Here is a 72089-nt window from a genome sequence, read left to right on the forward strand (position 1 = left end):
TAGACCAAGACCATTTCGAAACATATATAAAAACATATAAGAACAGTGTTTCGAAACATAGACATTTGGTTTCGAAACATCATTTATGCATTTGGAATCTTTCAAACATTTTAGCTAACGCGCCTAACAACTACTTATGCATTGTTTCAAAACATGAAAGCCTATTTCGAAACATGATTTTCTCAAGAGGGAATTTGCATCAAAACTCTTTTTCTCATATACCAAAAAATATGATACAACACCTTAGTAATGAGTATCCTAAAACTATACCTTCATTACATTCGGAATCAAATTTACCCAAGTCATCCTTATTATTTAGAATAAAGCATTTACTACCAAAGATGTGAAAGTAAGAAATATTAGGTTTTCTTCCTTTATATAGTTCATATGGGGTTTTCTTTAAGATAGGTCTTATAGAAACTCTATTTAGAATATAACATGCTGTATTCACTGCTTTTGCTTAAAGATTTTTTGTGAGATTTTTGTTGCATAACATGGTCCTAGCCATTTCTTGTAGTGACCTATTTTTTCTTTCAACTACTCTATTTTGTTGAGAAATTCTAGCACAAGAAAAATTATGTTCAATACCATTATCTTCACAAAAATGTTTAAAATGTTCATTTTCAAATTCTCCTCCATGATCACTCCTTATATTTGAAATGCATATGCCTTTATCTTTTTAAACTCTTTTGCAAAATATTTCAAATTGTTTATACGTTTCATTTTTAGAGGTAAGGAATATTACCCAAGTAAACCTAGAGAAGTCATCTACAATGACAAGAGTATAATGTTTTCCTCCTATGCTTTGGGTTCTCATAGGTCCAAAAAGTGAAGCAATGTTAGAGGTCTAGAATTGAAACTTCATTTAAGGGTTTAAAGGAAATACTTATTTGCTTACCTTTCATGCATGCATCACAAATATGATCTCTTTCATATTTTAACTTAGGTAACCCTTTAACAAGATCATGTTTAGATAATTTATTAACAAGATTCATACTAGCATGACCTAGTCTACTATGCCATAACCAAGTATTTTGAGATATGGTGATTACTAGACATCTTTCTATACTAGATAAGAATAGGTCTAGGTAAATTATGTATACATTATCTATTCTATTTCCTACAATTTTTATCTCATTTTTTTTAAACATGATACCTCGCATGCATAGGTGTTAAAACACACTCTATTTTCATTGTCACATAATTGGCTTATGCTAATTAAATTGTGTTTAAGACCATCGACCAAAATAACATTTTCAAGCATAAGATTGGGAAAACATATAGAGCCAATGCCACGAATTTTACCTTTTGAGTTGTTATCATAGACAACGTTACCTCCTTATTTGTAGGCGATGTTGTTGAAGAGTCGTTCATCTCCGCTCATGTGTTTTGAGCAACCATTATCTAGAAACCACTTGCTTCTAACAATATTTGTAGTAAGAGCGACCTGTCACACAAGCAATCAACTTGCTTCCTTTGGTACCCAAACCCTTTTGGGTCCATTCATGTTAGCATAGAATTTTTCTTTAGGTACCCAAATTTATTTATATCTATGTGGGTTGTTTCTTATGAAACATTTGTTGATAGAATGATTATACCTACCACAATAGTGACATATGATCCTATTCTTTGAGAAGTATGGTTTATGAAAATGATCTTTTGAAATAGATTTTTGATACGAGGGTTTTACAAAAATAGTTTTGTTTTCATTATCTTGACATGGATCAAAACCTATTCCTTGTTTGTCTCCAAAACTCCTTTGAGCACCTAGGATTATTTCAAGTTTCTTTTTCCCTTCAACAAGTTTTTCTAGGGATTCTTTAAGTCAAGATTTTGTTTAGTAAGAGTTTCATTTTCATCTATTAAGTCCTTTTTCTCATTTATCCAAGAATCTTTTTCAATTTGTAATATTCTTACTTCACTATCTAATGATTTTGACTTCTTCTTGAGAACATTGTATGTGAAGCTAAATTCTTCAAACTCACCCATAACTTCATTGAAAGCATCTTGTAATTCTTCAAGAGTAAATATTGAAGGATTTGAAGAACTTACCTCTTCAAGTTTGGCCATTAGATAAAGATTGGCTACTACCTCATCTTAAACTTCATCTCTTGATGAAAATTCATTCTCGCTCCATGCGACTAAGGCTTTCTTATTCCCTTTCCATTCATTTTTTTTCAAGAGAGGACATTCGGTCCTTATGTGATGTGTTTTCTTGCTTTCATAATGTCTAATTTCTTTACAACCTTCTTTCATTTGGTCATTATCTTTCTGAAAGCGCCTTCTTTGATTGAATTTACTATTTCTCATAAATATATTAAATCTCCTATCAAACATTGCAAAGTTTTCAGTATCACTATCTTGTGAATCTTGGTTATCGGTTTCTACCTTAAAAACTAGATTTTTATTTTTCTTTGATTCATCTACATCATTTCCTTTCATCATAATTTCATGTGTCATTAGTGAGCCTAACAAAGTATCAAAAGTTCAAGTATCTAGGTCATTGGCTTTCGTTGTGGTGGCGACTTTTAGATCCCAAATTCTAGGAAGACTTCTTAAAACTTTTCTAACTTTTTCTCCATTTGCATATGTTTTTCCTAGTGATTCTAAACCTGAAACTAAATCATTAAATCTAGTGAACATATCCTTTATAGATATCCTATTTCATGGAGAATAATTCATAATCATGAACAAGTGAATTGATTTTTGTTTCTTTTACCTGTTTTGTACCTTCATATGTTACCTCTAGCTTGTCCTATATTTCTTTGGTAGTCTTGCAAGTTGAGATACGGTTGAATTCTTCCGCACTTATATCAATGCATTCATTGCCTTTGTATTGATTTCCATGTTTCTTCTTTCCTCTACCGTCCAAGTCTCGATTTTCTCCATGTCAGCTAATGTGATTTGCTTCGTGATGGCTTGCATAAGAATGGAATCCTACATAAGATAAATTTGCATTCTTGCTTTCCAATAGTTATAGTTAGTATCATCAAATAAAGATGGATGAGCGGTGCTTTGACCCTTGGAATGGGATGAACTAGCAAAATGAGCCATAGACGGATCTTGTCCCTAGGTTGTTAGACCTACTTGAAAAGAATGAGAACTTGGATCCAATACCAATTGATAGAATTAATTAGCTATGACAACAATACCCAAGAAGGGGGGGAGAGGTGAATTGGTATAAAAAAATATTATTCTTTTTCTTCAATTTTTTTTTTAATAAAATGGAGATGTCATCTATGAAGAGCACGATTTCGTTAAATCTCAAGACCTTGAGATGGCACGATGAAATATCAACCGTATAAAGACAATCTTATCTTGAAAATGGAGAACATAAGGTTAAAAGAAATTTGAAATCTTTTCAATGAAAGGATAAAATGAAGAATATAGAGATGCTTAAAGAAAAATAAATAAACAAAGAACACAAGGATTTATAGTGGTTCAGCTTAAACAAGCCTAATCCACTACCTTAGCTTCTCACTAAGGATTTTCAAGAAAAACATTATAACTCTCCTATCACACCGGATAAGCCCTCTAGCACTAAGATAGGAAAATACAAACCTCTTTCTTAAACAAGCAAGTCCTCTAGCAAAGCTAGGTATCACAAAGCCTCATACAAGAAAAGTAGGCCCTCTAGCGAAAACAAGTTAGGAGAATACAAAATGTTACAAGATAAGGGAGGATTTGAGAAACAATATTCTTAGTTATAAGTTCTCTCAAAAATTAAGACAAGACTTGAATAAGAATTACATAACAATAAATACAATGCCTTGAAAAGGGAACGAATTTACCAATGAAGCACAACAATCATTTTACCATTTGGGAGCTTGTAGATAGATTGCTTAGGTAATTTGAAATCTCCTTATGACTTGTTTTTATAGCCTCTTGAAAGCCCAAGTTTGAATCAAGCTGTTGTAAGTGGAGAAAGCACTTGAGTGCAAAAGATGAACTAGTTATTGTGTTTCTGTGAAGCAAACGGTCGATAGATGAAAGGCATCGGTTAACAGATTAGTAAAAATTCAAAATCTGGTGGACAGATCATTTGAGACTGTCGACAGTTCCTTGTGCAAGCATTCTGCCGATCGACAGATGCATAGGCATTGGTCGACAGATGGCTTGCTCACCATAGAAGCACCAAGGATTGGCATTCTGCCAGTTGATAGATGCAAGAGCATCAGTTGACAATTTCATGGGAAAACATAAGATTGGTTGACAGATGGCTAAGCATCGGTTGATAGATTAAGCCATCCTTTTAGAAAACACATACTGCCAGTTGACAGATGCATAAGCATTGGTCGACAGATGAAGCCAATACAAAGGCTGGTCGACAGACAACAAACAATCTGTCGATAGATGGATGTCTTTTCAAGGACACCCATTCTATAGATTGACAGATGCATAAGTATCGGTCGACAGTTGGGCCAAAATTTGAAAAATGGTCGACAGGTCACATTGACCAATCAACAGATGACCTTACCTTTTGAAAATGCTTTGAAGATGTTTTGTTTTTGTTAATGACAAATCATTTTCAGTAGAAGATTTTTCAAAAGCAAAAAGTGAAAGATATTTTTCATCATTAAAACTAAAACTCCTTATATTTGAACATAGATCTATCATGTGATTCATCATTCTCCTTATTTTTGATGATGACAAAACCTATACTTGGATTTTGAAAATTTTCAAAAACGATTTTATTCACACAATTTCTGCCCCTTTTTGTCATAAGTCAAAAAGTCAAAATCATTGAAGCATACATCATTTAAGCTAAGCTCCCCCTTAAACCAAAATGGGGTTGTATTCTAAATATAACCACTCATTCATTGAAATGATCATAAACATATATATAAATCCGATATCAATGTAAAAACGTCCACATAGTAAGAAGGCATGTATTTAATGGAAAATAACCACACATAATCCATCAACGACATAGTCATCAAAACAAACATTGTTTAATAATAGAAAATACCAAAAAAAATGTGTCATACATAAGACGAAACATCTAGATGTCCTTAGAAGATGATGATGATGAGGTAGATGCATCAGGACGAGGTGATGATGGAACGACTGGGAGACGAGATGAAATGAAGTTAAAAAGTTCATTGTGGCAAGGATGAAGCTACCTCAGCTCATGTTGAACTTCTTCTCTGAAGCTTGAAAATTCCTACTTGAGTTCCGCTAATCCATGAATAAGATAATCAGGAATGGTGGATGATGATCATGATGGCTCGACTTGAGTTATGGTCTTCCTTTCTTGCTTATTTTTCCTCGGATCCATATTCCTCCTTCTTGAGCCACAAACCCTATCCTCATTGCTGTATTGCTTTTTATGTGTTGTGCGGGATCTAGGTAAATTTTTCTTGCACCTTCGAGAGCTCCCACTTCTTTTTCTATAAGATCACTTAGAGCCATCCCATAAGGTAGTGATCGCTTACTTCCTCTAAATGACTCGATCATGTGATTCATAATAAGCAGTGAAAGATTTGGTCTTCTCTTAGCCATAATACACTGCATGAGCCATAGGTTTAGTTTAATGACTTCTGAAAAATTTCCAGTTCTAGGAATTAGCATTTGACAACAGATGAGATGCAATATCCTAGTGTTCAGGCTCATTCTAGTGGTTTCATTTATATGGGAGTCTATGGAGTCATCTTCATATACTTCTTTACAGGCTTGAATGAAGTCTTGTGTCCATGAAGTATACTCTTCACCTCCTTGAGGTATCCCAAATCGGTTTTGAACCAAACCTAGGTTTACTTCAAAGTGAGTCTTGCCTATGTTGGTCCTAAATCAAACATCTGATCTTTGACCATTAAATAGATTATTAGCATTAACATAGAATGCCCGTATTACATCTTCTAAGATATCTCTATGTATTGTCAAGAAATCCCACCATCCAAATTCTTTGAAAGTGGAGATGTAAGGAAACTTAATGCCTTCCAAAAAGTCATTATCTAAGTATCGGCCAAGTAGTACCTCTCTAGATTCAAATTTCTGAAGGTACCTTTCGTTTTTTCAGTTGCTCTCAAAGAGTTGAGGCCAAGGAAGAGAATGAGGAAGATGACTCGATGTGGCCTTCTCCTTCTCTTTTTTTGGATTCTTCGTGCACGTCATTGTGATGATCTAGGGTTTGATTGATGATTGAGAAAAAGAATCTTGAGGGATAGATGATCGAAAGAGAGAAAATAAGAGAGAGAGAGAGAGAGAGAGAGAGAGAGAGAGAGAGTCCGTTTTGATAGAAATTAGGGTGTGGAATGAAAATGGGTGGTCGCCCGATCCTTTTAAAGACTGATCAAACCGGTCGACAGATCCTTTAATTGGTAGACAGATGGGCAAAAACGATGGAAATGGTCGACAGAAATGATATAATTGGTTAACAGTTTCTAGGACCACTTGGAAGGCGATGGTCCTAGAAGAGCTCAGACTCCAGGCTAGTGTTCTTGCCCTTGGCAGAAGAAGCTACGAGCCAGATAAGGGACGACCCCAAGGGTGGCAGTCTTGTGAATGTTTGGTAAAATTAATAAAAATATGTTGTGCATGTTCTATAGGTGGCTTAGTGGAGTCCTATAGACTTGGGAAAGACTAGATGCATGTTAGGGGTCATATGGGAGGTTAATGCCTCGAACAGGTGGGTTCGAAGGGTAACGATGCCTCGCCATTCATGCATACTTACTTATGATTACATCTCATATATTATCTTGTTTACATTCATTTGCACCCTTACTGAGTTATTGTGACTCATGAGGTTTTACCTCGTGTTATAGATATTGCGAGTCCATATACAAGTAGGGATGATGTCGAGAGGATGAAGTGGCGACTAGCATTGTTGCCTGAGTTTTGTATGCTGTATATATTTCTGTATATATATTCATATGTTGTTGACACTAATTGGTTGTAATTAACATGGTGTAGTAGTTGATTATGAGACTGCGTGTTGTATGTGGGTTTAATTAGTGGAGCCAAGTTTCAGATTGTGTAAGAATCAAAATGAATTTTCCATAAATCCCCAATACTCAATAGATTTGTGATATGTTATATTTTGTGCCTGGGTCACCTTTGTGAGAGGAGCTGAAGAAAGGTGAAGCTCACTTGGGTTTTGGGACTCATCCATTATGCTTCTTTTTATTATTTTGGGACCGATTCCTCAAGTGGAGCGAAGAGAAGGATGAACCTTAGTCCCCACCTAGGGGGTTTCTCGTTGAAACATAGTCTGTCTCTACATTAATGGTTTGTTGTGTGAGTAATTTGGTTGATTATTCACCGGTGGCGCCTGTAGGTGGGAGCGGGTCATCACAGATACCCCTTTGCCACCTTGTGTCTTGTATTCAGATTTGTGGTTTGGGTATTCGGATACCCCTTGTGCATGTTTTGAGTCTCATATTTAAAGAGGAAGCTAGCTATTCGAATACCCTATGAGTTATTGTCTCTTATATTCGGATAAACCCTAGTATATTTAGATAACTTTTTCTGAAAACGACTTTTTAGGCCACTTTCTCGACACAAACCCCAATTTTTAGGCGATGGTGGATGAATTTTCCTTTGTCCTTACCACGCGTCCAAACCCATTTCCATCTATCTCTTGCTATATATATGTATAACAGATGAAAAGTTGAGAGAAGAGAGATTGGTTGAGAGTTCGACCGAGAGTAGGAAGAAGAAGAAGTCGTCGGCCAAGCTTTCTAGATACGGTCTTTTCTGTATTTTAGGCAAGCTCTTTCTCCCTTCTTACTTCTATAACATTTGTTCTTTGGCTTGTGAGAAATTCTGCCACTCTTATGAACAGTTTATTCTCCTTACTATTGAGTTACGGATGGTTTTATTTGAGGATTATAGGCATATTTCTTGTTAGTTTTCTCCATCTTGGTTAGATCATCGCCAAATGGTGGATCTTTTCTTATGAGCTTTGAAGGGCCCAGTTTCCCCTTCTGTTTGTTGTTGGAATGAAGCTAGGATGTTGTATGGGCTAGTTCTCATTGGGTAGTGTAGGCTGTTGTTGTGGTCAAGAGTATACATGTGGTCTTTGTAATTTATTTATAGTATTTTATCATTTGAAATGCATGCAGGGGCTTGGGGATATGCATTTGAGGGATCCATGTGACTTGTATACTTGACCATGGGCATGATAGATGGTTTTAATATCTAGGTTATCTAGGCACAAACACTGCATCATATGTGACTTCCTATATGGGCGAGCAAGGTTTGATGCATGGTTTTATGGGGGTTATGTATCACATTAATGCTCATTATGCCATTGCATTATATTTGTGCAATGCATGGTTACTAGTGGCATGTGGGTGTGTGCAGCTGCTTTACAGACTGTTATGTCATGCCAAGTTTACGAACGTGGTTAGCATGTCGGGTTTACAGACGTGGTTAGCGTGCTGGGTTATACAGATGGTATAATGTGTCGGGTTTTTCAGGTTTCGATAGCTTTGGCCCGAGGTAGCTTCAGCTCGGGATGTTACTTATATTGCCTTTCAGGGCAATGACAGGTTTGTGATAGGGACTTGGGTGCCATGTGTCTTATGTGGGCCCCAAGGACCGGTATGTGCATATTTTATTATGCGGAGTTTTTATATATTTGTCATGTGATTCATTGACATGTGATGTATGGTTATTGCATGTGGGGTGCGGATTACTCTTTAGCTTCCATACTCTTGTCAGCCTTTCCTTTCTTATATACTTGCTGAGTCTTATAACTCACTCTTGCTTCTCTTCATTCCAGGTAAGGGCAAAGCTAAGTATGGGTGCGAGGCTAGAAGTCCTTGAGCTATCTCGTTAGCTGGTGTACAGGGCAGTCTTAGCAAATCTTGTTTGGTTTTTATCTTGTGGTGTTGTATCATGGATGTTTAGCTTTTGAGTGTTTGGCTACATTTTGTATATGTATATGTATATACCATGTAATCCTGTGGGCTGGTTATCTTTTGTATGCATGCTTAGGATGTGAGTTACGCTTCCATTGCCATTTCTTCTATATGAGTACAGGTGATCCTAGTTGAGCATGCATGGCAGGTCAGGGTGGTTCATCTCCTGTTTCTTTACCCTTTTAGGCCTTAAATTCTCCACAATTTCAACCGAGTGGGGGCCTTTCAGCCCACCCCCCTTTGCTCCTCAATTACTACTTCATTTTCTACTTTTTTAAATTATCGAGTAGGGTACTTGCTAGATTAATTAATTGGGATGAAGCTTGGGTCAATTAATTAATTGCCTTGTTTCACCTTCTCCTCAATTGCTAATTGATCTTCAAGCGCCAATAATTTAATTGTTTAAATTCCCAAGCTTCAATTTCAAGTTCCTTAGATTGTTTAAATTGATTTAATCCTCAAATGCAAGCTTCATATTTTAATGTTGTTGATGGGTTGTGGCTTGCTTCCACAGGCCTTTTGCAGGGCATATCAAAAGTTAATGTTCCTTGTTCTACTACTGAACTTTCATTTTGTGACTCTTGTAAATTGGGTAAAATGCATGAACTTCCTTTTGTTAGTTGTCAAATTACAGCAAAGACTCCCTTGGAATTAGTTTACTTAGATTTGTGGGGTCCTTCTCTTGTTCTTTCTAGTAAGAGGTATCATTATTATATTGTGTTTGTGGATGCTTACACTAGGTATACCTAGCTATATCCCTCGAGACTAAAATATGATGCTTTATCTACTTAAGACCTTTAACAAATTTGCTGAATTACAATATCAATCAAAACTTAAGGCCTTCCAAATGGACAATGGTGGAGAATTTAAGGCCTTCCAAATGGTCAATGGTGGAGAATTTAAGGCCTTCCTACCTTACATACATGCCTATGGCATTCAACCTCGGTGTTCCTATCCTTATACACACCAACAAAATGTAGTTGTAAAAAAAAAACATAGACACATAGCTGAGATGGGCCTTATTCTCTTAGCCCATGCCCACATGCCCTTAAAATTTTGGGTTGAAGCCTTCCAAATAGCTGTCTACATCATTAATTTGTTACCAGCTTCACCACTTCAATTTCAAACCCCTTTTGAGAAAATCTATCACAAATAACCTAACTACATGCAGTTGCAACCATTTGGTTGTGCTTGTTCTCCGTACCTTAGACCTTACAACAAGCAGAAGTTCATTTCCATTCTACCATGTGTGTGTTTCTTGGCTGCAATCATGTGCAAGCTAGGTATAAATGTATGCATCCCTTCGGTAGAATTCATGTGTCCAGACATGTCCATTTTAATCCTGAGGAGTTTCAATTTCCTCAACTATTCTCTACCTCTTGTGCCCTTCAGTCAGTGTCTAATGGTTTGTGTACAATGGTTCTAAATTCATTTTTCCTTCTAACTTCTTTGATTTTTCTTCTTGAGTAGCACCACCTGACTCCTCTATCTCTCCTGCCATTTGTCTTATTCTATCTACTGCTGAGCAGCATTTTTCTTCTCCTTCATATTCTGTTCTTATTGAGCCTGTTGCTACACCTAAGTCAACTAAATCTAAGGTTTCTCTAGCACCTTCCATTCACCCAATGATCACTAAAGCTAAAGCAAAATAGCTTGCTATTACTTCTCCCCATGCCTTAGTGAGCTCCCTAGACCCCAATTATGTCCAAGAAGCTCTCTTAGATCCCAATTAGATTAAAGCTATGGAAGAAGAATATTCTTCCCTACAGAGGAATCACACTTGAGATCTTGTTCCTTTTTCCTCATATATGAACCTCATTGATTACAATTGAATTTTTAGGGTCAAGTACAATTCTGATGGCTCTGATACCGTGAAGTGAGAGCTTCACGATGGAAAGAAAAGAAGAAGCTGACATAGAGAAAAATTAATCTCGTTCAATTGTATTGAAAAAATGAATTACAAGATACCAAAAAACAACTGTGAGGCTAGCTTATATACTAGCCTCAAACCGCTTAACAAACATAACCAAATTAACGACAAACACAACTGCCTACTTGATAAAATAAATCTTCTACAACAGAACACATAATCTGAATAATACAATCACTGTTGATGCTATCAGTAGTCAACCCGACACCAATCCTTTTACAGGTTCAAACTTGCAATAAGTGCCAGAGGGATGCTCCTCTATCTTCCTCACCTGTAACAGATATCCAACAGATTTTCGAACCTATTCCCTTTGCACAATGGGGGTTGGATATACTTGGTTCATTTTCCATCACTTATGGACAACGAAAATTTCTACTTATAGCCGTTGACTATTTCACCAAGTGGGTAGAAGTAGAGCCCTTAGCAAACATCATAGAAAAGAAGGTGGAGAATGTAGTATAAAAGGATATCATCTGTCGCTTTGGAATCCCTAGAATCCTCAACACAAATCATAGCACATAGTTTGATTTTGATGTTTTTCGTGCCTTTTATAGCAGATGGGAATATGCTTTGTATGGCATCAGTTGCTTATCTACAAAAGAATGGCCAAGTTGAAGCAGCTAATAAAATCATTATCCGCGGCCTAATAACCTGGCTGGATAAAGCAAAAGGTGCTTGGGTAGAAGAACTTTCAACTGTCCAATGGGCTTACCGTGCCACCAGCCAAACATCCATTGGGGAGACTCCTCTTGACCTTGTGTATGGAACTGAAGCCCTTATCTGTGTTGAGGTAGACATTCCATCTCCATGAGTCCTAGCCTTTGATGAGTAGAGAAATTCAAAGTAACTGTTTTAGTAACTTGGATTTAATGGACAAGTTAAGAGACCAAGCTAGCATTCGGTTGGCAGCTTATTATTGGAGAATAGCCAACTATTACAACGCCTGCGTCCAAAACATAACCGCTGCAGCCAGGCGATTTAGTATTCATAAAATATGTGATCACAGGCGCTCTTTTTGAAGAAGGCAAACTTCGGGTAAATTGGGAAGGTTCCTACAAGATTTAGGAAATGTTGCGCCCGAACACCTACATTCTCTAAACGCTCCAAGGGGAAAAACTTGGTAAAACTTGGAACACAATGCACTTGAAAAAAATACTTCACTAGATAGAAGTACATTGTGTCATGTTCCCTTAGGCGTGGTCCAAACAAGTCAAACCGTGAAGGGCACCACAAGAAAAAATGCATGACACAAATAGGATAAATGTTAGGAATCCATAATTCACATTCCAATGTAACTATAATCGGCCAGGTACAATGTTACATTTGCCTCTATCCATAGTCATATAATAGAAAAATACTTCGATTCCATTTGTTTGGCACCTCTTGAGTATTTGTCATTCTTGGAGAAGAAAACTGTTGCAGAATTATCATAATAAATTTTCAATGGCTTACTTACAGTGTCAACAACCCCAATCCTTGAAATAAAGTTTCATAGTCATAATGCATGGATTGTGGCTTCAAAATATTCCACAAACTCTGCCTCCATGGTTGATGTAGCAATGACAAATTTTTTCACACTCTTCCAGAATATTGCTTCTTCTGCTAATAGAAACAGATATCCAAATGTGGCCTTTCTGCTGTCGAGGTATTCAGTAAAATTTGAATCCAAGTGTCCAACTATTTTTAAAATATTGGATTTTCTGTATATGAGCATATAGTCCTTTGTTCCTTTCAAGCACATTAACACTTTTATTTGCAGCTTTCCAATTATCCAAGCTTGGATTACTTTGATACCTACCTAACATGCCAACTGCAAAACTTATGTTTGGCCTAGTGTAGGTTTGCACATACGTAAGATTAATGCCAACAACTGAAGCATATGGAATTACTTCTATCATTCTTTAGACATTGCATAAAGCTGAATTCGTCTCTTTTCTATACTTGAGCAATTTCAGCTGAATACTTATCCAACTTAAATCTCTCCAAAATTTTTCTAATGTAATCTTTTTGAGACAATGCCAATATTCCTTGTGATATGTCTTGGAGTACTTCAATTCCACATAAGATACCTCTCCTATGTCTTTCATTTCGAAATTCTTTGAGAAAAAAACCTTTAGTCTCATATAATATGCCGAAATCATTACCAGTAAGCAGGATGTCATCAACATATAGGATTAGAAAAATAAACTTGCTCTCATTGACCTTTTGGTATATACATCGATCAACAATGTTTTCCTTAAATCCAAAAGACATTATGGTATCATTAAACTTGATATACCATTAGCGGGAAGCTTGTTTAAGTTCATATATTGACTTCTTAAGTTTACATAGCATATGACTTTTGCTTTCTATGGAACGACCCTCAAGTTGATCCATATAGACTTTCTCCTCCAAATTCGCATTAGGAAATGCTATTTTCACATCCATTTGGTGTAACTCCAAATCATATTGAGCCACCAGTGCCTTAATTATCCTCATTGAATCTTTCTTTGAGATAGGCAAAAATGTCTCTTTATAATCAATGCCATCTTTCTTAGTATAATCATTAGCAACCAGTCTAGCTTTATGTTGTTCGATGTTTCCATGTGAGTCACGTTTAGCCTTAAAAACCTATTTACACCCAACCCTTTTACAACCTTTTAGCAACTCAAAGAGATCCAAGACATCGTTTTGTTCCATTAATTTTAACTTATCTTTCATAGCATCAATCCACTTATCAAAATTTTCAGTTTCTATGGCTTATGAAAATGAAACTGGATTTTTATTGATTGCAATGTCAAAATTTGACTCTTACAAATAAACCACATAATCATCTGAAATGGTTGATCTCGTTAACGTTGTTTCTTGTGGTTGATCTACATTGGCAATTTGTGAGCTAGTGCCTTTAGGTAGTGGTTGTTCAACAACTTAAGGTAGTGATTCTTGAACCACTTGTTGTTCAGTATAGTCAAGATGATCTTCAGTGCTAGGGACAACATTTGTTGTAAATGTGGAAGAAGTAACATATATGGATAAAGGGACATCTACCCTAATTGCCTTTAATTCCTAATTATGATGTTCTTTTATTTTCACATTTTGGCGTTCATCACTCCCACTAACTTCACCATTCTCTAGGAATCTTGCATTACCAATTTCCATAATTTTCAGACTATGGTTTGGATAATAAAATATGTACCCTTTAGACTTCTGTAGGAAACTAATAAAGTAACCATTAGTCTTTTGAGAGTTTAGTTTCCTTTCATATGGATTATATATTCTCGCTTCCACTGGGCAACTGCAAACATGTAGGTGCCTTAAGCTAGGTTTCCTCCCTGTCCATAATTCAAAGGGGTCTTTTGAACTACCACAAATATGCTATAGTTTTGAGCGTATACATCCACAAAAATTTTGGTAATGAAGCGTTACTCATTATGCTCTGAACCATATCCATTAGTGTCTGATTATGCCTTTCTGGTACACCATTATGTTGTGGTGTGCTTGGCATAGTATACTGTGCACATATGACATGTCTTTCGAGGAGTTTAGCAAATGGAGTAGGACACTGATCTGACTCAGTAAACTTTCCATAATATTCACCACCTTTATCATATCTGATAACTTTTATATTTCTATCTAATTGCCTCTCAGCCTTCTTTATGTAAGCTTCAAGAGCATGTATTGATTGATATTTTTCATGAAGCAAATAGACATAACCATAACGTAAGAAGTCATCTATAAAGGTTATGAAATATTTCTCTCCATTATGAGTTGGAGTGTCGAAGGGTCCACAAATATCAATGTGCACAAGTTCAAGAAGCTGAGCACTTCTTGTGCCTTGTTTCTTACTGTCTTTGGTTTTCTTACCTTTAATGCAATCCACACACATTCTGAGATTAGTAAAGTCCAAGTTAGGGAAAATTTCATTATTTAGTAATCTCATTATCCTTTCTTTGGATATATGACCCAAATGCTTATGTCACAAGTAAGTAGAATTTTCATTCAACATGCTACGCTTAATTCCAAAATTATGATGCATTGTAAGGAATTAGTAAAAACATTATAAAGTTTTAATTTATATAAACCATCAGTAAGAACACCAAAACCAACAACTCTAGCATTCTTAAATAAACTTAAACTGTCAAACCCAAACTTTACATAAAAACTAAAAACATCAAACTTTGAAATAGAAATAAATTTCGTAGAAATTGAAGGTACATAGAAAGTCTCTAATAGGTCTAAGTAATGAATCCTTGCATCATATTAGGCACATGAGTTGTAGCACCAAAATCTAACCACCAGGTATTATAAGGAACTTCACTTAAATTTGATTCAAAACATACAAAGGTATTTGAATTACCTTTCTTTTTAAACCATGCCTTACGTTTCAGGCAATCTATTTTATAATGTCCAAACTTTCTATAGAAATAACATCTATCCTTTTTGCGTTCCTTCATTTCAACCTAAGAAGCATTAGTAGGCCCTTTTCTTTTCTTAAACTTGTGATCTTTCCTTTTCATTCCTTTCCCAAGCTTGTGTCCAGCGAGATTAACTAAGTGACTTTCATGATTCTTTAGCCTTTTCTCCTCCTGAACAAGCATATTGGCTAATTCATTCATATTCCACTTATCCTTAAAAATGTTGTAGTTAATCTAAAATAACCCATATTCAAAAGGTAGTGAGTTCAAGATGAACTACACTAGAAATGAATCCTCCACAGTTAATCCTAGGGACTTCATCCTTGCTGCAATATTTATCATCTCAATAATGTGCTCTAGCATAGTTTGAAACCCATTGAACTTCATGGTCATGAGCTCTTCCATCAGAGTACTAGCCAATGACTTGTTTGTAGAACAAAAACATTCTTCCACAAACTTCATGTATTCTTTTGCACTTTTTGTTTGTGGAATGGTTGACTTAATGTTGCTAGCAATAGTCATCTTAAGAAACATCAAACATAACCTGTTACTCCATTCTCATGTTGCATAATAGGACATCTCATCCTCACTTCTTATTTCCATAAGAGCAATAGGTTTGTTCTCTAACAGAGCCAAGTCAAGTTTCAAAACTCTTAGGTGAAAATTAACTTGCTCGTTCCATTCTGAGAAGTTCAAACCATTAAATAGAGTACTAGACGATGCTTGATATTGGATTGTAACTGTTGTATAATAAATTAATGCTCATAATTAATTTCTAAATAGATTCAGATATTAAAACATTAAATATACAGTAGTTCTTCTTTGGATAGACACTACCATACATTATCATAAATAAATGCCATATATTATCTTTAATTGGTGAATAAGATATTTCTAACTAAATACATTTGATATCTTTGGTTACACAAATGTATTTCATTAAAATACTAGTATACCTTGATTATGCTCACTAATCATGACTAACGATTTATCTTTGGGTAAACCTTGAAGTTCTAATGATTAGTAAACACAATTTATCCATGTAATATCTTAATAGGCATTTTAATAATATGGATAAATTATTATTTATGCAAGTGAAACATTCTAGTTTGGTTACTTTGGCGACTAACAAACTATAACAACAATACATGCATTTTTCGTAATTGCAATTGATGTTTATGCATGTGAAACCTTCTAGCTGGTCACTTTGGTGACTGTCAACTTAACAATAATACAAACACTCTTCATAATTACCAAGAACAGTTCATAATTCCCTAAAATGGCCTTCATATTTTTTTTTAAAACTGAAAATATATTTATTTATTTATTTTTTTAACTTATTAATGGGTTAGATTTAGTGGGTCGAGTCTAGAGATGTCAAAAGGGTCGGCCCATGGGCTTTTTAAAAGAGCCGAGCCAGCCTATTTACTAAAAGGGCTGGGCCTGACCCGACCCTTTTTGTCGTGGGTAAGGCCCAGCCCAGCCCAGCCCACGTGTAACACCCCGCTCTCCTAGGGCATTAGGTAACGTAAGATTTCGGGGACATTTTTTTCCAACGAAAACTCAACACAAAAACCGTTCCTCGAAAATCCCGTCACACCTTCACAGTAGATCAACTTAAAATTATTAATAAACTAAGATAGGTAAATCACCTCAAATGTGGAAGCTAGATCGAAACCTCAATAGAACATAACTGAAATCACTATTCATATCATAAAGCCAAACCAGCGTTTTACATGATGTCATCAAAATAAATTACATAATTGAAAATAACATATCATAAACTATCCATTAATCGTCGTCACTACTCGACAATCCCTTTTCCCTTCGCACCGCTACCTTCACCTAGAACATTTGAATATTCCAGGGACAAAATCCATATTAGATGATGAATCATCCCAGTGAGAGTTCAAAACACATTTTCATGAATGAATGCAAGACATGAAATAAACCAATACCACTCGGCAAGTCCTAGGCCAAGAGAATCCCACACAGTGCTCAACCCTACCACGAGGAGAGAGTAATCTCTCTATAGGCCATGCCACCACATCGACACGACGCAGTTCTAGCTTAAGAGAGGCAAGGTCAACGCATCTCCCCAACATCTCAGGAACAATCATTACCACTCTCAGCCTAGGAGGGTCACATCAATGCAAGAACCAAGCTCACCACAATTACGTCGGGGATTACGTTCCCACTCAAAAGCATCTAGGAACCACTACCCAATCCCAACTCAAATCCCATATGGACCACCTAGTCATCCTAGTGCAACTTTCCTAACCAAACGACCTAGCATGGAAACCAAGGTGGCTATCTCGGCATGCACACCAGCACAAGGTACCCCTATTATTCCAACAATACCCTTGGGAAAATACAACTACACTATCCAGACAACATTTTGGGCTAACATTCCATATGAACAACAAAAACGGATGACTATGCCACATTTCACAACTCAATGCATCATATAAACAACATTTTATAAAATGCAATGCACAGGTACAAAAGGTTTAGGGACGAACCTTTCTCATGAAACCAACTGTCACCGGTTTTCGTTCACATGCAACAAAACCATTTTGCATGGAATCACAACACATTTAAGTAACACAAACACCAAGTTTTAGGGTAGAAACATCTACAATAAATCAAGTTTTGGGGGAAAACCACTCACGAGTTAAAACCAAGTTTCTAGGTAGAATACTCACAATAAATCAAGTTTTGGGGGAGAACCACTTACCTCGAACGTATTCGGAATGCCTCGATCCATGTACACGACCTCAATTTGTGTGCTAAACCACAAACACCCGTACCTATACTCAACCTTGAGCGACAATACTCCCTAAACACCATATTTAATTAAAGAAGCATCAAAATCCATTTTCCTCAATTTTTCATAATTTCCTCTATTTTTCTCCTAATTTTCACCTCGATAATTTCAAAATAATTATCTCCTCAAACATTTTTCAAAATTTTTCAACATGATAATTCCTAAAATAATTTAAGAAAAAAATTAAAGTGAAATATCGAAATTGCCCCAGTCCCACGCACCCTCACACACCCTGCGCGTGTCTGCGGGTGAAGTGTAGCGCGTGCAGCTGACACGCCACCTTCTTCCTCTATTTTGGCTGCCTGTGACTCCTTCAATGGCCAATCTGATTCCACCCCCTTAAAGCCCTTACTTAGTCGATCCCAACGACACCACTTTCCGGTCGAAAGCTCATCAGAAAATGTCTCAAATGGCGAATTATAGGTCGGCCCTAGGCGGTCCGCCTCGCGTCTCCAGCCAAGCTTAGAATAGCCTCCAAACCAGTGCTAAATGCTCCCAAATGCTCCAGAATCCTTGCTCTTGATGCTAGGATCAAAAGCCCTCTATCCAATTTCTTCAAATCATTGCCAATCGTGAGTAATTTGTGTGCTCTTTCTCGGCCAAAAACATAGCTATTAATAAGCAAAATCCGACCATTTTTCAACCAATCAACGGCCATGGCTTAGCCTCCAAGCTTCCCTCCGCCGTATACAACCTCCCCCGAGCCTCCCTCAGCCATCCCATAGCCGGAAATGGTGGCCACGTGCGATGGCAATGTGGCGGTCATTTTTCCCTTGCGTTCATACTATAGTTTCAACTTCTTACACTTTGGCACCCTTGTTTCTTCCAATCTCGATTTGGCCTTTTTCTTTGAGGCCCTTGATCTTTCTAACAATACCACTATGGCCCACAAGTCTTGTACTCTTCATTTCATCCTCAAAATTCCCGAAATGCTATCCTTTTGACCTCCCTTGAGTAGAATTAGAAAATTATACTTTGGCCCGATCGATCGTTTTGACCCTAAATCCCTTCGTTTCAACCCAAAATTGCTCAAGGGTTGTTTCATATGTAAAATCTAGGTCCTTAAAATGTTGCGTTGACTTTTCAGAAGTTTCCTACGTCAATTCAGTTTTCTCAGCCTGATCCACAGTTGTACCAAAAATTGTTCCCGATCCAACTTCTTTTAATACCTAAAATTATGCCTCAAATCACTTGTTGGTACTATTCCATTTTCTTTAAGCATCTAAGGTTCAGGGTACTCTTTTCGGTCAATTTGATTGTTTAAAACTGTGTTAGTGTACCCTACAACCTTATTCTTTCAAAAATTCCATTTGTACCCTTCATAAAATGTCATTTATAACCTCAAGAATTTCCCAGGTATTACATTCTCCCTCCTTAATAAATTTCGTCCTCAAAATTTACCCATGATAAATTGAATAACTACTACTGCTAATGACTCCCAATTATATCATTCCTAATCTTTGGCGATTATTTTGACTCATATCCACATTGTCCATGCTTACCAAACATGTTTCTTTTTTTCCAAAATATCCTGTTGTAGCTCTTCACAGGCGGTACTCATATCCCAAAATAATTTATAACACTTGATATCACTTCTAATTGTGTCGTCGGAACACATTTCATCTGACTCCTAATTCTCCCATCCCATTCTTATCCTAATGCATATTCCATGATCACCAAAATTATCAACATTTAGTTGAGCTTAACTCGGCGTACCTTTCTCTATTGTTGGGTAGATATCTTCATCCTCTTTTGTCAAGTAGAAGACTCATCCAGGGCGAGGTTTTTGTGCCTCGTTCGCTTTTCCCAATTGCTCCACCTTCTGCCTCTTTGGACATTCGCTTGCGTAATGACCGGGTTGTTGGCACATGAAACATGTGATCCTTATTCGATTACCGGTCAAAGATGCCTATTTGTTCTTAGGGTAGTCCTTTTCTTTGTGTCTGTTCTCGCCGCACGTAAAACAACAGACATGTCTTAGGAAACATTATCTCCTTGAGTGTACCTTGTCACATCAGGGACACAGCTCTCTGTCTTTGGAGTTCTTTCCTCTTGATTTATGCTTCCCGCCTTTCGAATCTTTCTTCTTTTCTTCCGATCTAATCAAACCCACATGCAGTAGATTAGTCTCTATGGATAGGGCTCTATCTAGTACCTCGTTGTAGGTGTCCATTGTCCATGAGTTGAGAGCTTGCTACAATCCTATTTTCAGTCCACCCACAAACTTTTGTGCCTTCTGCCACTCATCGGCTTCATACACAGGCACGTACTTGATCAGTTGGGTAAATTTGATGTTATATTGAGTTACCAACATCTCGTCGGTCTGTCTCAACTTCATTAATTCCCAAGTCTTTTCTTCTCTCCAGCTTCGAGGAAAATACTTTGTGTCAAACACTTCCTTGAATCTTGCCAAAGTCACAGGTTGAGCTTGCCTTAGCCTTTGGATCTTATTCTACTTGCCTAGGTATCCTTTGCAAAGCTTGTTGTGCTAATTGTCACCATGGTCCAACCTATTCCTCTAGCATGAACGTGGTGCAGTTAACCTTTTCTTCGTCACTGCATTGCAAATGTTGGAGTAGCTTCTCATTTTTCTCCATCCAGAACTCGGCCATGCAAGGGTTATCTTCTACTTTTCCCCTAAACACCGGGGGTCTTTGCCTGCAATATTGATCCAACATATGAGTGGAATGCCTCGACGGCTCGTTCCTCGTTACATGTGTTAGCATGCCTCTAAGATTCTTTCCATCAGATCAAGTCTATTCTCACTAGGTCTTGGTCGCTCCTCTTGTTATCCAGTGCTCATGACATGATTCGCAGAATAACTGCGATGACTGCTACTACTGTCACTCTCATCTCGTTTGTTGAGATTCGTGACTCTCCGAGTTTTCACCATCTAAAAAAGAAAAATACTTCCTTAATCAGTGCTAAACTCACTTAAAGATAATCTCAATCTTGCTAATAGTTCTTTCGGGTCCCACGACTATTAAAGGCACCATGTCCAAATCTCAAATTCTAAATTGCCAAAATTCCTAATCTCCAATAACCTTTACAAGACTCAACACTACATCCCGGTCATTTCATTCTCTAAGTCAACATTTGAACTAACACACTTGACTCGTTCCCATGAGTCGTTTCCTTGAGGTAACCTTACCACGATCCACACCACATTCATTTCGAGATCCCTATTCTCACAATCGATCTTCAGAATCCTTAAACTCTATTTGCAACAACACTTATCAATTCATCTTAAGTTAAATATCCCTAGGATCCTCGATCTAACTGAATTATTCCTAACTTAATCATTCCTGGTAACTACCAGTTATCCCATTACTCCATGTAAGGATTTCAACTATTGACTTCCAACTAATAGTTTCTAAATTCCAATGAAATCTATAATCCTCAAATAACCTTCGCTCTAATCAGAGTCCCTTAAATTTCAGAACCTCGCTTTGATACAAATTGTAACACCTCGCTCTCCCAGGGCGTTTCGGAATATATATTTTTTCCAACGGAAACTTAACACAAAAATTGTTCCCCGAATATCTCGTTACAACTTCTTAGTATATCAACTTAGAATCATTAATAAACTAAGACAAATAAATCACCTCAAATGCGGAAGCTAGATCGAAACCTCAATAAAACATAACCGAAATCACTTTATTCATATCATAAAGCCAAACCAGCGTTTTACATGACGTCGTCAAAATAAACTACATAATTGAAAAAGACATATCATAAACTATCTACTAATCGTCGTCACTACTCGGCAATCCCTTTTCCCTTCGCACCGCTGCCTTCACCTGAAATGGTTGACTATTTCAGGGACAAAGTCCATGTTAGATGATGAATCATCCAAGTAAGAGTTCAAAATATGCTTTCATGGATGAATGCAAAACATGAAATAAACCAACACCACCCAGCAAGTCCTGACCCAAGAGAATCCCACACAGCGCTCAACCCTACCATGTGGAGGGAGCAATCTCTCTATAGGCCATGCCACTATACCGACACATCGACATGATGCAACTCTAGCTTAAGAGGGGCAAGGTCAACACATCTCCCTAACATCTCGAGAATAATCATTACCACTCCCGGTCTAGGAGAGAGGCAAGGTCAACGCATCTCCCTAACATCTCGAGAATAATCATTACCACTCCCTGGTCTAGGAGGGTCACATCAACGCAAGAACCCGACTCACCATAATTACGTCAGAGATTACGTTCGCACTCAAAAGCATCTAGGAACCACTACCTAATCCCAACTCAAATCCCATATGGACCACCTAGTCATCCTAATGCAACTTCCCTGACCAAACAGGTCTAGCATGCACATCAGTACAAGATACCCTTATTAGTCCGGCAATACCCTTGGGGAATTACGGCTACACTATCCAGACAACATTTTAGGCTGGCATTCCTTATGAACAACAAAAATGCATGACTATGCCACATTTCACAACTCAATGCATCATATAAAATACATTTTATAAAATGCAATACATATGCACAAAACGTTTAGGGATGAACCTCCCTCATGAAACCAACTGTCACCAGTTTTCGTTCGCATGAAACAAAACCATTTTACATGGAATCACAACACATTTAAGAAACACAAACACCAAGTTTTAGGGTAGAAACACCCACAATAAATCAAGTTTTGGGGAGAACCACTCACGAGTTAAAATGAAGTTTCTAGGTAGAACACTCACAATAAATCAAGTTTTGGGGGAGAACCACTAACCTTGAATGTATTCGGAATGCCTCAATCCACTTGTATGACCTCAATTTGTGTGCTAAAACACAAACACCCGTACTTATACTCAACCTCGAGCCACGATACTCCCTAAATGCTATATTTAATTAAAAGAGCATCAAAATCTATTTTCCTCAATTTTCTCCATTTTTCTCCTAATTTTCACCTCGATAATTCCAAAATAATTATCTCCTCAAACATTTTTCCAAATTTTTCAACATGATAATTCTTAAAATAATTTAAGAAAACTATTGAAGTGAAATACCAGAATTGCCCCTGTCCCACGCGATGTGTGGTACGCTTGTAACTCATGCGCTATCTTCTTCCTCGATTCTGGCCGCCCGGTGACTCCTCTGATGGCCGATCTAATTCTACCCCTTAAAGCCCTTGCTTACTCGATCCCAATGGCACCACTTGCCAGCCAAAAGCTCACCGAAAAATGCCTCAAACGGTGAGTTGTAGGTCGACCCTAGGCGGTCCGCCTCGCGTCTCTGGCCAAGCTTTGAATAGCCTCCAAACCGACTCCAAATGCTTCCAAATGCTTTAGAATCCTTTTTCTTGATGCAATGATCAAAAGCCCTTTATCCACTCTCTTCGAATCACTCCCAATCGTGAGCAATTTGTGTGCTCATTCTTGGCCAAAAACCTAGCTATTTATAGTCAAAATGCAACTAATTTTCAACCAATCAATGACCAAGGCTTGGCCCCCAATCTTCTTTCTACCGTATACAACCTCCCCCGAGCCTCCCTCAGCCGTCACATCACCAGAAATGGCGGCCACGTGCGGTGGCAGTGCGGCGTCCGTTTTTCCCTTGCGTTCATACTACAGTTTCAACTTATTACACTTTGGCCCATTTGTTTCTTCTAATCTCGATTTTGCCCTTTTCCTTAAGGCGATCTTTCTAACAATACCACTAAGGCCCACAAGTCTTGTACTTTTCATTTCATCCTCGAAATTCCTAAAAAACTATCATTTTGACCTCCCTCAAGCAAAATTAGAAAATTACACTTTGGCCCCATCGATCGTTTTGACCCTAAATCCCTTCGTTTCAACCCGAAATTGCTCAAGGGTTGTTTCATATGTAAAATCTAGGTCCTTAAAACGTTCTGTTGACTTTTTGAAAGTTTCCTACATCGATTCGGTTTTCTCAACCTAATCCATTGCTGTACCAAAAACTGTTCCTAATCGAACTTCTTTTGATACTTAAAATTATGCCTCAAATCACTTGTTGGTACTATTCCATTTTCCTTAATCATCTAAGGTCCGAGGTACTCCTTTCAGTCGATTCGATCATTTAAAACTATGTTAGTGTACCTTATAGCCTTATTCTCAAAAATTCCATTTGTACCCTTCATAAAATGTCATTTATAACCTCAAGAATTTCCCCTGGTATTACACCATGGGCCCCTTATAGGGGGCCGGGTCAGGCTAGCCCGTGGGCTAGAGGGCCGAGCTAGGCCTTTAGCCCACAGTACCTAGCGAGTCGGGCTTGGTAAGCCTGGCCCACAGGCCCTTGGTAAGCCGAGTCCACCAAACCCGACCCCTTTTTCTTTTTTTAAATAATTTGTTTAAAAAAAGAATGCATATATAAATATAAAATAATGCATATATAAAGGCCAATTTTTTTCTTTTTTTCCTTTTTTAAATAATTTTCTATCTTAAGTTTTAATATTATTTCATCATTTTATATTTCAAAATTCTATATGCCTTGTAAATTTTCTTGTGAATTGATATGAGAAATAATACACATATAAAAAGGAGAATGTTTATTTATAATTTAAATATGTAGAAATTTTAGCTTAAAAATTTTAAATATATTGATGGTTATTATTTATATATATTGTGAAATGTAGATTTTTTAGCATCCAATATCAATAATTAATAAAGAATAATACAGTTAAAAAAATAAATGAGCAAGGGACACTACAATTTATAGAGGTTCAAGCTGTTCGGTAAACAAATGGCCTACTCCTCTCTCTTCAAGACATCACTTGAAGAAGTTCAATAAAATATTTTTTTTTAGTTTTTTTTACATGAGCTAGCAACCATCCCTCCTATCCTTTTTTAGAGGTAGGACCCGGTTAGGCCCATAAGGTCCTAATGGGTAGGGCTGGGGCCTTAGATGGGCTGGGTCGTGGGCCCAAAATCTTTGGCTAGGCCAGGCTAGGCCCGTTTAAACATAACCCAGCTCGTCCCGGGCAACTCGCGGGTTGCCCAACCCTTTTGACATCTCTAGTCAAGTCAATCCTGCCCAAATCTATGCAGATTTGGTGCAACACACTAGATCCAAAACCTAAACAATGGGTCAGATTTATCCGATCTATTTTTGAAAACGAGTCGGACCTATCTCCTTTAAAATGCAGCCTAAGGTTTTCTGTTTCAAGACTGTTGTCACTGTCTTTCTTTTTCTCCTCTATCTTCATTGCCAATGACTTCAACAATCACCTTTTTCCCTCCATTGGCGATCTTCGACTACAGGCTACTCGTGACAGAGGGTAGCGCCTTCCTCTCACTATTCATCAGGTGAAAACGACCGATTAAGTCCAAAAGTCTCGACAAAGACATAAAGCCATGGTTGACCAGTCATGGTGAAAATGAAGACCCCTTGGCTAAAGAAGAAGATGAAAGTTGATGGAGAAGGCGAAGAGACGCAGCCAAAACCACCCTCAATTGTCAACAATTGTCAGTAACCCCCACCACGATCGTTACAATTCACTGCCACCATGCTTTTCGATGGGCGATCTGTCTTCATATGGCCTCATTCGTGACTTCTGACAACTTGCGATGTTCTACGGTCAGTCACTTTTTGTAACCATCATCTTCTTCTCTGAATTGAACTAAATACAAACATTATAATGTAAAACGAAAAACCTACAATTTCACAACCAGTAAAATGGAAATTTCTATGTTTCATAGACATTAAACATAAATAGGATCGTGAAATTTGTACGAGTTTATACTAAATTGTATAATGCAAAAATAAATGTGTACTCGAGTTAATCGATGATGAGGACACCATAGTCTTATTCGTTAGAGAGTAAAATGAGTCTTGTTCGATTTCCCTTTCCTGGCCTTAATTGACAGAGCCAAATGATAATGATGGATCCATTTTGAAGGCTTTTTTTATAACACCCCACTTTTTCCAAGGCGTTAGATAACATAAGATTTTGGGGATATATCTTTTTTCAATAGAAACTCAACACATAAACCATTCTTCGACAATCCCGTTACACCTTCTCAATATATCAACTTAGAATCATTAATAAACTAAGACAAGTAATTCATCTCAAATGTGGAAGCTAGGTTGTAACTTGAAACGGTATATAATAGAAACCATCTTATTCATAACTTTAAAGTTAAATCATCGTTTTACATGACGTCATCAAAATAAACAGCATAATTAAAAACAACATACTATAACTATCCACTAATCACCGTCACTCCTCGGCAATCCCCTTTTTCTTTCGCACCGCTACCTTCACCTGAAACGTTTGAATATTTCAGGGACATAGTCTATATTAGATAATGAATCATCTAAGTGAGAGTTCAAAACATGTTTTCATGAATATATGCAAGATATGAAACAAACCAACACAACTCGACATGCCCTAGCCTAAGAGAATCTCTCACAGCGCTTAACCTAACTGTGGGGAAAAAACAATCTCTAAAGGCAACATCACCACACTGACACATCGACACAGCACGGTCCTAGCTTAAGAGGGACAAGTTCAATGCATCTCTCTAACACCTCAAGAACAATCGTTACCACTCCCGACCCAGGAGGGTCAAATCAACGTATGAACCCAGCTCACCACATTCACGTCAGGGATTACGTTCCCACTCAAAAGCATTCAGAAACTGTTACCCAATCTCAACTCATATCCCAAATAGACCAGCAGACATTCTAGTGTAACTTCCCTAGTCATACAGCCTGACACGAAAACTAGGCGGCTATCCCGACTTGATTCCATCACAAGATACCCTTATACATTATTCCAACAATACTCTTGAGAAATTACGGCTATACTATCCAGACAACATTCCCGGATGACATCCCATAGGAACAACACAAAACGCATGACAATACCACATATCACAACTGAATGCATCATATAAACAAGAATTTATAAAATACATCACACATGTATAAAATGTTTTGATGCTCGATTTGTGTGCCACACCTTAAACACCCGTACTTATACTCAACCTCAAGCCACAATACTCCCTAGACATTATATTTATTTAAAGGAGCATCAAAATCATTTTTCCTTAATTTTCCATAATTTTCTCTATTTTTCTCCTAGTTTTCATCTCGATAATTCTAAAATAGTTATCTCTTCAAACATTTTCCCAAATTTTTCAACATGATAATTCCTAAAATAATTTAAGAAAAATATTAAAACAAATTTCCAGGATTACCCCTATGCCACGCCCCTCTACGCGCCAAACGCATCTCTGTGCGTGAAGTGTGGCGCGTGCAACTCACGCGTCGTTCTTCTTTATCGCTTCTGGGCGCCTGGCGACTGCTTCGATGGCTAAATTAAGCACGCCCCCTTGAAGCCCTCACCAAGTCGATCCAAATGGAAACACTTGTTGCCCGAAACACCATAAAAAAATACTCCAAACGGACAGTTGCAGGTCGGCCCCCGGCAACCGCCTCGAGCTTTCCGGCCAAGCTTAAAATCTACTCCAACATGCACCAAAATTTTTAGAATTTCTTGCGTTTATGCAAGGATCAAAATCCCCTTAAGCAATCCCTCAAAAAGCTCCAAAACTCAGCCAATTTGTTTGCTAAAATTTGAAACCCTTGGCCCCTATTTTATAGCAAAATCTGGCCATCCTCAGGTTAATCACCGGCCAAGGCTTGGACTCCAAGCAACCCTCCGCCGTATACGACCTTTCCCAGCCCTCCCTCGACCATCCCATCGCTGGAAACGACGACAAGAAATTCGGTCGCCAACTTTGCATGTTTCCCACCTGTTTTCGATTTATTACACTTCAGCCCCCTAAGTAATTTCCAACCTTAGTTTACCCCTTTCCTTGAAGCCCCTGATCCTTCTAACAATACCACTAAGGCCCACAAGTTTTGTACTCTTCATTTCATCCTCGAAATTTTTAAAAAACTATACTTTTGACCTCCCTCGGGCAAAATTAGTAAATTACACTTTGGCCAAGTTGACTGTTTTGACCCTAAATCCCTTCGTTTCAACCCAAATCGCTTGAGGGTTGTTTCTTATATAAAATCTAGGTCCTCAAAACACTCCGTTGACTTTTCAGAAGTTTCCTATGTTGATTTGATTTTTTAGCCTGATCCACAGCTGAACCGAAAACCATTCCCGACCCAACTTCTTTTGATACCTAAAATCATACCTTGATTCACTTGTCAGTACTATTCCATTTTTTTAACTATCTAGGGTTCGAGGTACTCTCTTCGGTTGATTTGGTTACTTAAAATTTTGATAGTGTATCCTATAGCCCTATTCTTTCAAAAATTTCACTTGTACCCTTCGTAAAATGTCATTTATAACCTCAAGAATTTCCCGGGTATTATATTCTAGTCACTATTTATAGGAAGAGAGAAGACCATAACAACCCTTATATAGGAGTTGGGGGGTTTCTCTCATCAAGATAACCGCCTCCTACTACTCCACTGTCTCATTAATTGGGCCACTTAATCGGAAATAAATCTTACATGGTACGCTTCCATAAGAAATGGTGTCAGCATATGAAACGGTAATAGTTTGATTAGAACCATATGTGAGGACAGAAAAAATAATCCACGCTATTGCTGGACAACTTTAACCCTTTATATGTAAATCATCTTTCTTTCTCTCTTTTCATTTATTGATACTGATTTTTGCACATTTTCTTCACTCTCTTCATTTATTTCATTCTCCACCACATTTGCAATTGCATCATCCTCTTCTTCCTCTTCATCTCCTTCTTCCTCTGCTCTTTGATACATCTTCATCTCATATTTTTCTTTTTATTCGTCCATCGCCATCGCCCCCACCGCCGCTACCACTATGACCGCCAACATCCACCACAATTTCTGTTCTTCTTCCATTGCCACAGCAACCACCATGGTTGGCTACCCCACAAATGATCTCTCACCAACACGGCCATTGCTTCTAATCTCTCCCTCTCTCTGATCTCAATGAAAATTGATTGCCATTTACAATGCCAAATGTGTTTTTAGTTTAATATATAAACATTAGGAAAAATATTTTAAAAATAAAACATATCTTTTGTGATTTAAAAATATAAATTGTAATTAAAATATATTTCTAAAAAATTATATTTTTTATTTGGAATTAACTTTTAAATATACTTTTGTGACAAATGGAAAAATTGGTCACTTATTATTTAATGTCAAGTACTACTTCATTTACATTCTCACACCTTAAACATAAAATAGTTAGTATGTAATATTTCATAGTCCTAAAAGTGGAATAATAATATTTAATCTCATTACCATTTTATCCCACTCTTGGCTTTATCCCATCACTACTTATCCGTGTACTAAATAACCCGTAAAAGATAAGTTTTAATCGTGGTGATGGTTATGCAAGTAGTCTCTGTTATCAACTAAAATTCATGGTCTCACAGAAAGTTTGCTATTAATTAGTTTATTCCCCAAACTCTGTTATACCTTTTGCTTTTGCTTGTCAAATGCATGCTATATACCATTTTCTACAAACATTTGTCGATGCTTACAATGAAGCAACATATGGATAACACAATTAAATTTGTTCAAGCTCTAGCAGGTAATTAACATATGGATGCATATGATTGGCTGCAACAATATTTCCAACTTTTATTATTGGAGGTTTAGGGTTCAACTACACAATACATTTCACTTCTCAGATTGAGATACTATTTGGAACACCCTTTCCCGTAACTCCAGGCTCTGAATATGGCTTCAGAAGCTCATACGGCACAATCCCAGCTCCGCATCTATTCTTTAAGTTCGCATCCGCATTCCTAGCATCAATCGCTCCTTCAATCTTTATTAGTTCCCCATGAAACTGCTCAAATGCTGCCTTTATCACCGGATTTTCTGCCCATGCGTCCTCTAGGTGCCCTCCTATATACTCCTCATCCGGAGAATGATTCGATAACACATCCAAGATGGCCATAATTCTCGTAGCCTGAATTTGAGTAGGTAGGCATTCCAAGAGGGTAAGTTCAGGCTTCTTAATGAAAGTGTTCCAACTTTCATCGGTCGGATCTTCAGTTGGCATTTTGTTTCTCGCAATAGCTGGCCGATTTGGGAAATAGCCCGCATATGCATATTGGCCGAAGTTGACAGCTGAATGATGACCGGAGGTTACCCATATAATAGTGGTGAGAATTCCTATTAGATCCTGGGGGGTGTTGAGCATTGGCCACCATGGTTCGTCCTTTTTGTCCCCGTGCCCTACTGTTCGAATTTCAGTCCACCATGCTTGAAGCTCTTCGTCACCCTCTACAACACTTGCATCTGGGTAGTAGTGTTGTACATATTGCCTTACCCATTCTTTGATTGCATCCCATAGAAGCAGACCATCATTTGCAAACGGATAGTCCTCAATTGTTAGCTTCAGACCATGTGGAGAATTTGGATCCTCCACTGCCATTCCCCTAACAAAATTGAACAAAAATTAAGCTATAATTATTAGCTAGGGTCATATATATGAAAATGAAGGAAAATGACATCCTCAGTTGGTACCTGCTAATTAAATCAGCTGGGAGAGCTTGGAGATCGAAGCGCCACTGCTGGTCATAGGCAGCAGAGCTGAGCTCCATAGAGTATTTAGCAGGTGCAAATCCGGATTCAATAATTCCGTTGGCATTAATAAGGGCTTCACGAGCTAACGCATTGATCTCTATCGTGTATCGGAAATGAGGGTGTAATAACCTATAAATTGGGTGCATGGCGCTGAGTTGCCTGTTACTAGCTATTATGTAAGGTTCTGTGGCGCAGTGAGTTCTTAGCCTGCAAATGAAACAAAGCAAGTGGCGTGTCGTAATTTGATTTAGAAATAAATATATATATATATATATATATTTATTGGAGTTAAAAAGGATAAATTAAGCACTCACCAGTGACTAACTAGCTGGTGATACCCAGAGTCATGAGCAAGGACATGAACCTTGGCTAGCTTCCAAAGCCAGTGTCCAGTGGCATTCCAGGTGGGCGTGAACACTTGCTTCCATTGAGGCTTACTATCTATCGGTGGTCGAGTTAACTCAATGGCTAATGGCCTCAATGTGCCATCATGTGTGAGGAAAAATAATGTCCTTGATCCATATAGTGTTGTCCCTTCCTCTTCTCTTACCTTGTTCACGTAGGGTAAGAGCAAGTCATGATAGTCCAGTATAAACAACTTCTTCTCTTTTATGGCCTACACATGTCCCCAATTCTTTTTAAGATTTTTGTACAAAACATTGGTATAAAAAATAACATGAAACATTTGAATACTAATTAATGAGAAGTATAATTCTAAAGGTTTATATAGTAAGTACCTCTTCAACTGTCATGTAGCCTTTGATCTCTCTCTCGACCAACTCCGTGGTGATAGCAGATTCGACAGGGCCATAAACTTTGGGGTCAAGTTTGCTCTTTAGAGGCCATTCCTACATTTCAATTGGTTAATAACTAAAAGAAAATCTGGTGAATTAAAGTGTTGTTGAAACTTACCGCAACCAATTGAATGCTACACGGATTTAGACCTGACAGAGTCTGACGAGCAAATGCCTCATCCCGAATCCAAGCAAACTGGTCTCCTGCCATCTCGTAAACATTAATCCTGTAAGACTTTAATATTTTACAGGATTATGGTTTATAATTATTATTATTGCTATGGTAATTGACAACGATGATTATATACCTATATATATATATATAGAGAGAGAGAGAGAGAGAGAGAGAGAGAGTCTTACTCTCCATGAATTGGGGAGTCTCAAAGCGTAACAAACCACCCTTGGCTTCATTGATAAAGCTAACAAGCCTGGGTAGGATATCTCTCAAAATGCCATGTTTGGAAGGAGGCAAGTGAATCCCTTCATTGAACAATGAATCTATCGCACTGAAGTGTGCGAAGCCGAGCTTCGAGTCAACAATTGCCATGCTCAAGGATGGCAAAAGTGCATGAAGCAACGAGTATACGGTCTTGGCTGAGAATGTTAGCTCTTTTACCTCTGAAAATGCCTCATCCCTCGGCACGTAAAATGATCCGCTCCTCTTCTCCGACAACGGATCTGCATTCAAATTAATAACTAATAGACTCTAACAAATTAAATGGAAGACTGGATAATTAAAATGCACTACGTGCGTACGTAATTAATGAATTCTCATTCTAGCTTTTACCTACCTGTCTTGCAACGCGGTCGACCCGTCCTGCATCGTCTTGGGTAGGGATGGTCTTTGCCACCAAGTGGGGGTCGTTTGAGTTTCAGATCGCTATCAGGATCGCCAAGATCATTGTACACATCATAATCGTAAATCCTGTTGTGTTTCTTTCGTTCTCCTTCCCCATTGCCTCGAATATATGCCAGTTCTTCCTTTCTCAGCTTCTTTAACGCGCTTGGAGTCTGAGAAGGCAAGTATGACTGCACATACATACAATCACCAAAATGAGTTAATTACTAAATCTTCTAACATATCAACAAAGTTACACCTAACATTCATAGTAGAAAATTCATATATAGAATAACAATACCTAAATTAGTGTAGGAAAACATTTATGTGTCAGAATGAATTGTGAACTCAAGAGATTCAAGGTAAGAGCAACTCCAAAAGGGAGTTGTCATTTTGGGGTGCCAAATCACCTATTTGTAACTTTGAACAGTGTTTGACACCTCTAAATTATACATATGCTCCAATGGAGGTGCCAAAATAAGGGTGTCATTTTAATATTTTTTATTCTAACAATTAACTAAAATAAAAATATTTATTTTTATATATAATTGATAATTGATTAACTTCAATAAAAATAATTATATATATATAATTGATTATATACCCTGCGAATCCAGAAACTTCCTTCCCCTTCTACGCCTCTCTCTCTTGCCTTCTTCCTTCGATGGCGGCACCCCTCCTTGCCCTCACGGCTTGCTTTCGCCCTTGCTCGATCAGTCCTCTCCAGTCGCCGCTTCACCCTCGTCGGCTCTTCCCTCAATCGCTCGCCTCGCTGTCGATTGCTGCCTCTCTCAACTCTTCTCGATCCGTCACTCGCTAGCATTGCCGCCTCACCCTCGCCCTCGCCCTCGCCCTCGCTAACTCACCCCTCTAGCCCTCCATCGATTGTTGCCTCTCTAGCTCTCTCTGGCTCCATCTCTCGCCTCGCCTTAAAATCACTATTTTAGGTAATATATGTATTTATAGAAGTACAAATATAGCCGTTGGATTTTACTGTTGGAGTTTGCATCTCTCTCTTTTTCTCTCTCCAAAGGTTGAAAAAATGGCACCATAAGAAGGTTGTTGCCACTTTGCAACCCCATATGCCACCCCCGTTGGAGTGGTTGATTTTTAATCCGAGTGTCATTCCAACGAGGTAAATTAAAGAGTTCACTAATTTGGGTGCTATTTTGTAACACCCCAGCTTCCCGGGAGCGTTACGTAACGTAAGATTCTGGGGATATAAATTTTTTTTCCAAATAAACAACAGAAACCCAACACAAATACCTTTCCCCGAAGATCCCGTTACACCTTCTCAGTATATCAATTATGAACTATCAATAAACTAAGACAGGTTCACCAATTCAAATGCGGAAGCCAGATCGAAACCTTAACAGGTCATAACTGAAACCACTTTATTTATAATATAAAGTTGCACCAACGTTTACATGACGTTTTCAAAATAAACAACATAACTAAAAGGACATAATATAAAACATCCTCTATCGCCGTCATCCCTTCGCAATTCCTTTTCCTTTCGCACTGCTGCCTTTACCTAGAACGTTTGAATATTCTAGGGACATAGTCCAAATTAGATGCTGAATCATCTAGGTGAGAGTTCAAAATCACATTTTTCATTAATGAATGCAAAATATGAAATAAACCAATACACCCGGTAAGCCCTAGTCCAAGAGAATCCCACGTGCTTAACCCTACCACGGGAAAAGAGCAATCTCTCTAAAAGCTATGCGACCATACCGACTCGACGACATGACGACGCGACGCGATTCTAGCTTAAATGGGGCTGCCAATGCATCTCACCAGAATACGTTCCCACCTTAAGCATCCAGGAACCACCATACAATCCCAACTCCCAAAATTTCACATGGACCACCTAGTCATCCTAGTGTAGCTTCCCTAGCCAAACAGCCTGGCACGAAAATCAAGGCGACTATCCTAACATGCTCACCAGCATCAGATACCCCTATTATTCCGTCACGCCCTTGGAGAATTACGGCTACACTATCAAGACAACATCCTAGGCTGACATCCCACATGAATAACACAGTATGGACCACCTAGTCGTCCTAGTGCAACTTCTCTGACCAAACGGTCCAGCACGGAAACCAATGCAACTATCCTGACATGCACACCAGCATCAGATACCCCTATTATTCCGTCACGCCCTTAGAGAATTCTGGCTATACTATCCAAACAACATCTTAGGCTGACATTCCATACGTACACACAAAACTCAAGACAGTGCCACATTTCACAATTCAATGCATCATATAAACAACATTTTATAAAATGCAATGCAGCAGTTCAAAATGTTTAGGGATGAACCTCCCTCATAAAAACCAACAGTCACCGATTACCATTTCAATGCACAACACCATTTTGCATGAAATCACACTCATGTTTAGATAGAACAAGTATAATAAATTAAGTTTTGGGGGCGAAGCACTCACCTTGAACGAAACTCAGAACACTTTGAATCTTGTGCCCAACCTCAATTTTCGTGCAACTCCTCAAGTCTTTTAACCAAACCACCTCCTTACACGTCCTCACGCGCTGCCCAAGTGCTCTGCGTGTGTGATGCTTCGCGTATGCTTAAAAAGCCCTCTATCCACTAAACCCGAAGCACTCTTGTCTAGCATGAACTTCTCACAATTTTGAATGAGAAACCTTTGGCCATGAACCCCTATTTATAGGTTTTGAAACTTAGCCACCAAAAAACATATATTCTGCAATCATTTCAAATCTTCCAAAATCTTTTACAATCATTTCAAATCTTCTAAAGATCTTCTACAATCATTGTAAATCTTCCAAGATATTCTGCAATCATTCTAAATCTTCCAAGATATTATATAATCATTACCTGCAATCATTCCAAATCTTCTAAGATTTTATATAATTATGTCCAAATCTTTTAAGATTTTATACAATCATTGTTATCCGAATCAAATCTTATTCAAATCAAATCTTTATCCAAATCAAATCATATCCAACAAAATCTTATCCAAATCTTATATTATCCAATCAAATCTTATCAAATCTTGTCCAAATCTTATCCTTAAAGTCATCATGAGGCTTCATCTTATCTCTAACGTCATCATGAGGCTTCATCTTATCTCTAATGTCATCATGACACCTCATCCTTATCTCTAAAGTCATTTATGAGGATTTTCTTAAATCTCCCAAATGCCCCTAGTAAAAAGGTTTCAATAATTACACTTTGGCCCGAACTTTTGGGTAATTGCACTTTGACCCTTTTCAACATGGTCTCGGACTAATTTTTAATTACATTTTAGTCCTTGAAGAATGGGTTAATTACGCTAATACCCCTGATTTTTAGGTAAATTACACTTTTACCTGAACCTCAAAAATTACGATTTTGCCCCTGGCTCAAAAATTGAACTTTTGTCTCCAAACATCCACAATCCCTTAAAATATCATATTTCTTCAAGTATACGAATCTAAAAACCTCGAGTATTACATCCCTTACGATCATTCGATTTTCTTAACCTGGTTGATAGCTGTACTGGAAACTGTTCCCGATCTAACTTCTTTTGATGCCTAAAATCATAACTCGTATTACTCGTCATTACCAAACTATTTCCTTAAAAATCTAGGGTCCAGGGTACTCCATCTGACTAATTCGGTCGTCCAAAGCTACATTAGTGTACCCTATAGTCTCATTTTTCCGTAAATTCCATTTATATCCTTCATCAAATATTATTTATAACCTCAAACTATTCTCGGGTATTACATATTTGTTGTTCTACTTTTGTATATTAGTTTTGATGATGAAAAATATCTATTGGCTTAATCCCTAAGTCATGAGTCAAGGTTTTTGTTTTCAACATATATCAATTTCAGTATCAAGTATTATTTTGTTCAAATGAAAACCAAATTAATTTCATTCTTATACAGATGGAGATTTGCAAAAACAAGTATTAAGATTTAAAAGAATATCCTAAAGTGATTTTCAAAAATAGCCTTGAAATCGTTGGTCAAAATAAAACTAAAATTGTTCTAAGGCAAAAGACTAACTAGAACATATTTTTGAAAATATTTTCATTTTGAAAAACTATCTCCCGGTATTTCGATAGCTAATATCCATTGGTATTAAAATTATTTTTAATAAATTTTTAAAGAAATAGAAAGTATATATTTTGGAGGTGGTAATATTGTTAAATCTTGAGTTTGTACTAAAACCAAAATTCTACTTTCTTATTGTTATGAATTTTGATTTTTTGGATATGATTATTGAATCCAAATAAGGGGTACTTGCTTATTTACATTTATGTATTAAAGTAAATAGAATGTAAAATATAAATAAAAGAAAATATGGAGATTTACTTTGAAAAGGTAAAATATAACTAAAGAAATGTAAATAGGTTGTAATGTATACATGCTATGGATTGTGCTTTCAAGTAAATCCTTCTGAAAATCTGTCATGTTTCTGTGCAATGTTTTGAAACCTCATTTGAAAAGGTTTTCAATGCTTTCTAAGTGTGTATGCTATTTCGAAACATCTATGTAATACATATGTTTTGAAATCAGGTTTTGGACTACGTTTTGAAACCTCCATTCTATATTTCGAAACCTCTGAAATTTCTATCAGCAGATTAGTTAAAAATTGAGATGCATGTGTGCTGCAATTTTGTATTTATCAAAATCATTTGTTTAATGCTTTCTCCATGCTCTAAGAATTCAAATTCAAATTTGAATTGGAGATCATATGTATAATCATAGTGAGCATAAGATTTTGTCTCCCATTTAATGTTGTCTCTAAGTGCAAGTCCAACTAGAAATATTGTATGTTTCGAAACCTTAGTGTAAATTTGTGATGTTTCAAAACCTTCTTTTCTATCTTGTCTCTAACAGCTATAAATGGCTAGATTTCTATCTCTCGATATAAATAACAGGTGTTTGAATACAAGAAAGAGTTACAACAAGTGAGCACACACTAGAGACACACACATAATTAAGCACAAGTAGTGATCAAAAGATTTTTATTGAACTATCAAAGAAGATCTATCTACATCTTAATCTTATGCATTGCAAGTGTGAAAGGATAAGTAAGTGCAAACATCGAGTCTTATCACTTTAGCTCTCCTCACCTCAAGCTAAGAGGTTTGTCCAGCCATTGGTAAGATATTCATTGCTATAAATTCATTGGGCTGTAAAGATAAATTTTATTTATCTTGTTGATTGTTGTAAGGTTTGAGTTGAGTCTAAAACTCATTGTGTCAAAGGTTTGAGTTGAGCCTAAAACTGACTTGGTGTAAAGTTTGAGTTGGGACCTTAAAAACTCATCGTACAAGGTTTTACGGTGAATCGTGATAAAACCCGTGTTATGGTTGATCACTAGTAAAAGTGATTGGAATTGAAAAATCCTTCAAGTGGGTAAGATTGAAGGTAGTGGACTAGGCGGAATGCCTGAACTACTATATATCTTGTGTGCAGTTAATCTTTTGTTTTTGCTTATCTATTATTGCTTGAGCTTTCAAAAGGATTGTTTTCAAAGACTAAAACATATTTTCCTTGAGCATAAGCTTACATATTCACATAAGCATATCTTTGATCTCAAACACCTTCGGTATACTCTTACTTAAGTAAATCATCTTTGCAAAAGATCATTATTTGGAAATACAAGTCTTGAAATTTCGAAACAAGCAAAACAGTAAGTTGTATTTCGAAACATACCTCATAGATTTCGAAACAAGCTAAACAGATATTTTGAAACATATGTAGTAGGTTTCGAAACCTACTTAACAGAAAGGTATATTTCAAAACATATAGCCTATATTTCGAAACATAGTGTTCTGCCATCAATCATTATTTTAATTATCAAAAAATTTATACGAATCTCAATTCACCCCTCTTGGGATATATTTGCCATCATTAGAATCAACACTATTTTCAAGTTGTATAAATTATATATATATTTTTTTTATAAACAACTCATATTAATCATATAAGTCACAATGCTATTTCTTTTTCATTTTTGTGTAACGACCCATTAGAGGGCCTAGTATTTATTTAGAATTATTTGAGTATTTATTTAAGTTTTAAAAATTTGTCAATTAATTATTTAATGTGGTAATTTAGATTTTTTATTGAGGAATAACATTTAATGGCATTTAATTATTTAAGAATTAAATGCAAGGACATGAAGGTAATTCTGGAGTTCTATTATTAATTAAGAATTTAATAATCATTTCTTTTAATATGAATTATTAATTATTTAGTAAAATTTATATTAAGAGTAGGAGCCCATTCGTAAGAAGATTTTGGATTAGAGAGATCTCCTAGTTATAAGAGGAGAAGGAGATGTGGACTTTTAGGGCTGCCTCTCCATTATATATATATATGCATAGTGCTTGGTTTTCTTCATGTCGTTGAGAACAAAAGCCAAGAAACAACATCAGAGAGTTCAAGTTGCACCAGTCTTTGGTTTTCATTGAAAGCGTTTGATCCGATCGATCATAAGGCAAGTTTCTTCTCCTTGTAATCCTTTCTTACAGGAGTATATATGACATCAATCGTTCTCAGTTTATTCCTGATTTCGTTGTGGTATTCAAGTTTTATCAGTATCAGTTAGCAGATATGTTTATATATCTATATATATACGTATACAATGAAGTCATGAGCAAGTAACTATTTTGTAATGTTTTAACTCAGGATCCATGTTTATAGTGATCTCAGAATACCAAGTCTCTTTGTTTTGGTTTCTAGTTTAATCATATAATATGTTATATATATATGCATGCGGTATATTAGTGTACCATGAGTTTGATAAGCTATGCATAATTTTCTCGCAAGCGTTTTCGATTGTTAATCAATCTTGACGTTATTCTATATCGATTGGGATTGTTCTCCCAAGATTTCTTTCGAAATGGTGTAGTAATGTTAAGTTTTAATGCAAGATATAGTCTTTGTTATCATAAGCTTTGTTTCGTATGAGATTTAGACACTCGAATGAGCCTTTTTGTCATTCAAATGAGTTTTGTGGTATTCGAATGAGTTCTTAGTGTATCGCATCATTCGAATGAGTTTTGGGTGTTATCCTAATGAGTTCTCAGTGTTATCGTATCATTCGAATGTGTTCTTGAGGTTTTGAGTGTGTCATTAGAATGAGTTTTTTTGTCATTCAAATGAGTCCTTGAAAGATCTGAATAGCCTTTGCTTTGTTTCATCTAGGATTCGAATGAACTTTCTGTCATTCGAATAACCCACGTGTAACGACTCGTTAAAAAGCCCAGTATTTATTTAAGAATTATTTAATTAATTGTTGAAGTATATGTATAAGAGATTTTGCTAATTAATTATTTAATGTGGCAATTTAGAGATTTTGAAGGAAAATAATAGCATTTAATTCTATTTAATTCTGTAGTGAAAAGAATTTTCCAATGTGGCAATCTAGTAATTTTTAATTGAGAGAATAGTATTTAAATAACATTTAATGGCATTTATTTATTGTGAAAATTAAATGCAAGGGCATGAAAGTAATTCTGGAGTTTTATTATTATTTGAGAGTTTTAATAATAATTTTTGTATTATTATTAAGTAAGTGAGATTATGTATTTAAGGGAGAGTGAGAATCCATGTATGAGATGGATTTGGATTCAGAGTCTTCTAGTTAGATTTGGAGAAGGAATCCAAGTTGTATAAGGAAATTGTGAGGGCTTTAGGGTTGCTCTCCTTCTCTCTCTATATATAACTCCCTAGCCATATTCTCCTCACTCCGCAGAAGGAGGAGGAAGTTTGTGAGTTGAAGAGCAGAGGGTTAGGCAGCAGTATGTTTGCATAAAAGACTCTCGTGAAGTTATTAGAATCGATCAAGAAGATTGAAAGGCAAGTATTCTTCCTATAATCCTTTCCATTACAGGTTCATATCAGTTTTTCAGATTATTCCAGTTCTTCATTGAGTTCTCAGATTTTATATCAGTTACAATGCGTGTATATATATATATATATATGTATACGTAAATAGTGAATGCATAATCAGGATGTGTATGATTTTGCAGCGATTCAATCCAATATTATCTTTGAATCATCCTTAAAGTTGTTTCATATCAGTTGGGATTCATTTTTCCCAGTTTTCTTTCAGAATGGTATAGTTTCATTAAGATTTGTTCAAGTTTCAATCTTTGTGTTCGTTCGTTTCTGGGTTTAAAAGTTGCAAACATCCGGATGAGTTCCTCCATATCTGGATGGATTTTTCAAAACTTGTGAGTAGCATTTGGATGGAATAGAGTCTATTCAGATGAGTCAAAAAGTTTTATGTGAGTGACATCCGGATGGCTTATGTGCATATCTAGATGGCTTAATAGTTCTGTGAGTGACATCCAGATGGCCCTTAGGCATATCCGGATGGCTTTAGCAATATGTCTGGATGTTGGGATCACATTCGGATGAGGGCAGTGCCTACTATGAATGGTATCCGAATAGATCTTGTTCATATCCGGATGTGTCCAACAGTGATTGTGAGTAGTATCCGGATGCCTTGAGTCGTATCCAGATGTGTCTATTATTCTCTATAAGTAATATCTGGATGAGCCTGTAGTATTTTTGTGAAGATATTCGGATGCTTTCTTCGTGTATCCGGATAGGTTCAGTATATCCGAATGTCTCATTAAAAGTTGAATTTCATATTCGAATAGTCTCCAGTAGCATCCGAATGCCTCAGTAAGATATCCGGATAACCTAAATCATATCCGGATGTCCTAGTTCATATCCGAATAGCTTCTGTTTGAATGCCAGTGTATCTGGATGAGCCTTCTTCATATCCGAATGTCCTTCCTCCTATCCAGATATACTTCCTGATATTCGGATGGCTTTTCCAAAAATTCAATTTAACTTCTAGTGATGTTTTAATCCAAGTTTTAATTAAATTAATGTATTCAATACTCTTAAATATTGAATTTTCATACCAAGAATGATAAATTTATCAAGTTAATCATGCCCATACCATAGTTCATAATTCATAAAATCTTTGTATTCCAATATTCTGAAGATCAGATTTCATGGTTAGTATTTGTTATGACATGTTCAACATTATTCTATGAGATTATGTGCATACATTGTGGTATAAGCATTTAGCATAACTTTATATGGAGCATTACATATTATGTGCCAGCATATATATGAGCATAACATTGCATTATGCGCTCCAAGCGGCTTGTCCGCGGGGATTTCACCAGTTTCAGTTTCAACTCAGTTTATGAGTTGCCCGCCTGATGGCCACCAGGGGGCTAAGGGTATATTGCCCACAGTATGTGCTTACAGTTTTTCTGTTTACAGGATTTAGATCAGTTAGGTATGTTTTATCAAATTATGTGGGCTTATGAGCCAAAGTTGCATACCTGCATTTAGTTTACAGTTTATGTGCATTACACTTTTATGAATGCAAACGGACAGTGATTATACTTAGTACAACTTCAGTAAGTACTTTATTAGTATCGATATTCTTTAATTCAGCTTCAGTATTCTTTCCAACTTATTACTTGCTGAGCTTTGTAGCTCACCTTGTACTCTTCACCATTCCAAGTCCTAGCGGGGGAGTATCAGATGTGAGGCCTAGCAGCAGTAATCAGTAGTGTGTGTACGTGGAGCAACTCAAGACTAAAGATGTCTGGGAGTTTTGTTAGTATTGATGTTAAAAAGTGTCTTGTCAAGGTTAGAAGTATTTCATTTATTTTTTTCAGTTGAGGGATTTTTCCTTGGGTAGAGTCCGTGGTTTATAGTTTATATTGACTCAGAGTTTTTATTCCAGTTGATTGAGATGTTCAGTTATGGTATCAGATTTCAATTTATCAATGAGTTTTATTTATTTTATCTATTTTCCTTGTAACACCTCATCTCAGGCAGTTCTAGGAGAGGGGGTATTATACCATGTGTATTCCATTCACCACATTCAAATAGGGTATTGTTGCCTTTGAATGTGTTCCATTCTGCTCGTTCAAAATGCTTTTTCCAAATTTATTCGAATGAATTTGATAATCATTCAAATAGCACTAGTGTGCAAGTCACTCACACTAGATTTCGAGGCTCTATACCCAATTTTGCAACCAATGTTGTCAGAAACTCAAAATTAAGCGTGCTCAGGTGGGAGTAGTGATAAGATGGGTGATCCCCCGGGAAGTTTTCATGTTGCACCCTCAAAATTAAATAATTAATTAATTAAATAAATAAAGATCAATAAATTCTGTAATTCAAGGAAAAAGATGAGCAATATGTGGTTCCTAATAATAGTAAAAACAACTTGTGCGTTTTATACTTTTGTGTGAAGTTATGACATGTTCAGCATTATTTCGTGAGATTATGTGCATACATCTTGGTATGAGTATTGAGCATGACTTTATATGGAACACTACATATCGTGTGCTAACATGTATATGAGCATTACATTATGCGCACTAGGCGACTAGTCTGCGGGGATCCCACCAGTTTCAGTTACAGCTCAGTTTATGAGTTGTCCGTTTGGTGGCTACCAGGGGGCTAGGGGAATATTTCACACAGTATGTGCTTACAACTTTTATGTTTGTAGGATTCGGATCAGTCATGTATGTATTACAGTTATTTGGGCCTATGAGCCAAAGTTGCATACCAACATTTATTTTACAGTTTATATGCATTACATCTCTCAATGCAAGGACAGTTAGTATTTGTATGAGTATCGATATTTCTCGATTCAGTTTTAGATATTCTTTCCAGCTTATACTTGCTGAGCTTTGTAGCGCACCTTGTACTCTTCACCATTCCAGGTCCTAGCAGGAGAGTACCAGATGTGGGGCCTAGTAGTAGTGGTCGGTAGTATGTGTACATGGAGCCGCTCAAAATAAAAGATGTCTGGGAGTGTGTTAGTTTATAGTGTCTTATCAGTTAGGATTATTTTATATTTCAGTTGAGAGATTTTTCCTTAGACAAAGTTTATTGTTTTCAGTTTATTTCGACTCAGAGTTTTTATTTTAGTTGATCGAGATGTTCAGTTATGGTATCCGATTCCAGTTTATCAAAGAGATTTATTTTATTTTATCTATTTTTCCCGTAGCACCTCTTCTCTAATAGTTCTAGGAGATGGGGTGTTACATTTTGGGTTTCCTTTGATAATTGATTATAACTTTTCATACCATATATAATGTTTTGCTTTGTTTGTTTTGGGTGTTGTTTCTTTCTTGTTATGTTATATTAATAAATATTTGGCTTTTGAAAAAAAAAAATACTATGTCATGTTTGGTTGGGAGGAATGGAGGGTTAGGGAATAAGAATGGGAATAGTATTCTCTCAAAAGGCTGTGTGGTTGCTATGAAAGAATGACAAGATTCATTCCGTAGGAATGACCATTCCCTTAAATGATTGAAAGACTTTCTATAACAAAATAGATGGAAAGTTTTTGCATTCTATGGAATAGGAGGTATTATTACATTTTTACCCTCGTATTTTTCTTTTAATTTTATAGTGCGATATATAGATTTCTCTCCATTCGCATGCTGCCTGTCGCAAATGCTATTGTTTATCGTCGTCTGTCACCACTTGATAAAATTTTATTTTAAAAAAATTTATTTTGTTAATTTTTTATTTAATATTTTTACCTAAAAAAGGGGAAATAATTTGGTTTTACATATATTTGGTAGTTATATGATTTTTTAGAATTAAATATTATTTTTAAAGGTTTTTCAATTTTAATAATGTAAAAGAAAATTTTTGTCAATGCATTATGTTTTTACTATTCCATCAAAATAAAGACATATCAAACATAATATTGAAATAGAATGGTCATTCCATTCTTGCCTTGTGCTAAACATGGTGATTGATTGGAATAGTCCTATTCCATTCATGTTCCCATTCACTATCATTTTCCTTTTCCATTCAAAACCATTCCTCCCCAACCAAATGTATTACTTTCAGTTGCCTCCCTTTCTAGAAACCCTAGAAAGGTGAGGATTCTTGTTCCCATATCCATCTCAAGATCGGCTTGGTTCAATCCTTTATTCCCTTTATTTTTTTAATTGCTTTCTTTTCCTTCACCATCCCTTTGACCTCCACCCTAATGGCTTATCATAATCATCCCCTCAACCTCTTTATGACAGCTTCTTCTCCTGTTGACACCATCCCTTTCTTTGTTTTTCATCCATCCTCACATTCGACCTTATTCACCCTATCTCCTTAACCTCACTATTGCTAGCCTTTATCCATTCCATTAGTACCTTTATGAAATCATTACCCTCCAAAACCCTTTCTTCCCCCTTCCTATAAAAAATACCCTTATTTTATGCAGTAGGAGCCACCTTCTATTAGAAGATCTAGACTTGCAATCTTGTAGGTTCTTTTGGTTGGCTCATGACGGCGAATAATTAAATAACATGTCTTATTTTCTAATCAAGTATATGGCCTTGACAAAAAGGAATCCTCAAGCATCGATGAAGTCATGCCCTTTTGCTTTGCTCCTTTCTAACACTATTTTAAAGAATCTATTTGGGAGGTGCTAGTGTAGCTGTTATCATACATTTTAATGCTTGTTGTTTTGCTCCTAATTCTATCTCATGGGACATTTTAGTTTGCTCATTTTTGTTGGATATTAAACTTGCACGAAATTTAAGAAATAGAGGGAAAAATCTAGAGCAAAAAATTTAAGGAATGGAGAGGAATGGATTTAATCAAGGGCAGATCCAGGAATTTAGAATGCAGGGACTAGATCAGGTTGTTCAAATTACAATATATGCCTACTCTGTGTGTAGATGCAAGAGGATTATAGTTTATGTAGAACAAGGATTACAAATTACAATTCTACATATATGCACGAGGATTATAGTATATGTAGAATGCAAGGGCTGAATTTAGAACACATGAGCTGAATTACAGTTTTGCATATATATATAATTCTACATATATGCACGAAGATTATAGTACATGCTCACTATGTGCATAAACACACACAATTTACATTTCACAAACTTTAATCTAATTTCGCAACTATGTGTGTATTAATCTTCACATGGATCTGGGTTGAGGCTAGCAAGGGCTGAAGCACAGTCCAACCCTCCCACATATCCACCTTTGGATTTTATGGAAGACAAAAGTGAGAGGCTCTCTTAGAATAATAAAGACTTTTACAATTTCCATGAAGCTTTCAGAATCTTGAAGTGGAATTTAATTTTCCGTAATTAATAATTTGTATCTTTTGCCTATAAAAGGGCTTTATACTCAATCAGTTAAAAAAGGGAGAAATACAAGAAGTTATTTTCCTCTCCAAGTTATTCTCTCTTATAACACCATCGTACATAAGTGATTAAAAGAGTAAGTGAGATTAGGAGTCACAACCATAGTCCAACAAGTGGTATCAGATCTTGAAGTTCATGGGTTTGAAAGGGAAATAACAAACTAGTACCTGTAGAGCAGTTTGTGTTCGTCGCCATCTCTGTTCCATTACTTGTTATTGACATTGGATAGAAGGATTTGAAGCAAGGGAGTTTTCTAGTTTTGAAGATGCAAAGAAAAAACTAGTGGTCGTTGGAAATTTTTGGAGAAAAGAAGAAAAACAACTAAAGATTTGGTGTGAAAAGTCAAAGACATGAAGGAAAATGGCTATAAATTGGTTTCGAGCTCCAAAAATCACAAAGCACAATTATGACATTTCATGTATCCAAATGAAGACACTTTTGGGATCACTTGATGCATAGGAGCTTGTCTAAGATGACTATGATGAACCAACCAACATTGCTCAGTTGCTTCGCGTATTACGAAAGCTGTATTACTCAAAGGGGGAATGTTACAAGAGCGTAGTGAGTGATAAGCATAAGAGGCATGCTTGAATGGCAACGACAATAGTGTGTGTAATGCCCTATTCCTAAGTATTACAATGATACTAAGTACATACTAAAAATCACATAAAAGAGTTAGGGAAATCCTTATCAACGGAAGTAAAGGATCGAACCAGAAAGCTAAAAGTTAGAATTTTCACTATGTTTCTTTGGTACAAGCTTAATGATAACACACACTCACACTCACACTCCTTAAGTTTTAGTATCATAGCAGTTGACCATAGTACAACATTCAGGATATACATATAAAAACAACGTTTACTTAGAAAGATTTAAGCTACACGTCTACCACCTCTTTTCCCTTGCCTTTACTTGACCCTGAGGTACCTAGCATGTTTGAATATGTCGATGTGAGATATGAAACATCTCAGTGAGTGATTCAAAATAAAAGTTCATGTGTGTATATGCAATATGCCATATGTCATGAAACTCTCTTCATGGTAGTGAGGTAATGATGTTGTAATCATCCCATTGATCATTATGTCCAAACACCCTGCCCCTCCACAGGCTACGCTATCCTCCCGATCACACATGATGAACTTGATGTTAACTTACCACAAAATGTCGTGATGCATAATAACAACAAAAACGAGATGCGTGGTAATAAAGGACACATGATATGCAAGCCACAAGCCACACAAATGAAGTAAAAATGTCCAGGATGGATAAATATATGCAAGAACCACCCACTTTGTTTTTTTACCTTCGGGAGTACTGTTCACACTTGTCAGTTTTGGGTTTTCTATAGTAAACACAAGTTGTCGTAAAATAAATATCAAATATTTTTACATAAACCTATTATATTTATTTTATTTTATTTTCCTAGAAAATTGCAAGGGAAAAGGACATGTAACGCGCCCTTATGAGCCTCCAGAAGATGCCCCATGCGCCTGCACACTCTAGTCATCTTCTCCGGCTATAGCGTTCGCGATTCTGACCAGCCTCTATTTTTTGGCTTTTTCTTTCTTGTTTTAACTTTGATTTACTCCTTGTTTGTCCCTATGGCTTCCTCTTTCTTCCCTCTACTTGAATATAGCCTTCGATTGACCTTTTGTGGTCGGTTTTTGACAACTTCAACTTAGTTTTTGGCAAAACCCAAAAATTAAGCGAAACTTTGTTTCTCCCTCATTTTTTCACCAAATTCACTCTTTTTTTCCTCCAAAACCTTCCCCTTACTCCCAAGAATCTATTCCTCACCTCTAATCCCCTAAAACCGACCTAATTTTCCTTTAATTTTCTCTGGTTGCTTCAAACTCCATTCTTTGCCAATTTATAGAATTTTTCGGCCAATCCCATTTCACCACTTGCTATGCCACCTGTTGTTTTGATTTGTGTGCCTCATGATTACTCTCAACCGTTGGTTTGGCCGGTTTGTTTCTCCGATGAGTTTGTTATAAGTTTTAAAAATTACACTTAGGCCCGAAACTTCATACTTTTGCACTTTGACCCTTATATCTTTTAGAGTCTTAGCCATCCTTGAATATACTTTATTTTGGTCACCAAATATCCTTTGTGAGAGGCTTCTCTTACCTCTCATTGCCTCTAAAAATTTTTTAATACTTTTGTTAAATTACATTTTCTCCCAAATTTTTTAAGAAATTACACTTTTGCCCTTGTACTTCCATGATCCTTTGAAATGTTATATTTCCTCAAATGCATAAGTCTTAAAAAAATTTTGGGTATTATAGTGTGGTTCGAAGTTGAAGCCACCTTAAATTAAGAAGAAAAGAATGAGCTTAAATTTTCAAAAAAGAAGGATAAAAAAACGTTATACACAATTTACCAAGGGATCAATGATACAAACTTTAAAACATGCTTACAAACTTTAAGATCTCAGTTTGAGACATTGTGATAAGAAAGTTTAGGGTCAATGTCCAATTATTTTTAATGAGTAATTAGAATTATCCATCAAATAAGGAGAAATGGAGATGTCACCAATGTACAAGTCATGGAAAAAAAATTGAGGTTGTTAGAGTCAAAATACAAATTGGTGTCAATAGCCATTGAAGAATCAAATGATTTGGAGCAAATGATTGTGGAGCAACTTATGGGATTACTTCAAATATATGAGGAGAGATTAAAAAAGGATGTTAAGCCCCCCTAAAGAAGTATTACAAACAAAGCTAACAACAATAGGAAAGAAATGTGAGCTAAGTAGAGTAGGCTTTTAAAGATGAAGGTGATATGATAAAAAATTGAAGAGGTGGTTGATATCTAAACAAAGAGCAAGGCAATAAAGGTGAAATTGGAAACTCATTCAATCAAAGAAGACAAAGTCATAGTAGAAGATAAGGCTGTGGATGCTAGTCAAATTGGAGGTTTGATAAATTTGAGATCCAGTGCTATTACTAGAACAAATTTGACTACTATGCTTCAGAATGTTGGTCTAAGAAGAAGAAAGATAAAATAAATCTCTTTTTTTTTATCAAGAGGAAAAAATATATGATGGAGTCTTACTCGTGATCTATAACAATGTGAACACTAGTGGCTCAATTACTTGGTATTTGGACACGGGTGCATCCAATCATATTTGTGGAAGGAAGGAGTTCTTAATTTGGGAAGCTTGATGAGGTGTGTAGCGACAATATCGCTTTTGGTGGTTTCTCACAAAATCCAGTTAAAGGAAAAGGAAAGATCTCATTACAATTAAAGAATAGTGATCAAAGATATAGTGTATGTCTACTATGTACTTGACATGAAAAAACATATCGAGTCTGGGGTAGTTGCTAGAAAAAAAGATATGAAATCCAGATGAGAGATCTTTCTCTCTCAATGCGTGACAAGAACAATATCCGAGTCACATTTGTGAAGATGACCAAGCATCGAATATGTTTCCATTGCACTTAACTATAACACCCGAGAATTTCATAAGTATATAAGTGTAATTTATTTAGGGTATAAGTAGAATTTCCCAAAAGATTTAGGGGCAACAGTGTAATTTTATAGTATTGAGTGACTGAATCGGCAGAAGGGAGTGCTCTGGAACTCAAATGTTGAAGAAAAATGATATGATGTTGACGAGCATTTCGAGAATGATTTTAGGTGTCGAAAGAAATCAAATCAGGAACGATTTTCGGTACAGTTGTAATTCAGGCTGAAAAATCGAATCATAGTAGGAGACCTCCGAAAAGTCAATGGGACCTTTAAGAGACTTTGATTTAGTAAGTAGAACAAAAAATGGTTTCGGGTTGAAACAAAAGGATTTACGATTAAATCATTCATTTGGGCCTAAGTGTAATTTTTTAATTTTACCCGAGGGAGGTCTAAACAATGTTTTTTTATGAATTTTTTGGAATGAAATGAAGATCCTATATCTTGTGGATCCTAGTGATATTGTTGGATAAATCAGGCGCCTCAAGGAAAGGGGCCGAATGCAAAAGGAGTTCGAGAAGGGGTGAAAGTGTAATTTTTCAAAACCTGACAGTGTGAACATTGCCATGGCCGACCGACTGAGGGTGGCCTGGGGGAGGTTCATCGTGACCTAGGGAAGCTTGGAGGCCAAGCCTTGGCCTTTGATTGGTCGAAAGCTACCGGGTTTTTGCTATAAATAAGGCTGAGAGTTTTCAAGTTTAAGCATCAAAATTTCTCAAGATTTTGGAGAAATTAGAGGGTTTGGATAAAGGGTTTTTACTCTTAAGGTGGCAAGGATAATTTCTGGAGATTTTGGTACATTTTAGAGTGAATTTAAGTGGTATTCGAGCTTGGCCAGAAAACTTGAGGCAGATGTCGGAGCCGAACCTGTAACTGGTTGTTTGAGGCATTTTCTGGTGTTGTTTTGGGCAACCAAGGGTACCCCTAAGATCGTCTTCAGGAGGGCTTTAAGGGGGTGTGATCAGATCAGTCATCAGAGCAGTCACTAGCGATCGAAAGCTAAGAAAATGATCAACGCGTGAGCTGCACGCGCCATCCTTCACTTGCAAACACGTGCTAGGTGCGTGAGCCAGTGGTATTTTTCAAAATTATTTTTAATATTTTTTAAAAATTATTTTAGGATTTATTTCGTTGGAAAATTTGGAAAAATATTTGAGGAGATAATTATTTTGGAATTATCGAGGACAAAAATAGGAGAAAATTATTGAAAATTTAGAAGGAAAAAGGGATTTTGATGTTCTTTTGAATAAATGTGATGTTTAGGGATCATTGAGCCTCGAGGTTGAGCAAAAGTTTGGTTGTTTGAGTTTTTGCACGAAAATCGTGGTCGTGCATAAAAAACGAGACGTTCTAATATACGTTCGAGGTGAGTGTTTGCCCCTATGATTTTATTTACTATGAGTTATTTCTTGAAAATTGATTTTGTTACATGCAATGGTTTTGGCATGTAAATGGTTGATTTCATGTGAAAGGTTCATCCAAACTGTTTATTTACGTATGCATTGAAATACGTGCATTAAAATGTTATTTTTATGTAATGCATCATTACATGTTGTGGATATGGCATTGGCATGTGTGTTGGACATGGGTAGTGTTCCGGGATACTTTTTAGTAGGAATGTAATCTCTGGCATGATTGTGGTGAGCCGGGTTCCTACGTCGATGTTGACCCTTCCATGTCGGGAGTGGTAACGATTATTATCGATATGTCAGAGAGATGTGTTGATGTTGCCCCTCTTAAGCGAGATTGTGTTGTGCCAATGTGTCAATGTGGTTATGTTGTGTTTAGAGAGATTACTCTTTTCCCATGGTATAGGTTAAACGCAGTGTGGGATTCTCTTGGGTTGGGACATGTCCAGATACGTTAGTCGTTCATGGTTTTGCATTCATAAAAATGTTTTGAACTCTCATTTAGATGATTCATCATCTAATTTGGACTATGTCCTTAGAATATTCAAACGTTTCAGATAAAAGCAACGATGCCAAGGGAAAGAAGGTTATCGAGATGTAGTCGTGGTTTACATTGGTGATCTTTAGCGTATATTTTGTCTATGTTTGATGTGTTGTAGTTGTTATTGAGACATGAGTCTTTAGGGATTTTGTTATGAAGATGTCATGTCAAACAATAATACAGTTTCTATGTTATAAATGAAATGTTCGGTTATGTATAATTTTGAGGTTTCGATCTTACTTCCGCTAATGAGACAATTGTTACCTGTCTTAGCTTATTCATTTTTAAGTTGATATGCTGAGAAGATAGAATTAGGATTGTCGGAGATTGATTTATATTGGGTATTTGTTGAAAAAAAAATATATCCTCGAAATCCTAAGTCATTTAAACGCCCGAGAAAGCGGGACGTTACAGTTGATATCAGAGCAAACTAGTAAAATACCCCGATTGGAGATTCTGGGGTACTATTGGAAATTGAGAATGATTGAGTCAGGGATATGGTTAGTCTGATATGACTTAACCTAGCTATCAAGTTAGGTTTGTGAATAGGTAATATGAATCATCGAGGTTCGAGTATAGGAATGATTTGGTATAGATCAAGGATCCTAGAGAATGATCTGAAATAAGAAACCTAGGATGGTTTGATAAGTGTTCTTGATAATAGAATTAATTTTGATGATAGGAATATTGAAATTGAGGTTACCTCTAAGAGAGTGTTATTTTTTTTTTTCCTTTTTCTGATGGTGAACACTCGTAGAATCACGGATCTCTACAGACGAGATGAAAGTGACAATAGTAGTAGTCATCGTAGTTGTTCTGTGAATCCTATCACTAGCAATGGATGACAAGAAAAGCGATCAGGTCCTAGTGAGAATAGACTTAATCGAATGGAAAGGATCTTAGAAAATATACTAACATATGTAGCAAGAAACGAGCCACCAAGGCACACCACTAATGTGCTGGATCAATATCGTCTGCAGAGACTCATGGTGTTTAAAGGAAGGGCAAGAGATGACCCTGGTGTGGCCGAATACTGGATGGAGCAAACCAACAAGCTACTCCAACACCTGCAATGCAGTGATGAGGAGAACACTACAAAAAATCCATAATTTAGTGACGGGAGTATCTGTCGCTAAAATAAGAAAATTCGACAATAAAAAATTTAGATTTAGTGACAAAAAAAAATCCATCATTAAAACTGGCGTCGCTAAAATTTAACGATAGACGTATTTAGTGATGGAAAACCCTGTCGCTAATTTGTGACGGGATCCCCCGTCACTAATTAGGGAATAACCCCGTCGCTAATTCAAATCAGTGACGGGGGTATACCTATCACTAAATTAAAAAATAAATTATTTAAAAATCTATAAATAAAATAAAGATATTAATGAATAAAATAAATAAAATAAAAATAAATTATTTATTTTTAATATATTAATGAATAATATTTTTTAATAAATAAACTAATTAATTAAAAAATAAAAAAAAATAAAATTTTTAAACATAAATAATTAATATATATTAAAAGTATAAATTATATAAATAAAATTTATGATAATTAATAATTTATTTTAATTAATTGAATAGAAATTCAAAATTTATTTATATAATTAATATTTTTTATGTATATTATTATACATAATATACAACCTATACTAGACTATATTTTTTTTTTATATAATTAAGTGTAGTGTCAAATTGACCAAAAAAGGTGAAGAGAAGTTGGTGAATCCAACCTACTAGAAAAGTTTGGTTGGGAGCCTGTGTCACTTAAGATAAGTTTGGAGTCAGACTAGTAAGCAGATAAACGGAGACACCTAAAAGTTCACATTTAATACTTGAGGATTCTATGCAACATCAAAGGAACAATCTAATTTAGGTTGTACTAATCCCCATAGAACCTAGGGCTTATTGGATATAGTGATAGCGATTAGGGTGGAATCCTTGATGATTGGAAGAGCACTATATATGGGATAAATATTTTATTTTAGAGGAACTACTTTCATATGTAGTTTATAGTTGTTGTCTAATTGACATTGCAGCTACCTCATGCGCATGTCATGTAGTTTGGCTACGAAGATTATTAAAGGAGTTGAAGGTGGAAACAAGAGAGACTAATGAAGTTATATATTGATAACAAGTTAACCATTGCTCTAGACAAGAATCTAGTTTATCATTATGGGTCAAAGCATATTGATACTTGGTTCCCTTTTTTTCGAGAGCAAATCTAGGCTAAAGAGATTGATCGCCGGTGCATGTAAAGACAATTGAGTAAGTTGTAGATATATCACTACATCTGAAGACTAAAATGTTCTAGCATCTCCATGGTAAGGTTGGAGTTATTGAAGGTGCAAATTTAACGAAAGAGAATGTTGGATATTAAACTTGAACACAATTGCAAGATAGAGAGAAGAATCTAGAGCGAATAATAAGTTAAGGGAGAAGAATGGATTTAATGGAAGACAAAAATTAGTAGGGTCTCTTGGAATCTCAAAGTGATCTCTATCGATCCAAGTAGACTTATAATTTCTATGAACCTTTTGGATTCTGCAATATATAAGAATTTAATTTTTTATAATTAATAGTGTCTCTTTTGCCTATAAAAGCGCCTTGCACTCAATCAGAAGAAAATGGGGAGAAATACAGGAGGTAATTTTCCTCTCCATTATTCTCTTCTATAACACCACCGCACACACAAGTGATTAAGAGAGAGAAAGATTAGGAATCACAACCATACTCCAACAATTGTTTCAATTTTCCATTGTCAAGCACTGGATTGTTTTGTTTCTTATTGTGCTTGTGGATATTTGGAGCATTTGGTCTCTCTCTCTCTCTCTCTCTCTCTCTATATATATATATATATATATATAAACACACACACACAAGTGTATGTAGGTTTGGTGTAGCAACAACCGAAAAAAATGGAAGGTGGGTGCAACATATAAGTGTATGTAGGCTTGATGAAATGCATTAACAGAGTCATTTAACTAATATGTTTAGGTGCATGTACAAGTATATTAAGCTTTTAAAATTTTGGCTTATAATAGGAGAAGGCCACTAATGATAATGGAAAATGCTATTTGTACAGAAGTGTGTTGCAGATTGCTTTATAGGGACATTAAAATTACCAATTTGTCCCTATGAAAAATTACCCAAATGCCCCAATCCCAAAAGACCCAGCCCCACTCTCTTTCTCCCTTTGTCTCTCTGGCTCTCCCTCTTGCAGAGACCAACAGCCCCAACCCTCCGGCTACACCACCACCATCCCTATCTCATTAGCGCGCTCTAGACCGTCGATCTTCTTCCTCGCTACCGGCCATCTCTTGGACGCGCGACTGATTCTCTCTCCCTCTCGCAGACACTGTCAAAACTCTCTGTTTCTCCCTCTCGCAGCTTGTCTTCTCAATCACTTGCTGGAGGTCATATTAAATTTTGTCTTTATTTTATTGACTATTTCTATTTGTTGTATCAAATATGAGAAAATCTGAACTGTTCTATTACTTGATAAAAATTATTTGTCAATAGTAGTAGGGAGAGGGAGAAATTATTGATTAATCACTCTGATTTGGTACATCATGCACAATTGAATGCAAAAGCCCATCCAAATCATTGTCTATCAAAACTCTCTGTTTCTAGTTTCAGGCCTCTTGTTCTCCATTTTTGTTCTCCTTGTTCAACCGAAAATAAACTCTAAACACTAAGAGGCCCAATTCAAAAACTTTCCAACTTAGATCTAAAAGATTCTTGCATATCTACCGCCAAGAACTTTCCAACTTAGATCTGGTCTAAAACAAGGTGGGAATCATAGAAGACGATTCATAGTTCCTGGATTTGCATTTTTCATTATGCCATGAATCTTGAATTAAAAGAAAAACTGCACAAAGAAATCTTGTAGAAGCTAGACAACGCCCAAAGAAATGCTTGAAGGCTGTGGCTATGGCGATATCAGGAAAACAGTGGCGCTACGACTCACCATCAGAGAAGGAATTGTGGAGGAAGTAGCTTCTCTTGCTTTCTCAATTGTCGATGGAGAATGGTGGCTTCGTTGGTGGTCGATTGGTCACTGGTGGTCTCTGTCGATTGAGAGAAATGGTTTTGGGAAAAGGTTTTGTCCCGTCTCTCTCCCTCTCTCTTCATTTAGATGGGCGAGATATCACCATAACCTATCCTTCCATCATCCGATATATCGCCAATTTATCATGATAACCCACTCCTGTAAAGCAATCTATAATACTCTATTTGTACGAATAGCGGGACTCAATAATAATATGTCTAAATTTATTAATTTTTATAATATAATAAAAAAAGTTTTCAAAAAGAACTTGGGAGGCCAAGACCCATGCTCCCTTGCCTAAGGTCCACTCCTCCGCTGCTGAGGTATATGTGTGGTCCTAATATGAGATTATGAGTTGTGAGAGAAAGAGATGAGCACTGTAATGATATATACATGTCCATGTCCAGCACAAAGGGGACCACTGGACCATCTCTACAAGTATCGCTTCAATCCTAAATGGAAACAAAATCAGTATGGATACAAGAAACTGTGTATAATAATGGCAAAGGCTCGCCCTCATGTAGCTATCTATATATCTGTGGCTGTGATCTCATCACGAGGGACACATTCGAGGCATCCCGCTTAGGCCCGTCCTTGCTTCAGTCACATCTACAAGGACTCATCAAGTCTCAAAATATATATTTTTTGTCTTGATTTAGAAGCTAACTTAATTTGGAATTCTTGCATGATAAATGCATGATTTTATCTTAAAAAAAGAAAAATCTCCCCCGAGGAGGAAATTAAATGACCCCCTCGCACCCTCATGTCATTGACTTGTATATTAGATTAAATTTCCTTCCAGCACTAACACAACTTTCAAATATCCACCACTCATAAAATATATGTATATGTATATATATTTAAAAATAATATTTTTTCCCTGTAAATGATTCAAAAATAATATTGCTAGTGATCACATCAAGCCTGATTTCCAAGGATGGGGCACGGTCAGGTAAGGTAACACACGCAATGCCCCGTAGCCATTTAACCTTATCCTATTTATCAAAAAAGCACAAAAACAAAAGAAAAATGCAAGGGATTGGCCGGTGCAAGATGTTGCAGTTGTCTTATCTTTGCAACAAGGGATTAGATTTCTTCAAGGAAAATGAACTCATATATTTGTGTGCTTAATTAGCACATATAATCTGTGAAGTATCATGTATGCTCCATTAGCTAGCGGGTTCTCCATGGTGGAAAATAAAAGAAAAAAAGGGTATATATATAGTTGGAAGAATTAATATATATATATATATAGCTAGGTTTAGGTTAGGCATCCAGTGTAGCTTAATATATAATTGATTACCTTGTTAGTGAAGAAAACTCTCTTGCGAGGACAGTCAAACTTGGAGGCAAGCCATGAATTGCAGGTGAGAGTGACGGGGCCATGGGGGCATCCATCTCCATGGAAGGTCATGTCCTTTAGGAACATCTCCTTGTGGTGCTCATTCTCCACCAGTACCCCTCCAACCTCCCCGAAATCTTCTGGAATTTCAAACTCGCATTCATACTTCACTTCCCCCTTGTTTTGACTCTTCCTATGCGCGTATACCTCTACTGCTTCCTTCTCTAATCCCGTGCCTGAATGAATAATTCTCTAAAATTAATTATTATTATTCAACAACTGTTGTAGTTAGAGTTTTCCTTTTCATTTTCCGGGAAAATATGTATCATATGTAAACTAAACCATGCTATTCACTAATTAATATTGAAGAACTGAACAGAAAATAAATGAAAAGAAAAGAAGAAGAAGAAGACGTCAGTGCTAGCTTTCTGTCCTTCATTTCTTCCTTTGTGGGGACACGTTACACGTATATATATTTTCCTCGTTCATAACTCTTCATTGTTCTTTTGTTGGCTGCTGCATGCATGGACCATCTTCCTTCTTTTTCCTTTTCTACTGAATATGTAATGATTTTCTCAACTCTCCTTAATTAGAAATATCCTAACATTTATTTGTTTTCTTTCCTTCTATGAAGTCTAATTTCGTATGTATGGAAGGAAAAACTAATTTTTTATTTGCAAATATCACAATTAGAAAAACTTAAAAAAGTGCACTTTTCCCTTAAAATAACTCCAAAAAGATATATTTTTTTTAAATAGGAAGAGTGTTTAAATAAATATGCTTGTATCACTATTGGTACGTAACTGTAATTCTTTGTATATAACCAGAAATTTTACTCATATATTTCTCTTTTTTTTTTTTTTGCTATGTATACATCTACATCCTGTTCATATTATGTTAATGAAATTGAAAAAGTAGGGTTTGGAAAATTCAGACTTTGTCGGATACTTTCGCCCTTTGGATAGCAATGTTGTGGTTGTAAAACCTTATCAGAATGTTTAGCCAAAAAAAAAAGTAAATAAATAAATAAAAGACTTATGAGAATGTGCGGTTCTATTGTGATTGCATAGTTCAATACAAAAGTAGAAGTTGTAATGAAACCAAAGGGATTTTTACTTTCATTTTTCTTCAAAATTTTGATCTTCCTCATCTTGTCGTGTGAGTGTGTGATGCTGCACAAATAGAATAGATATAAGATTACTCACTGGGATCAAGCTCTGCGCTGATAATCTCTAAGAGGAATGATTTGCCGAGCAGATCAGTTACGTCGTCGACCCCGCGGCTCAACGTAAGGTTTGACAATATCCCTCCGACGGTAACTATCACGGTCACCTCCGCTTTCACAGTCGCGGCGCCCTGCTGCTCCGTGGCAGTACTGGCTACCATCGCCTTCACGCTTCGGGTCCGGACTCCCCGAGAAGACCACTTGTTCCTTCCACATAATATTATTGTGGGCTTCATCCAGATGGCCGGGGACGCGCCGTCGTTGCCGGAGAGGAACAGCTTCCAGCATGGCGCTAGGGTTTGGACCCCGGTCTCAGCCCTGAGCACTGGCGGAGACGTCAACATTATATCTTAATAAAGGAATACATATATATATATTAATGGCTCTTAGGCAGAAAGAGAAGGGTGTCTGAATATATGCATAAGTGATGAGCGAACAGTTCGATCGTCAACTTCTGGAGAGCTCTATCTCTGCTTGAGATAGAAGAAGCTGCCACACACACACACACACACACACAGAGACAGAGAAATGATGACGGTACGTGGTTGGATATTTGTGGGTCTGCAAGCAATGAAGATTGCATGATATTTTCAATTATTTTCCGTCTTTCGTTGAATATCTAGAGAACAGCAGCATGATGTATTACCTTTCACGAACAGAGAAAGATAAAATATATTAAAATGGTTCATCGATCTCATGATCTCAGCCCTTATATAATAAAATCAAAGTATCAATAATTACAAAAATGACATTGTGCCAGCAAACAACAAAATACAACAACTAATACAAGTAATACACTAAAACAACTAATATTCTGTTACAAGATGAACTATAAACATTGAGAATAGCCATCTTGGATAGTAAAGGAAATAGCTAAGTAGCTGATATGGGTTTGGTAAACACATCAGGTAGCTGATGTTGTCTGCAAATAGGAAGTTTGAACACGCCATCCGTCAACTTGTCTCAAATAAAATGACAATCTATCTCGATGTGTTTGGCGCGTTCATGGCAGATCGGATTAAAAGCAATGTGGACAGCTATTTGATTGTCCCAAAATAGCAAAGCATGAGCTATAGAGAAAATCTAAAAATCAATAAGAAGTTGATTAATCCAAATAATTTCACTATCAGTAGAAGCAAGCGTCCGATATTCAGTTTCGGTAGATGATCGAGAAAGTGTGCTTTGCCTTTTAGCTTTCCATGAGACTAAAGAATCACAATTAAAAACACAAAATCCTGTAATAGATCGCCTAGAATCCAAACAAGACCCCTAATCAGCATTAGAAAAAGCATGAATATGTAATGAAAAAGCTGTAAAAAATACCAACCCTTGACAAGGAGCACCCTTGAGATATTGTAAGAGATGATGTGCAGCTTCAAGATGAGTTTTTCTAGGCTAAGAAATATATTGACTGAGTTTATGGACAGCAAATGTAATATCAGGCCGAGAAATGGTTAAATAGAGCAAACGACTAACTAGACGTTTATAAATAGAAGGGTCCTCAAGCAATTCACCATTAAAAGAACTCAGTTTGACATTGAAAATCATAGGCAAAGTAGCAGGCTTACTTGAAAGAAAACCAGTGTCCTCTAGAAGTTATAGAGTATAATGCCTTTGAGAAAAGAATATACCTTTAGTTGATTGAGCAATTTCGAGACCAAGAAAATACCTCAAGCATCCAAGGTCTTTATGCTTAAACTGTCAACCATGAAGAAACATTTTAAGGGAAGCGATTGTTGCAGGATCAGAACCCGTAATGATGATATTGTCAACATAAACGAGAAGTGCTACAAAAGATGCACCAGTACCCTTAGTAAAAAGGTAATAATTCGACTTAGATTGATGAAAACCATGTGTAACGAGGGCATTAGAAAATTTAGAAAATCATGTGTAACAAAGGCCTGTTTAAGCCCATATATGGATTTATGAAGTTTACATACCAGTCGCTCCCCCTAATTAGGAGCTAAAACCTGAGGCTTATACCCAAGTGGAAGATCTATATAAACTTCTTCAAATAGGTCACCATTAAGAAAGACATTATTAACATCAAGTTGAACAAGAGACCATTTTTTTATGGCAACTAAAGCAAGAAGAACCTTAACAACTAAACGGGCCTTTGGCCTTTTAATAGAACTATCAGACCTATATTTTATCTTGTAAACCCATTTGCAGCTAATGGAATGTTTATCATGAGATAGTGTAGTAACAAACCAAGTATTATTCTATTGTATAGCATCCAAAATTAGCTCTCATAGCATCTCTCCAATGATCATAAGGCACAGCTTGGTGATAAAACTAAGGTTCAAAATTGGAAGAAACATTGAGGAGAAAGGCTCTGTGAGAGGAAAACAAAGCTGAATATGAAATATAATGATGCAAATGATAGGCAGATTCAGAATCACGAATAGAGGTATTAGTTAGCAAATTACAATAAAAGTCCTGTAGATAAGAAAGAGGTCTATTGATTCGAGAAAACTTGCTGAGTATAATAGTAGGAAGAAACTTAAGGCTGGAAGAATCAGATTCTGCTATATCTAAGGATTGAATGCGTAAATCATGTTCTAAGGAAGAAGAAGAAAAATTAAGGCTCGAATGGGGTAAAACCAAATCTGGAAAAAGATCCACCACCTCAATAGGAGAGCTGACAAAATGTAAAGGAAATACAATTTCATGAAAAATAACATCATGTGGTACAAATATATTTTTGGCAGCAATGTCATAAAATTTGTAGCCTTTCATACTCGGAGGATATCCAAGAAAAACACAAGCAATAGCACGAGAATGGAATTTTACCCCATGAGAAGCCAAAGTAGATGCAAAACATAAACTACCAAATGTGCAAAAGAATGTGTAACACCCCAATTCTCGGGAGCGTTAACGTAACGTAAGATTCCGGGGATAAATTTTTTTCAAACAAAAATCCAACACAAAAACCATTCCCCGAATATCCCGTTACACCTTCTCAGTATATCAACTATGAACCATTAATAAACCAAGACAGGTTCACCAACACAAATGCGGAAGCTAGATCGAAACCTCAACAGGTCATAACCAAAACCACTTTATTTATATATAAAGTTGCACCAACGTTTACATGACGTTTTCAAAAGTAAATAACATAACAGTAAAGACATAATGTAAACTATCCGCTAGTCGCCGTCACTCCTCGACGATTCCTTTCCCTTTTGCACCGCTGCCTTCACCTGGAACGTTTGAATATTCCAGGGACAAAGTCCAAATTAGATGATGAATCATCTAAGTGAGAGTTCAAAACACATTTTTCATGAATAATGCAAGACATGAAATAAACCAATATACCCGGTAAGCCCTAGCTCAAGAGAATTCCCACGCGCTTAACCCTACCATGGGGAAAGAGCAATCTCTCTAAAAGCTATGCCACCACACCGACTCGACGACACGACGACGCGACGCGATTCTAGCTTAAATGGGGCTGCCAACGCATCTCACCAGAATACGTTCCCACCTTAAGCATCCAGGAACCACCATACAATCCCAACTCCAAAATTTCACATGGACCACCTAGTCGTCCTAGTGCAACTTCCCTGGCCAAACAGCCTGGCACGGAAATCAAGGCGGCTATCCTGACATGCACACCCAGCATCAGATACCCCTATTATTCCATCACGCCCTTGGAGAATTACGGCTACACTATCCAGACAACATCCTAGGCTGACATCCCACATGAACAACACAGTATGGATCACCTAGTCGTCCTAGTGCAACTTCCCTGACCAAACGGTCTGGCACGGAAACCAAGGCGGCTATCCTGACATGCACACTAGCATCAGATACCCCTATTATTCCGTCACGCCCTTGGAGAATTATGGCTACACTATCCAGACAACATCCGAGGCTGACATTCCATACGTACACATAAAACTCAAGACAATGCCACAATTCACAATTCAATGCATCGTATAAACAACATTTATAAAATGCAATGCACAGTTCAAAACGTTTAGGGACAAACCTCCCTCATAAATCCAACCGTCACCGGTTACCATTTTAATGCACAAAACCATTTTGCATGAAATCACCATATGTTCAGATAGAACAAACACAATAAATCAAGTTTTGGAGGAGAACCACTCATAAGAAAGCCAAATTTTGGTAGCGAACAACTCACCTTGAACGAAACTCAGAACACCTCGAATCTTGTGCCCAACCTCAATTTTCGTGCAACTCCTCAAGTCTTTTAACCAAACCACCTCCTTACAGGTCCTCACGCGCTGCCTAAGTGCTCTACGCGTGTGATGCCTCGCGTATGCTTTAAAAACCCTCTATCCACTAAACCCGAAGCACTCTCGTCTAGCACAAATGTATCACAACTTCGAATGAGAGAATCCTTAGCCTTGAGCCCCTATTTATATGTTTAGGAAACTTAGCCACCAAGAAATATATATTCTGTAATCATTTCAAATCTTTCAAAATCTTTTCCAATCATTCCAAATCTTCTAATATTTTCTATAATCATTCCAAATCTTTTGATATCTTTTGCAAATCATTCCAAAATCTTCTAAGATTCTCTACAATCATTGTAAATCTTCTATAATCATTCCAAATCTTCTAATATCTTTTGTAATCATTCCAAAATCTTCTAAGATTCTCTGCAATCATTGTAAATCTTCTATAATCATTCCAAATCTTATAATATCTTTTGTAATCATTGTTATCTAAATCAAATATTTTCTTATCCAATCAAATCTTATACAAATCTTATCCTTAAAGTCATCATGAGCCTTCATCTTATCTCTAACGTCATCATGAGACTTCATCCTTATCTCTAAAGTCATTTATGAAGCTTTTTCCTGAATCTCCCAAATGCCCCTAGTAAAAAGATTTCAAGAATTACACTTTGGCCCGAACTTTTGGATAATTGCACTTAGACCCTTTTCAACATGGTCCCCGGGCTAATTTTTAATTGCATTTTAGTCCCTGAAAAATGGACTAATTGCGCTAATGCCCCTAATTTTTCAGTAAATTACACTTTTACCCCCAACCTCAAAAATTACGATTTTGCCCCCGGCTCAAAAACTGAACTTCTCTTTAAAGACCTTTATAACCCTTTGAAATATCCCAAAACACTCTCTTTAAAATTTCGAAAAAATATCGTTTCGATCTCCCTCCGTCAATTTCGAAAAAACTGTACTTAGGCCCGAATCTTCGTTTTAGCTACAAACCCTTTTGTTTCTTCCAAAAACTACTGAAGGGTTACTCTATATGCCAAACATGAACTTCCTTGGGGTTCCATTGACTTCCCGGATGCCCCGTACGATAATTCGGTATTTCAGCCTAAATCACAATTGCCTTTTTTTTTTAGCTGTACCGGGAACCGTTCCCGATCCAACTTCTTTTGATGCCTAAAATCATAACTCGTATTACTTGTCGATACTATACCATTTTCCTTGGCTATCTAGGGTCCAGGGTATTCCCTCTGACTAATTCGATCGTCCAAAGTTGCGTTAGTGTACCCTATAGTCTTATTTTCCACAAAGTCCATTTATGCCCTTCATCAAATATTATTTATGACCTCAAATCATTCTCGGGTATTACAGAATGTATAGTCAACAGATTTTTTATAGAAAAGTTGGTAAGGGGACTGATTATTCAAAATAAAAGAAAGAGTCCTATTAATCAGGAAGGTAGCAATGAGGATACAATCACCCTAGAATTGAATAAGCACTCTAGACTGAAATAATAGTGCTCTAGTTACATTAAGAAGATGTTGATGCTTACGTTCCACTATGGAATTTTTCTTAGGCCTTTCCACACAAGAGAATTGATGTATCACCCCCTTTGTAGCAAAATTATAATAGTCAGGAAAATTCTTGAGGTTATAAATAGCATTTTACGAAGGGTATATGGTATTTATCGAAAGAATGAGGCTATAGGGTACACTTTCACAGTTTTAAGTGATCAAATCGATCGAAGGGAGTACCCTGAAACCTAGATGTTTAAGGAAAATGGAATAGTATCAACGAGTGATTCGAGGCATGATTTTAGGTGTCATAAAAAATTAGATCGGAAACAATTTTCGGTACAGTTGTGAATCAGGCTGAAAAATCGAATCGACATAGGAACTTCTGAAAAGTTAACGAAGTGCTTTGAGGACCTAGATTTTATATATGAAACAACCCTCAAGCGATTTCTGGTTGAAACGAAGGGATTTAGGGTCGAAATAATCAACCGAGCCAAAGTGTAATTTACTAATTTTGCCCGAGGGAGGTCAAAAAGATAGTTTTTCAAAAATTTTGAGGATGAAATGAAGAATACAAAACTTGTGGGCCTTAATGGTAGTATTGGAAAGATCAGGGGTTCTATAGAAGGGGCCGAAATGGCATTTGAAGAAACTACGGGGCTAAAGTGTAATAAAGCAAACTCAGGTGTGAAACTTGCAAAAAACGGTCGCCGCACTGCAACCACACGTGGAGCCATTTTCGACCATGGGACGGCCGAGGTAAGGCTCGGGGGAGGTTGTATACAGCGTAGGGACGCTTAGGGGCCAAGCCTTGGCCTCTGATTGGCCGAGATGTGGCCGAAATTCACTTATAAATAGCAAGGGTTTGGCTAAAACTTTACACAAAAATTGGTCAAGTTTGAGGGTGAATCGATGGAAACCAATAGAGGGCTTTTGCTCCTTGGTGTGTGGGCATCGTTTTTGAAGCATTTGGGAGCGTTTGGTGTTAATTTGGAAGCTATTCGAAGCTTGGCCAGAGACGCGAGGTAGACACCGGGGCCGCGCCTGCAACTGCCCGTTTGGGGGATTTTTCGGTGAGTTTTCAGGGAGCAAGCAGTGTCGTTGGGATCGACTTGGAGAGAGCTTCAAGAGGGTGTGCTTAGTTCGGCTATCGGATGAGTCGTCAGTGGCCGGAATCGAGGAAGAAGAACAGTGCGTGAGGGCGCGTGGCATAGGGCTAATTCTGGAATTTTGTTTTAATATTTTTCTTAAATTATTTTAGGAATTATCATGTTGAAAAATTTGAGAAAATGTTTGAAGAGATAATTATTTTAGAATTATGGAAGTGAAAACTAGGAGAAAAATAGAGGAAATTATGAAAAATTAATGGAAAATAGATTTTGATGCTCTTTTAAATAAATATGATGTCTAGGGAGTATCGTGGCTTGAGGTTGAGTATAAGTATGGGTGTTTGAGATGTGACATGCAAATTGAGGTTGTGCACGAGGATCGAGGCATTTCGAATACGTTCAATGTGAGTGTTCGCCCCAAAACTTGATTTATTGTGGGTGTTTCTACCCTAAAAACTTGGTATTTATTCTACCTAAATGTGTTATGATTTCATGCAAAATGGTTTTATTGCATGCGAACGATAACCGGTGACAGTTGGTTTCATGTGGGAGGTTCGTCTCTAAATGTTTTATACATGTGCATTGTATTTTATAAAATGTTGTTTATATGATGCATAGAGTTGTAATATGTGGCATTGTCATGCGTTTTGTATGGTTTATATGGGATGTCAGTCAGGAATGTTGTCTGGATAGTGTAGCTATAATTCCCCAAGAGTGTTGCTGGAATAATTTATAGGGGTATCTTGTGTTGGTGTGCATGCCGGGATAGCTGCCTAGGTTTCTGTGTTGGGCCGTATGGCCAGGGAAGTTGCATTAGGATGACTGGTAATCCATATGGGATATGAGTTGGGATTAGGTAATGGTTCCGGGATACTTTTGAGTGGGAACGTAATCCCTGACGTAATTGTGGTGAGTCGGGTTCCTGCGTTGATGTGACCCTCTTGGATCGGGATTGGTAACGATTGTTCTCGAGGTGTTGGGGAGATACGTTGACCTTGCCCCTCTTAAGCTAGGATCATGTTATGTCAATGTGTCGGTATGGTGATGTTGCCTTTAGAGAGATTATTCTTTTCCTGTTGTAGGGTTAAGCGCGGTGTGGGATTCTCTTAGGCTAGGTCTTGTCGAGTTGTGTTGGTTTATTCATGTCTTGCATACATTCATGAAAACGTGTTTTGAACTCTCACTTAGATGATTCATCATCTAATATGGACTTTGTCCCTGGAATATTCAAACGTTCCAGATGAAGGCAACGGTGAGAAAGGAAAAGGGATTACCGAGAAGTGACGACGATTAGTTGATAGTTTATAGTATGTCATTTGCAATTATGTTGTTTATTTTGATGATGTCATGTAAGTGTTGGTTTGACTTTAAAGTTATGAATAAGATGGTTTCGGTTGTATACCATTTGAGGTTTCGATCTAACTTCCGCATGTAAGGTGATTTACCTATTTGAGTCTATTAATTATTCTAAGTTGATATACTGAGAAGGTGTAACAGGATCTTCGGGGATCGATTTATGTGTTGAGTCTCTATTGGAAAAAAATATATATTCACGAAATCTTACGTTATCTAATGCTCTGGGAAAGCGGGGTGTTACGAAAATAATCATAAAATTTGAGCTTAAGAGCATTATCTGACCTAAATTTCTTCATTTTTGTGTTAAAATATGTTTCCACCATAGAGAAAAACAACCCTAGCATCAGATTTTTGCCGCATCAAGAAAATCCAAGTGAATTGTGTATAATCATCAACTATGGTGAGAAAGTATCTATAACCAGCATATGTTGGAACATAATATGGCCCCCAAGTGTCACAATGAACTAAGTCAAAGGCATGTGGAGATAGATAGTTATTAGACACAAAAGATAACCTTCTTTGTTTGGCTATTGGATAAATGGAACAAGAAACATCCTCAGTATTTTTATAGTTCAACAAATCTTTCAAATTTTCCATCTTATGAAATGAAATATGTTTGAGCCTATTATGCCAAGTATGTTTTCTTACAACATGTGCCATATGAGTAGAAGAAATACATGTTCTATCTACTTGTTAACATTTAGAATCAATAGAATTGGCATCAATGACATATAAACCTCTATAAAGATTACCCTATCTTCAAATGTTTGACATCCTGGAGAGTACATGTGCGAGAAAAGAAACTAAGACTCATACGATTTTCCTCTATAAGTGCACGAACAAAGATCAAATTAAACTTGAACTGAGGCACAAACAAGACATTCTTAAGCACTAAATAGTGACTAAGCAGTACATTCCCAACATATAATATAGAAATCTGAGAGTGGTCTAGTAGAGTAATATATATGTTCTTAAGTAGTCTTAAATGAACAAATGAAGACTGATTGAAGCATTTATAACTAGTTGCTCCAGAATCCATTATCTAATACCTAGGATTATTAAGTACTGGACTTACAGAAATAGAAAAATAGGTACCTGATGCTTGGTCTTAGGAACCATCAAGTTTTGCCCGTGTCTTAGCCACGTTTAGATGAGTGTTCAGCATGCTCAACAGATATTGGTATTGTGTAGGACACAATGTCTGTATAAAATCTCCCATAACCTGATTACTGTTAAACAAATTTTGATGAGTCTCACATACTTGGCTAACAATAGGATTCACTTGATTAGGATGTATTTGGCTAGGGTTTCTCTGCTTGGACTTGTATCCAGGAAGATAATCGTGCAACTTATAGCACTTGTCAATAGTGTGACCATGAATTCCATAGTGTGTGCACAATGATCTTTCTTTCTTTGTAGACCGACCATGACCAATTTTATGCACATCATGTTTAACATTGAATAAAGTAAAGTCATTCCCAATAGTCTGATTAACTACATTCCTTTGATTCTCTTCTTGAGAAATTAGGGCAAAAACTTCATTAATCAAGGGAATAGGATCCATTAAGAGCAATTTACCCCTGGCTTGAGCAACCATTAAAAATGACATCACATACTCCATGTGATGATGTTCTACTAATGCCCTAGTTCCTCCACATGAACAATTTTCACACGTATAAACAGGCCTAAAATTACCAAGTTCATCCCAAATAGTTTTCAATTTGGTAAAGTACGCACTTGCAGACAATGAACCTTGAGTTAGGTTCATTAATTCTCGCCTCAGTTGGAAAATCCAAAGATTATTACTCTATTGATACCTCTCTTTAAGGTCTATCTAGATATCTTGCACAGACTCCACGGATATGACCCTTGCGAAAATCTCATTAGACATAGAGTTAAGTATCCAAGATATGACTATATTATTGTTCCTTATCCAAGCATTAAGTAAAGATTCATCACCTTTAGGTTTGGATATTGAGCCATTTACGAATCCTACCTTGTTCTTCACCGACAAGGCAATCACCATCGCACGGCTCTAGGAGGTATAGTTATCTCTTGTTAATAGTTGAGACACCAAGACCAGCCAAAGCTGTCAGAGTGATGTAAGAAGAAATGACTCATTTTGTCGTCAATGGCATAATTGAACCTTGATGAGGAAGATGACAAATTCTTGTCACCATAGATCAAAAATGGACGAATAGTTTTGCAAAAGAAAAAAAAACACAAGATTCATGATTTCAAGAAGAAATCATCGATCACAGATCTCCCATCAAGGAAGAAAAATTTTAGATCTAAGAAAAAAATCCGATCTCCTGATCTATGATCTCCGAACAAAAAAGAATCGAAGAGAAATTAGAAAGAATCAAAAAGAGAATTTGAACAACAAAGGAGAGAATCGCACCGTAACTCATGAAATCGAAAAAGAAGCATGTAGAAGACAACCAAGGGCACAATAGAAAAGAGCCTTACGGTTTCAAAATTGCTCTAATACCATTTCATGAACACACACACAGAGAAAAGATATTAAAATGTTTTATCAATCTCAATACATGATCTCAGCCCTTATATAATAAAACTAAAGTATTAGTAATTACATAAATGCCATTGTGCCAGCAAACAACAAATTACAACAACTAATATTCTGTTATTACTAGTAGAGGAAAGCTTATCTACACAATCTTCATAAATTGAAACCACAAAAAAAAAAAAAAAGATCTTAGAGAAATTTTTATACTAAATGTGCAATAAAAATAATATTAATGCAGTTGGATATGAGGTAGGGTTGACTCGACTTGTAACATGGTGTCTCTTTATAGAATCGCCTTGCCAAGTAGGTTATTGCCCATGTGACACTACAAAAAAATTGATTTTTTGTAGCAGATTTTTTGCGGTAGTTTCAAAATCACCGCAAAATATGTTTTTTAGAGTGATTTTTTTAAAATTTTGTGGCGGTTTCATAAGATCGCCGCAAAATTCAGTAAAACATTTAATTTTGCGGCGATTTCTAAAAAACGTCGCTAAATTTAAAAAACAATTAAAAAATTAAATTCCATTTCGCTGCGGTTTTTGAAAAATCGTCACTAAATTCAAAAAATTAAATAATTTAAAATTAAAATTAAAATAATATTTGCTACGATTTTCTAAAACCCCCGCTAAATTCAAAAAAATTAAATAATTCAAAATTAAAATTAAATTAACATCGGCGGTGATTTTCAAAAATCGCCGCAAAATTCATTAAAAAATTAAATTTAGCTACGGTTTTTGAAAAATCGCTGCTAAATTCAAAAAATTAAATAATTCAAAATTAAAATTAAAATAACATTTGCGACAGTTTTTAAAAATCGCCACAAAATTTATTAAAAAATTAAATTTAGTAGCGGTTTTTGAATAACCGCCGCTAAATTCAAAAAATTAAATAATTTAAAATTAAAATTAAATTGAAATTTGCAGCATTTTTTTTAAACCGCCACAAAATTCATTAAAAAATTAATTTTTTCTTAAGAAAATAATTAAAAATTAAATTAATAAAAACAAATATAAAATCTTAAAAATAAATTTAAAATTGAATTTAAATTAATAGCAAAATTTATTAAAATTTTAATTTTAAAAAAATAAAAATAAATTTTAACAAAATTTTAATATATAAAATTTTAATAATTTTTAAAAAATATATAAAATCTTCTTTTTATTCTTAATCAATTAATTTATTTAATTTAACTCAATTAATTTATTCCATTATTCTTTTAAAAAATAATCAATTAATAAATATTTTTAATATATATTAAAAAATATAAAATATAATTCTGAAAATTAGTTGTTAGATTAGTATATAATATATATGTGTGCATATATGTCAAGGGGGCTTTGCAGATCAGGCGATTCGCATACATCTGCGCGTACTTAAGATCCTGAGTTTGAAATTTGGGAAGGGGAAGGCGTTGGGATTTAATTTCCAGCATCGCCACGTGGCGTGCAAGGGCTAGGCGTGCACTTGAGCCGGGCGCGAGCCTAGCAATTAAAAAAATAAATTTTTAATTTTTGCGGCGGTTTTGAAACCGCCACTAAAATTAAATATTTTATTTCATTTTATTAATTTTCGCGGCAATTTTGAAAATCGTCGCTAAAATTAAAAATTTAATATTTTTTAAATTTTTGCGGCAGTTTCAAAACCGCAGCTAAATATTATAAAAATCATCGCTAAATCACTTATCTTGCAGCGGTTTTTTAAACCGTTACAAAAAATATAATTAGCGGCGATTATTCTAGTGGTTGCTGAAAATCGCCGTTAAACGCTCCGCGACGACTGACTTAGCAGCGATTTTGAAAATCACCGCTAAATGCAAAAAAAATCGTTGCTAAATGCCGATTTTTTTGTAGTGTGATGGCATCCCACAAGCCCCATAAAAGGAACACATCGTGGGTTTTCCACACCGTATGCACCCCTAAAAAGTGTGCTGACTAGGATATTCAAAGAAAACTGGAAGCTAATTGTTTAAAATGTGATCACCTAGCACCTTGGCGCTTGAAAAGTACTTGGCAACACCATCTTAGGTCATCTTTCTAACAAGGCAAGCCTATGGCAACGATATGGCAAATGGGGAATTCCTCATGTTTTAAGCCATACTTTCAAACTGACCTTCTTAGCTGTGAAGATTTGTCAACAAGGCAATTATGCTCATTAGACTCAAAGCCCTTCACAAAATAGTGCCACTAGCATATAAAACCCCAAAGAAGAAGAAAAGAAATCAACTTATTAACCAACCAACTAGCTTACACTTTTACATCACTTTAAGGGAATATGTTACTTACCCATCGGTTAACTTACCCATCAGTTAACCACTCCCCCCCCCCCCCTTCCCCGGTTGGCCTAGATTTTTTATTTTGATTTAAGCATATGAGGTTAGTTCCAATATTGACTTTTTTGGGTAGTCTCATAGTTCTTTTTATTATAGAAATAGGGAGGAGCGACCTTTAATTTGGAACTCAACTAGATTCATGCCATTTCTTAGTGGAAGCAAATCTTTGCATTATCAAGTGGCATCATTTATGAGTTTCAAAAGTAACAAATTTGGCCCACAATGGTTTAACCTAGGTCCCAAAATGTTCATTCCTGAATTTGTAAAATGAGAGGAACACAATCCACTTAGTCCCCAAATGATGAAGGCATTGTTGCCAAGAAGGCTTCTCTAAGTGCTTGATATAGTCGACTTCAGGAAGTCCCGTAATGGAAGTGTACCAAAACCTCCTCGCTTGATGTACTATAAAAGGGGCTCTGGGGTTAATGTTAAAATCCATTCATTCGGAATCACCAACTTCATTCGCTTGATGTCTCAAATTTTATTGAGGATGGTTCCTGGATTTAGCCAAAGACTTCTTCCTCTTCATCTTCAAACCTTATTCGGAATCACCTTCCTAGACTCTCTCATCTTAAGTGTTGTGATAAGCCTTATTGGATTCTAGCCTCAAACAGGGTTTCTTCGGTAAGGGCCATTTTCCAGGACTTTTAGGGTCAGCGTCCTCAGGTTCCTTGGTATTGGTTAGTTTAGTTGTCTGTAGGTATCCCCACTTATTCATTCATTCTTTAGTTAGCGATTTGGGAGCGTTTATCTACTCTTGACAGTATTAACCTGTTCTTATCTTTTTTGAATAAATGTTTTCTTTGCAGGGTGGATGTGGAAAGACATAGCCACTTATTTTTTGAGTGCCCTTATTCTCGAGAGTTGTTGTCTTTCTTTCCTAGATCAAAGAAATTTAGTTGTCTTTGGCGTCGATGGATGCTGGTGTGCTTTAGGTAGCTGTGAGATGGAGTGGCAAAGGCCCCTAACAGGTAGCGAATAGATTAGCGCTTCATGCTTTGGTGTATTTCATCTAGAGGGAGCACAACAACAGGTGCTTCTGTGATCAAGAAAGATTTGTTTCTCAATTGGCACGCTAGATTCAATACGCTATGTGGGCTCGCTTAACGACTGTTCAATTCATGTCGTCTCTTCAGAGTCATGCTCTTCATCATGTATGGCAACTTTTGAGGGACTAGACCTTTTCTCCCTATTGAGCGATCGCTTGTTTGCTTTTGCAGCTAGTTATTATGATCTCAGAGTTTCATGCTTGATAATTTCCTTTTGACCATTATATATATCTTCAGTTCTTTTCCTTTTTTTATTTCTTTTTTTTTTTTTATTTTGATCATTGTTGTGTCTTAGCCCCTAGTTTTCATTAGTGGTTTGGGGTATGCCTTGACCTTGGTTTGTAGTCGTTCTAGCATTGTTCTTGTTTTATTTATATATATAAAAAACAAAAAAATTGTGTTTTTGTTGTATTCTTTCCTTAGCCTAATAATTAAGTGGGAAAACAAAACCACCAACTTAACCTAATTACCACTATTCTTTAGTTTGGATATTTTACCTAGGTGAATGAGTTATTGATGTCTGTGGCACCCTAGGATAGGGTGGGGTGTTGGAATCGTGATATTAAAGAATTG

At 36.5% G+C, this 72089-nt stretch overlaps 1 protein-coding gene across 1 annotated transcript; it reads right to left on the reverse strand.

Moving 5' to 3' along the window:
• Positions 1–29560: 29560 nt before the first annotated feature.
• On the reverse strand, positions 29561–58096 carry LOC127805008 (linoleate 13S-lipoxygenase 2-1, chloroplastic-like). Its single transcript, XM_052342167.1, has 9 exons — positions 57408–58096; positions 56164–56438; positions 32125–32362; positions 31694–32011; positions 31452–31537; positions 31277–31387; positions 30854–31155; positions 30480–30746; positions 29561–30391 (listed from the first exon to the last, which is right to left on the reverse strand). The coding sequence occupies exons 1-9, from the start codon at positions 57769–57771 to the stop codon at positions 29632–29634; spliced, it is 2721 nt and encodes a 906-aa protein (XP_052198127.1). The 5' UTR covers positions 57772–58096; the 3' UTR covers positions 29561–29631.
• Positions 58097–72089: the final 13993 nt, after the last annotated feature.

Source organism: Diospyros lotus, chromosome 1 (genome assembly GCF_014633365.1).
Source record: "Diospyros lotus cultivar Yz01 chromosome 1, ASM1463336v1, whole genome shotgun sequence".
In the NCBI taxonomy this organism is placed as follows: domain Eukaryota; kingdom Viridiplantae; phylum Streptophyta; class Magnoliopsida; order Ericales; family Ebenaceae; genus Diospyros; species Diospyros lotus.

Excerpts from the sequence above, each read along its gene's own strand:
- LOC127805008 (XM_052342167.1), bottom strand. The coding sequence starts at position 57,771 with ATGTTGACGTCTCCGCCAGTGCTCAGGGCTGAGACCGGGGTCCAAACC. Across the intron at positions 31,388-31,451 it reads GTAGCATTCAATTGGTTGCG|GAATGGCCTCTAAAGAGCAA; the intron begins GTAAGTTTCAAC and ends ATTGAAATGTAG. Across the intron at positions 30,392-30,479 it reads CCAGCTGATTTAATTAGCAG|GGGAATGGCAGTGGAGGATC; the intron begins GTACCAACTGAG and ends CAATTTTGTTAG.